The 72089-nt window shown below is 39.8% G+C and overlaps 2 protein-coding genes and 3 non-coding genes across 5 annotated transcripts; 2 read left to right on the plus strand and 3 right to left on the minus strand.

Annotated features, from left to right (window-relative positions):
* Positions 1-4881: 4881 nt before the first annotated feature.
* On the minus strand, positions 4882-6386 carry LOC138878416 (uncharacterized). Its single transcript, XM_070158092.1, has 4 exons — positions 5920-6386; positions 5664-5850; positions 5286-5375; positions 4882-5214 (listed from the first exon to the last, which is right to left on the minus strand). Exons 1-4 carry the CDS (start codon positions 6384-6386, stop codon positions 4882-4884), a joined length of 1077 nt encoding a protein of 358 aa, XP_070014193.1.
* Positions 6387-19839: 13453 nt separating this feature from the next.
* On the plus strand, positions 19840-19912 carry TRNAA-UGC (transfer RNA alanine (anticodon UGC)). The gene has a single exon. It is a non-coding gene; the product is annotated as a tRNA-Ala (tRNA).
* Positions 19913-26561: 6649 nt separating this feature from the next.
* On the plus strand, positions 26562-26633 carry TRNAP-AGG (transfer RNA proline (anticodon AGG)). The gene has a single exon. It is a non-coding gene; the product is annotated as a tRNA-Pro (tRNA).
* A 6212-nt stretch (positions 26634-32845) lies between these two features.
* On the minus strand, positions 32846-32919 carry TRNAN-GUU (transfer RNA asparagine (anticodon GUU)). The gene has a single exon. It is a non-coding gene; the product is annotated as a tRNA-Asn (tRNA).
* A 512-nt stretch (positions 32920-33431) lies between these two features.
* Positions 33432-36014, minus strand: LOC104222396 (exocyst complex component EXO70E2-like). The gene has a single exon (XM_009773628.2). The coding sequence runs from the start codon at positions 35546-35548 to the stop codon at positions 33545-33547; it is 2004 nt and encodes a 667-aa protein (XP_009771930.1). The 5' UTR covers positions 35549-36014; the 3' UTR covers positions 33432-33544.
* Between the last annotated feature and the right edge of the window lie 36075 nt (positions 36015-72089).

Genomic DNA, 72089 nt, shown 5'->3' on the forward strand with positions numbered 1-72089 from the left:
TCAAATTGGAAAGATTTGACCAAATTTGACTTTTTAGAATTTGACTTCGGATTGGATATTTGATGGTTCCGTTAGCTCCGCTTGGTGATTTTGGAGTTAGGAGCGAGTCTGAAATGTGGTTTGGAGGTCCGGAGTAGATTTAGGCTTGAATTAGCGAAAGTTGGAAATTTGGCGATTTCGGTCGGTAGTGGAAAATTTGATATCGAGGTCGGAATGGAATTTAGGAAGCTGGAATAAATTCATGGTATCATATTTGACTTGTGTGCAAAATTTGGGGTCATTCGGGCATGATTTGATTGGTCTCGGCGTCCTTTGCGGAACTTGGAAGTTTATAAGTTCATAGGCTTGAAAGCCAAGGGTAATTTGGTATTTTGTTGTTGTTTTGAGCGATTCAAAGGTTATACTAAGTTTGAATAATGTTATGGGATATGTATGTATATTTGGTTGAGGTCCCAAGGGCCTCGGGTGAGTTTCGACTGGTTATCGGATCATTAGTTGGCTTTGGAAGTTGTCAGATCTCCTGTCTCTGGTGTAGGAAGTGAGGACCGCACAAAATTGGTGCGGACCGCGGAGATACTATGCGGCCACGGTGGATTTTATGCGGACCGTGGAAGGTATGGCTCAGGGTCCGCACACGCAGCAGAATTATGCGGACTGAGGTGAGGAGTGTGCGACCGCGATGGATTTATGCGGACCGCGCAGTGAAGGTTCAGAGAGCACTATATAAGCGAGGTTTAGGGTTTTATTTCACATCTTGGACTTTGGAAGCTCGGTTTGAGGCGATATTTTGGGAGTTTTCCAAGGAAATCATCTAGGTAAATAATTCTAACTCGGTTTTGGCTAATAATCATGAATATATCATTGAATTCGTCATTCGATTAGTGATTTGGGATGAAATTTGAAAAAATTGGTAGAGTTTCATAAAATGAACTTTTGGGATTTGGAAGCCGATTCGAAGTCGGATTTGAGTGAAACTAGTATAGTCAGTCTTATAATCAAATGGATTGTTGGATTTTGCGACCTTTGTCGGATTTCGAGACATGGGTCCGGGCCCAACTTTTGAGTTGACTTTTTGACTTTGACCTAAAGCTTAGCATTTTCTTATGGGATTGATGTCTTTAGCTCGTGTTGATTGTATCAAATTGTTTATGGCTAGATTCGAGGCTTTTGGAGGTCGGTTCGAGAGGCAAGGGCATCACGGAGTAGGATTTTTATCGGTTTGAGGTAAGTAACGATTGTAAATCTAGTTCTGAGGGTATGAAACACCGAATTTCGTCTCGTTTACTATTTTGAGGTGACGCACATGCTAGGTTATGAGAATATGGGCATGAACCACTAGGGATTGTGACTTGGTCTGTCCCGTAGCAACTATAAGTTACGTATTTGATTGAAACTATATGATACTTATGTGTTGTAGTTTCTATAAATTGGGTTGAATGTCATATTTGGGCCTTGTGCCATAACTGTTTGGACCCTTAGGGGCCTTTTTCTTATTATCCTCTCACTATTTTTGGTTGAAAATCTATACTCAATCATGTTATACTTATTGATTTCATAACTCAGTCTTTATTACTCTATTTTGATGCTTATAAAAATATTGTTTTGGGATGAGTATCCTATTTTTTTTACTGATAGCCTGAGTGGCTTGAGAGGTTTATGACTGAGTGAGGCCGAGGGCCTGATTTGTGAGGATATTTATGGGATCGGGCTGCACGCCGCAGCATGTTGTTACTGATTCATGATTGAGTAAGGCCGGGGGCCTGATTGATTTATGCCACGAGGTGGCTTGTTATAGCGCTTGGGCTGAAGGAACCCCTTCGGAGTATGCACACCCCTAGTGACTGCATGTACCCTGATTGTGAGTGATGTTTTGCCCCATGGGCTGTACATGAGTGATGGTGAGGTATGGTCGAGGGGCTGTATACGAGTGACTGTGAGGTTTTCCCGAGGGGCTGTATATGAGTGATGTTTTGCCCGAGGGGCTGTTTATGATTTCATCATTTTTTTACTCACTGTTGCAGTGAACCTCCATTTGAGAACTGTTGAAATATCTTCAAATGATTTCACTGGAGCTGAGCTTAAAAGAAATGATTTGATTCAAACTCTGCTTTTAAAAGCCTATTGTATTTTTACTGATATTTCATGACTTTATATGCTTTATTGCTCGTTAGTACTTCTCAGTCTTTATTTACTTTGGTTACTTACTGAGTTGGCATACTCACGTTACTCCCTGCACCTTGTGTGCAGATCCAGACGTGGTAGCAAGTGCTGATTGTTCAGTTGCACATCCATCGGAGTTAGCGAGGTAGCTGCCTGACGATCGCAGCCCTGCTTTCCTCCCTCTTTATTTTCCCTTAGTCGTATTCAGTTATTTCTAGACTGTTTTAGTCTTAGTATTTCGGACGGATTGTAATAGATGCTCATGACTTGTGATACCCCGATGTCGGGCTTTTCTTTCCACACTTTTGTTGTTCAGGTTTTCCTTTATGAAGTTTTATTATTAAATAGCTTGAATTTATCTTTGAAAAGAAATATCGTGTTGTTTTTGGTAAAGAGTCAGCTTGCCTAGTACCACGATAGGCGCCATCACGACATGGTAGTTTGGGTCGTGACATTATGTTTATGCCGCCCAATGCAACTTGTTATCATTTTCTTTCTTTTATTTCTTTTTGTTTAAGTGAGTTCCACAAATTTGCCCCTTAATTTTGATTTTTCTTCTTCATTCCAAGACTTGATCTCAATCTCTGAAAATCTTTAAGCTTGAGAAGCTTTGTGAAAATATTTGCAACTTGATCATGAGATTTCACAAATTTGAGCTCGACTTCCTTCTTGGCAATACATTCTCTGATGAAGTGATACCATGTGTCTATATGCTTGCTTCGATCACGATACACTGGATTCTTCACGAGTGTTTGTTTGGATTTATTGTCAACACAAATCTTTGTAGCATCAATTTGTGGCAAATTGAGCTCATTCAACAATCTTCTCAACAAATAGCATGACATGTACAGGATGTTGCTGCTATATATTCAGCTTCATAAGTCGAGAGAGTAACAATTGATTGTTTCTTTGAACCCCAAGAAATAACATAATCGCCCATGAAAAATACAAAACCGGTTGTACTTTTTCTATCATCAATATCTCCCCCATAATCACTATCATAAAATCTCACAAGGTTGAAATCACTAGAAGAAGAATAAAATAGCCCAAACTCAATCATACTTTTTAGGTAGCGAAGAATTCTTCTAGTGACCTTCAAGTGAGTGGAGGGAGGAGCTTCCATAAAGCGACTTACTACTCCAACTACAAAGAGTATATCTGGCATGGTACAAGTTAAGTACCTCAAACTTTCCACAAGACTTTTAAAAAAATGTGGGATTCACTTTTTCTCCTTCATCAAACTGGGACAATTTTGTCCCACTCTCCATCGGTGTGTCCACGGGGTTGCAATCGAGCATGTAGAACTTCTTCAATATCTCTTTTGTATAGCTTTCTTGAGAGATAAAAATTCCATCCTCCATCTGCTTTACTTCTAGGCCTAGGTAGTATGACATGAGCCCTACGTTTGTTATCTTGAACTCACGAGACATATCTTTCTTAAAAGCTTCAATCAAACTTGGGTTATTACCCGTGAAAATAAGATCATCAACATAAAGACAAACAAGCAAGATATCTCCATTAGTATGAACTTTAAGATAAAGAGCATATTCATGGAGACAACAAACAAACCTATTGTCTTGAAAATACTTATCGATGCAACTATTTCATGCTCGTGGGGCTTGCTTCAATCCATATAAAGATTTGTTCTACTTCAGCATTTTATCTTCATGGTTTTTGACTATGAAGCCCACTAGGTGTTAAACATAGACTTCTTATTCAAGATAGTCATTCAAAAAGGCGACCTTGACATTTACTTGATGTGTTTTCCACTTCATTTGCACCGGCAAAAAGATCAGCAAACAAACTATCTCCATGTGGGCAACAAGTGCATAGATTTCTTCATATTCAATGCCTTGCCTTTGATTTTAGCCTTTAGCCACGAGTCGTGCCTTGTCTATCTCCACATCTCCATCAACATTCTTCTTTGTCTTGTATACCCATTTCAATCCAATTGCTTGATGACCCTTGGGAAGAGTTGTTAACTCCCAAGTGTTGTTCATCTATATTGACTCGATCTCCTCCTCCATGGCTTATCTCCACCTTTTGTCTGTAATTTCATCAAGGTTCATTAGTTCCTTGTCAGCAAAAAGACGATATACAAAAATCAAAATTAGTAACTTCTTTGTGTCCTCATATATCTCTTGAATAATCCTTGTCCTTCGAGGGTGTTCATTTGAACTTTATTGAGAAGAGGGAGATGCAACAGTGGTTGGAGAAGGAGGCGAAGTTGTATCCTGTACAGGTTCCACTGTCTCTGGTTCTTCTTCATCATCAAAGTGTGGAAGAAAATCATATGAAGTTTCTTCCCGAGCTTCCCAGTTTCATGCCAATTCTTCATCAAATTCAACATCACGACTCACCACCACCTTGCCTCTACTTGGGTTGTATAGCTTATAGCCTTTTGAACTAGTATCATAGCCAACAAACACGTGCTTGACACTTTTGATCATCAAGCTTAGCTCTCCCTTGATGTGGCGCATGAGCATAGGCTATGCTCCCAAAGATTCTCAAGTGCTTGACACTAGGCTTTCTTCCACTCCATGCTTCTTGAGGGGTTTGATCTCCAACAATCCTTGTTGGAGACCTGTTGTTCAAATAAACTGCACAAGAAACAGCTTCGGCCCAAAATTCTTTGGGCATATTTTTAGCTTTCAACATACATCTAGCCATATTAAGAATCGTTCGATTCTTTCTCTATACAACTCCATTTTGTTGGGGTGACTAAGTTACCATTAGAGGGCGACAAATTCCATGAGACTGGCAGAAGTCATTAAATTCTATTGAGTTGAATTCCCCTCCTCTTTCAGACCTTAAAGCTTTTATTTCATAGCCACTTTCTTTTTCCACAAGTACTTTAAATTTTTTAAAAGCAGCATAAGCTTCAGATTTTTGGTTCAAGAAATAAACCCAAGTCTTTCTACTAAAGTCATCAATGAAAAGCAGAAAGTATTTACTTTTACCAAAGGAAGGTGGATTGATTGGTTCACACACATCAGTGTGAACAAGCTGAGCAGTTTGGTTGATATTGGAATGGCCTTTTTCGGAAAACTCCTCCTTGCACGTTTTCGAAGAAGACAAACTTCACACAATTGATTGGGATGGTTGATTGATGGTAGCCCATGCACCATGTTCTTTTCTCCCATTGATTTGAGCTCTTCAAAATTCAAGTTCCCAAATCGCATGTGCCAACACCATGATTCATCTTCCACATTAACCTTCAAACATTTTGCATCAATTGTTTTAAGATTCAGAGAAAATAATCTATTATTTGCCATATACACTTTAGCAATTAGAACTCCACTTAAATCTCTAAACAAAATATGCATATTTCTTATGTGGATGTCATATTCCTTTTCAAGAAGTTGGCCCAAACTCAAAATATTATGTTTTAATTTTGGTATATAATAAACACCTTGAATTAATTTGTGACTACCATCTTTACAGGAGATCAGAATCGTACATATCCCTTCGATTTGAATCTTTGAGGTATCTTCAAAGGATACATTATCTCTCAGCATTTTATTGATCTCCACAAATTTTTCTTTGCATCCATACATATGATTTCTTGCTCCATTGTCCAAATACCACAAGCTACAATCATCTTTGTCTTCTTCTTTGAGTGCCAACAACAATGTTGGCTCATTTTCTTCTTTCTTGTCGTCAACAAGGTTAGCTTTTTCTTCAATATCGCTACGACATTCCCAAGAGTAATGGCCAAATTTATAACAATTATGACAATCAATTTTTTATTTGTCATACATTTGTCCATTATTTTCTTGGTAGTAATCACATCCTCTTCTTTCTCTTTGTCCACGACCACGACCTCTGAATGTTTGATGGATATTAACTTCATTGTTGAAGTTGTTACCATTACTTCTTCCTCTTCCATTATTGTCACGGCCTCGTCCCCGTCCATTCCCTCGATAGATCTTTCCACCTCCATAATCCTTGAAGGATGCTTGAGTTGTAAGAAATTGCTCCAATGACTCTTCCTGTCTCATTTTGATTTTTTCTTCGTGGGCCTGTAAAGAACCCTCCAATTGATCCACCATCATAGAGTCTAAATATTTAAACTCCTCAATATCACACACCACAAAACCAAATAAAGTGCGAAGGATCTTTTCTACCACACAGACATCTTCTATGTACTTCTCGTATCTTCTTAATTGATTTACAACATCCTTCACTTTTGAACAATAATCCGAAATGCATTCGGATTCTTTCATTTTTAAACTTTAAAATCAGCCCTTAAAGTTTGAAGTTTTACTTTCATTACCTTGTCAACTCCTTGAAGAAAATTTTGTAAAATCTCACAATCTTCCTTTGAGGTGGTAGCATTTGCCACCTTCTCAAACATGACATCATCCAAACATTAGTGGATGAACGTGAGGGCTTGTTGATCCTTCTTCCTTATCTTTGCCAAGACATATTTTTCATTTTGAGCCAGAGCTTCCTCATTATCGGGTTCTACATACCCTCTATCTATGATTTTTCACACATCCTGGGAGCCAAGAATGACTTTAATATGTAGATACTATTTCTCATAATTATCTTTTGTGAGACGGGGGCACTAAAAACACATCGGACCATTATTCGTAGTCCAATAAGTTAAAAAATGAGCCGAACATGATCCGAGTCACACTCGAGCCCCCGAGATCCCATCCAAACATACCAACATATCCTAAATCATCATACGAACTTAGTCGAAGCCTCAAATCACATCAACCAACATCGAAAACACGAATCGCACCCCAATTCAAGCCTGATGAACTATTAAACTTCTAACTTCTAAAGCCAATGTCGAAACCCATAAAATCAACTTCGATTGGCCTTAAATTTTGAACACAAGTCATAAATGATACATCGGCCCTATTCCAAAGCACGAAACCAAAATTCGAGCCTAGTAACAACAAAGTCAACTCTCGATCAAACTTCTCAACTTTCCAAACATTCAACTTTCCAACCTTCATCAATTCAAGCCAAAACGACCTATGGACCTCCAAATCAAAATCCAGATATACTCCTAAGTCCAAAATAACCATACGAAGCTATCGAAACCATCAAAACTCAATTCCGGAGTCATTTACATATAAGTCAACATCCGGTCAACTCTTTCAACTTAGGCTTCCAACCTTGGGATTAAGTGTCCCAATTTATTCCGAAACATCGCCGAAACCAAACCAACCATTCCGGAAAGTCACATAACAACAAAAGAATATAGAAGCAATAAATAGGGGAACAGGGCTACTATACTTAAAACGACCGGCCAGGTCATTATATTCTCCCCCTCTTAAACAAAAGTTCAGCCTCAAACGAACCTAGAATCATACTTGGAATCTCAAATAGGTGTGGGTAGCTTCTCTGCATCTCCTGCTCGGTCTCCCAAGTAGCCTTCTTAACTAGCTGACCTCTCCACTATACTTTCACTGAAGTTATATTCTTTGACCTCAACTTTCGAACTTGTCTATCCAAAATGGCCACCGGCTCCACATCATAAGTCAAATCCCCATCTAAATGAACCCTGTTGCAGTCCAAAACATGAGATGGATCACCAAAATACTTTCGGAGCATGGAACATGAAATAGTAGGTGAACACTCGATAGACTAGGTGGCAATGCAAGCTTGTAAGCCACCTCTCCAATCCTCTCAAGCACCTCAAATGGGCCAATATACCGAGGGCTCAACTTGCACTTCTTCATGAACCTCATAACACCCTTCATGGGTGAAACTCTGAGCAATACCTTCTCTCCCACCATGTAGGCAACATCACGAACTTCCGATCGACGTTACTCTTTTGTCTAGACTATGTCGTGCGAATACGATCCTGAATCAACTTAACCTTTTCCAAAGCATCCTGAATCACATCAGTACCTAATAGCCTAGCCTCACCCGGCCCAAACAAACCAACCGAAGACCGACACCGCCTCCCATACAAGGCCTTATACGGAGCCATATGAATACTCGATAAGTAGTTGTTGTTGTACACAAACTCTACAAGCGGTAGAAACTGATCCCAAGAACCCCTAAAATCCATGACACAAATGAATAGCATATCCTCCAATATCTGAATGGTGCACTCAGATTGTCCGTCGGTCTGAGGGTGGAATGTTGTACTCAACTCAACCTATGTGCCTAAATCTCGCTGCACTGCTCTCCAAAACTATGATGTGAATTGTGTGCCCCAATCTGAAATAATGGATATCGGCACACCGTGAATGTAAGGCCCCAAAAAATCTCGCTAAGTAACTTAGGATTTCGTGGTGCCGCGTAGGCTAATTATAATATTTTATGTGGTATTAACATGGTGGGCATCCGTTGGATTTGGTAAATAAGTGTACAAGGCCTATGGTAAGTAATTTGGGGCCAAGGAAAGGCCTAAGCCTAAGTCAAATTGGAAAAGTTCATAATAGGCTATGATTCCAAGTGAGTTTGCACAAGTTCACACTTTGAACGAGCATATCTATATATATATATATATATATATATATATATATATATATATATATATATATATATATATGGTTTTATGTGATTAAAGACCTATCATATGAAAGGTCTTCGAGTCTAGTTTCCAACGCTTTAAACTGTTCGTCATTTGGATATTCCTACACAAAGGTATGATCAAATTACCAAAGGCTGGAAAATTGCGATACTCTGTCGAATCTGCGATCGCAAATATGTCGCATTTTTGACTCTGCGATCGCAGATTTATCGCAGATTGGGCCAGTGTTGCCCAGTTTTAGGCACCTATTTTGCAATGCATTTTGCGGCCCACATTCTTGTTTTGCGGTCCATTCTGTGATCGTAGACCCGATTTCGGAGGCTTATTTTTCCTATTTTTATAACCCAACCCCATTTTAATATATAGTCTTTGGGGCTTCATTTGGGGTCATTTTCTACTATTTTTAGAGAGAGCTGAGAGCATATAGAGAGATAAAGAGGGAGAAGGAGCCTAGCTTCATAATCACCCATCTCTTGCTCAAGTCTTCAAGAATCAAAGAACTCAATTACATGTTATTCATATAAGAGATTGAGATTGCTAGAATTTCCGGAACGTCGTAATAACTTAAGGAAAGCTTAAACAAGGTATGTATGGCTAAAACCCTGTATTTTAGGAATGGATCTCCATCGGTGTTTGTGTGAATACGGTAAGATTAAAGTTGAATTGTTGCATTGATTGTTGTTTCACATGAATTTGGGGTTGCGACCTTATAGGCGTGAAAGATGTGTCTCATTATGATCAATGTTCTATTCTTGATAACTTGAAAGGGTGCAAGGAATATGAATCACGATTGAAATGCTTAGACCTTAAATTGAGATTGAAGCTGCATATGTTGTGCCATCTATGTGAAGTCTCATCTATGTTTACAATTCTATTTGCTCTTGTGTGCACATATTATCCTAAATTACAAATCTAACATTGAAATTGGGAATGATGTGAGATATGGCCTAGTGCCAAATATATGACGTGATAGATGTGGCCCCAAGTGCCTATGAAATGATATATGTGAAACAAAGACTGAAATGAGATGATTGATGAAAAATGAAACTCCTTGGTAAGGAGGCCTAGCCGATCGGGCCGAGATCGGACACCATGCCGCACACATGGTGGTATTGTATTTGTGATTGAAGTATATGTCTCAAATGAGGCAACCTAGCTGATCGGGTCGAGATCGGACTCCGCTCTAGATAGCGATGGTATTGTGGACAATGATGAATAGTATGAAACGCCCCAAAACTAAAAGCTATGGGAAATAATGTGAAAAATTGTATGATTCTTTTATTTGATAATGTGGTGACCATTTAAAGTATTTGAGTTATACTTGTGATTCCTTTTATTTGATGATGTAGTGATTGTTTAAAGCTTTTGTTGAATCCTTATGATTTCCTTGTCCTTGTATGGTTATTCTTTCTAATGAGATGGTGTTTAGTTATACATACTAGTGCTATTCGATGGCACTAATGTCCCTCTTATCGGGGGCGCTACGTCTTTAAATGGATGTAGGTGTTTCTATAGCAGGCAGTGTTGGTCGCAGCTAGTGCCGCATCATCCTTTCAGCTGACTTGGTGAGCCCCACTTCATTTCCGGGTCATGTTTCATCTGTTTATCATTTACTTTGTATTTGAGGTATAGCCAGAGCCTTGTTACCGGTATTTTCATATTATTCGTCAATTGTATTTAGAGGCTCCGTAGACAGGTTGTGGGTAGTGTCGGGTATTGAAATTAAAATAGAAATATCAATGTTTTGGCAATGATGTATAAAACTTGTAATATCTTCAAAATTGTGAACGAAGTTTCTAATGGAAATGAAATGGAAATTGTTAATGACATGTTTATAGAATTTGATTAATGGTGTACATTTTCTTTTTATTCAAAGACGAATTTGGGTAGTATAAAACCTAACAGGCTTGCTCAGTCGAGTTTACTCGGTTGAGCGCCGGTCGCGCTCCTCGGGTTTTGGGGCGTGACCGTGAAGGCAAACAATCTCACAAATGTAGATCTCAGCCAACCGCTATGAAGAATATGTAGTCCCAACTGGAATGAAATATGCGAACTTAGTCAACCGGTCCACATCACCCAAATAACATCAAATTTCTTCAAAGTCCGTGGGAGCCTAACTACGAAGTCCATGATGATACGCTTCCATTTTCACTCAAGAATCTCAAGCCTCTGAAGCAAACCGCCCGGTCTCTGATGCTTGTACTTCACCTGCTGATAGTTCAAGCACTAAGCTACAAACTCCACTATATCTTTCTTCATTATCCACCACCAATAGTGATGCCTCAAGTCCTAATACATCTTTGCAGCACACAGATGAATGGAATACCGCAAACTGTGGGCCTCCTCAAGAATCAACTCACGTAACTCATCCACATCGGGCACACAAATTTGACCATGCATATGTAATACCCCATCATATCCAATAGAAACCTCCTTGGCATCACCGTGCTAAACCGTGTCCTTAAGGACAAGCAAATGGAGGTCGTCATACTGACGCTCTCTGAAGCGATCATATAAGGAAGATCGAGAAACCATATAAGCTAGAACCCTGGGCTCTGAAACATCTAACCTCACGAACTGATTGACCAAGGCTTGAACATCTGATGCAAGTGGTCTCTTACCAACATGAATATATGCAAGGCTACCCATGCTCACTACCTTTTTACTCAAGGCATCGGCCTCTACATTGGCCTTCCTGAGATGATACAAGATGGTAATATCATAGTCTTTTAATAGTTCCAACCATCTACGTTGTCTCAAATTTAGATCCATTTGCTTGAACAAGTGCTGTAGATTCTAATGATCTGTAAATGCCTTATAAGACATGCCATGGAGATAATGCCTCCAAATTTTCAATGCATGGACTATGGATGCCAACTCTAAATCATGAACAATGTAGTTATTCTCATGAGGCTTCAACTGGTGTGAAGCATAAGCAATCACTCTACCCCCTACATCAAGACATACCCAATACCAATCCGAGAAGCATCACAATACACTGTATATGAGCCCGACGCTAAAGGCAAAACTAGAACCGGAGCTATAGTCAAGGCAGTCTTGTGCTTTTGAAAGCTCTTCTCACACTCATCAGACCACCTAAATGGGGCATCCTTCTGGGTGAACCTAGTTAAAAGTGTTACAATGGATGAGAAACCCTACACAAAGCGGTGATAATATTCGGCCATGCCATGAAAACTCTGAATCTTAGTAGCTGAAGACGGTCTGGGACAACTATGAACCACATCAATCTTCTTCGGATCCACCTTGATCCCCTCGATGAATACCACGTGCCCCAAGAACGCCACTGAACTGAGCCAAAACTCACACTTGGAGAACTTAGCATAAAGTTTCTCCTCCCTCAATGTCTGTAGTACAATCCTCAGATGTTGTGCATGCTCCTCTTGACTACGTGTCTTCACAAGATATCATCAATAAATACTATGGCTGGAACAATGTTCATCAGATGCATGAAATCTGTTGGGGAATTGGTCAGCATGAAAGACATCACAAGGAACTCGTACTGACCATAGCGGGTCCTGAATCGTCTTCAAAATATCAGAGTTCCGAATCTTCAACTAGTGATACCCAGACCTCAAGTCAATCTTAGACAACACTCTAGTTCCCTGAAGCTGGTCAAATAAGTCATCAATGCACGACAAAGGATACTTGTTCTTAATTGTAACTTTGTTTAACTGCCTATAGTCAATGCACATCCGCATAGTACCATCCTTCTTCTTCACAAACATAACCGGTGCACCTAGTGCGACACATTAGGCTTAATGAACCCCTTATCAAGAAGATCATAAAATTGCTCTTTCAATTCCTTCAACCGTGCTGGTGCCATGCGATACGGAGGAATAGAAATGGGCTTAGTGACAGACACTAAGTCAATACCAAAATCAATGTCTCTGTCGGGTGGCATGCCAAGCAGGTCTACAGGAAACACATTCAGAAAGTCTCACACTATCGAAACAGAAGCAATGGTAGGATTATCAACACCAACATCCCTCACAAAAGCCAAATATGACAAATACCCCTTCCCAACCATTTAGATATGAAATCACTTTACTGGGAACATAGTCCAAAGAACCTCTCCACTCGATCCTAGGTAATCCCCGTATTGCCAACGTCATGGTCTTAGTGTGTCAATCCAGAATAGCATGACATAGGGACAACCAAGCCATGCCTAAAATCACATCAAAATTAACCATACTAAGCAATAAGAGATCAACTCTCATCTCCAATTACCCAATGTTCATCACACACCGATACACACGATCCATAATAATAAAATCACTCACCGGCGTAGATACATGAACATGCGTAACTAAGGACTCACGGGGCATATCCAATATCGAGCAAAATACGATGATACATATGAATAAGTGGAACCATGATTAAATAATATGGAAGCATCCTTGTGGCACACTGGAACAATACCTGTGATCACTGCATCTGAAGCAATGACCTCTAGCCTGGCAGGGAAAGCATAACATCGAGCCTGACCACTACTTGATCGACCTCCCCCTTTAGGGAGACCTCTAGTTGCCTAAGCCCCACCCTAAACTGGCTGAGCGGGTGGTGAAGTAACTAGTGCGGAAGTCATAGCATAAACCATTTGCTGAATTGGACCTCCCAAAAGATGGGGACAATGCCTTTTTATATGACCAAAAGTCTCCACACTCAAAGCAACATGGATCCAACAATGGCAGCTGGTACTGAATCGGACCCTGAGAACAAGAATAACTACTAGAAGGACCTGATATAGATGAAATCTAAACTGATGGAGCACAAGATGAACCCTGAACTAGGAGGGCACTGAGAGATAACTGACCCAAACGAGCACTATATGAACCATGGCTAGCTGATGCACTATGACGAACTGGACGAGCTATCTGAGCGGGCCTATAAGGGTGACTCCCACTGTGGTGGGACAGTCCTCCAAAAGAAACACCGCTGAAACCACCCGAACCACAAGGCTTCTTGGACTCCCTTTCCTCATGCTCCTGACTACGAACCTGCTTTAGCTGCCTAGCAATATCAACCACCTCATCAAACCTAGCACCTAATGCAATCTCCCAAGTCATGACGAAGTGTAGTCCATAGTTGAGGCCATCAATGAACCTCCTAATACCCTACTCTCTCTCCCCGTGGGAACCAACCAGATCGAGTGGCGAGTCAACTCTGAAGTAACAGAACTAGCCTTGAACTGAAAGCAGTGACGAGCTCAGAAAGGTATAGTCTAAATCCAAATAATAACAATACAGAGATAACAAAAAAATGATAGTAATAACTCAATGAAATCTCATAATAAATTTGTACACAGTACAAAAGCGTACAATGCTTTCAAGTTAATAGTTTAAGCTCAGCAATGTTAAAATATGCCAAGTATAACTGATATGCGGAATGTTACATCTCTATGTCTACATGTCAAATGTGCATGTCACATGTAATGCATCACAGTGATAAACGCTTGTACTCACACTCCCAAAGTACTCAATTTCATTGTCTCACACTCCTCACTCATCACTCTCAGTTACTTAGCACACTCAATCACTCAACATTGTACGGTACCTCCGCCCACTGCTAGTATGTCAGACTCCGAAGGGGCGGATCCTGCCCAAGCGCTAATATAATCCAACATGGCATGTTGCGTCGCGCAGCCCGATCCTATAATGAATCAATAAAACCTGTTGTGGCGTGTAGCCCGATCCCATAATGAATCAATAAAACTTGTTGCGACGTGCAACCTGATCCCATAATGAATCAATAAAACTTGTTGCAACAGGCAGCCTGATCCCATAAATATCACTTACAATCCGGCCCTCCGGCCCCAACTCAGTCATCAATCTCTCCAGTCTCTCGGGCTCACAAATCTCATGCCAATTAGCCCAAACAATGATAACATAATGTAACAATAAATGACAACAGAGACTGAGATATGATATGAAAATGATGACTGTGACTAAGTATATAATTGCAGTTTAAACAAATAATTTAATAGTAGAAATGACCTCAGTGGGTTCCAACAGAATAAGTATATAGCTTAAATATGATTTTTAATATAGATCATAGCTCAATTACTATAACACATAGGGATTACATGAATAAAAATAAGGTTCGATAACTACACGGTACCACGGAGTCAACCGAGTCACAATTACCACAGTTCACGCCCACACACCCATCACCTAGCATGTGCGTCACCTCAACACCAAGCACATAATACGTATTTCAGGGAGTCATACCCCTCAGTACCAAGCTTAGAAGTGTTACTTACCTCAAACCACGCAAATTACAATTCCAACAAGCCCTTACCTTGCGAATCGACCTCTGAATAACTCGAATCTAGCCACAAACAACTTAGTGTAATTAATACAAGCTACAAGAATCGATTCCATACAATAAAGCTAAGTTCTTTAACCAAAGTCAAAAAGTCAACCCCGAGCCCACATTTCGAACCCAACAAAATTTATAAAATTCGAGTACCCATTCAATAACAAGTCCAACCATACCAAAATCATCAAATTCCGACCTCAAATCACCTTTCAAATCCTCAAGCTTATGATGTTTCCTTTTTCCTAATTTTTTCAACCCAAAATACTGATTAAATGGTAAAAACAATGATGGATTCATGTCTATTAATTAAATCTGAGTTAGAATCACTTACCCAAATCAACTCCTTGAAAATCTCTCCAAATATTACCTCAATCCGAGCTCCCAGAGTTCAAATGTGAAATAATACTCTAACCCTCGTTTTTAAAATTAAATAGTCTACCTAGTTGTTCCTATTCGCGATCGCGAAGAATAAAAAAATGCTGCCCTAAAATTTACTCTTCTCGAACGAAAAAATTCCATCATGAACGCGGTGACTAATTCCCCAAAAGGTACGCGATCGCGGACATACATGTGCGACCGCGTAGAACAATGCATCTGACATCCCATTCTCTTTTTCCCTCTTTGTGAACACGACACCTCTCACGCGTTCGCGTAGCACTAACTCCCCAAGGTTTGCGATCGCTGACCAATTCTCACGAATGAATAGAACAATTTCACCGATCACCCAAACAACCCTTTGCGATCACGAACCTTCACTCGCGATCACATATAAGGAAACCAACAACAGATATAACAGCAGTCCAACAAGTCTAAAAATGAGCCGAACATGATCTAAATCACACCTGAGGCCCTCCAGGACCACCCCATCCAAACATACCAACATATCCTAAAACATCATACAAACTTATTTGAAGTCTCAAATCACATCAAACAACATCGAAAACACGAATCGTACCCCTATTCAAGTCTAATGAAATATTAAACTTCTAACTTCTAAAACCAATGCCAAAACCCATCAAATCAACTCCGATTGATCTTAAATTTTGCACACAAGTCATAAATAATACAACAGACCTATTTCAACTCCTGAAACAAAAATCTAAGCCTGGTAACAACAAAGTAAACTCTCGGTCAAACTTATCAACTTTTCAAACCTTCAACTTTTCAACTTTCGCCAATTCAAGTCAAAATGATACGGACCTCCAAATCAAAATTCAGACATACTCCTAACTCCAAAATCACCATACGAAGCTATCAGAACCATCAAGACTCCATTTCGGAGTCATTTACATATAAGTCAATATCCGGTTAACTCTTTTAACTTTGGCTTCCAACCTTGGTACTAAGTGTCCCAATTCATTCTGAAACATCCTTGGAACCAACCAACCACCCCAGAAATTCACACAACAACAAACAAACATAGAATAAGCAATAAATGGAGTAACGAGGCTACAATACTCAAAATAACTGGTCGGGTCGTTACAATTAAAGAGATGTTTCTCTATGATCATATGCTTAAGTCACATTTGTTCTTTATTTATAAAGGCTTCTTTATAACAATGATCTTTTATGTTTTGTAGTCTAAGTATTAATGAATACTTTCTTTCCGTTATTTTTTATTTGGTTGACATATGTTCAAGGAAGAAACTACAATTTTTGTTACTCATCTTCTGAATGGGTGCATGATATTCATATTTAATATGTCAACAATATGTACTGCTTGTGCCTTAAAGTAATGGAATTAAGCCGAGTTATAGTCAATCTCTACTGATATAAAAGTGATCACATATTTTTGTTATATGCTTAGACCGAGTATCTAAATATTAAGAATACTAGTCTTAGTTACATATATCCCTATTCTTCTACAAGTTAATTATAACATATATTGTCACATTAAATGGATGTAGCCATTCTAAGTGTTTCCTTGTTCCTATTTCAGACATGGGTAGACGAGGACAAGCTCGAAGTACCCCAAGTAGGAATTATCAAATTCGAGCAAGGGGACAACATAGAAGGATGCGTCGTCGCATGACTTATTTCTGTATTGATTCAGACTAGGAGTCTGAAGTCATCAGGAATGTCCGAAAAATGAAGCAAAGTAATTTAATGGATCGAAGCGCCGAACGAGGGGAAGGAGAAAAGAAATTTAGGGAGTTTAAAAAATTTAAAATGGGCCCTGATGATTCTATTCCTGAACATGTACACTTATTTTTTAGTTTTAAAATGGCCGAATTTTCTAATTACATAGAGATTACTGATTGGGAAGCTTTAGCTATTTTAGCAGACTCTCTTCGAGAGCCTTGGGGTAAAATTTTAACTGACGTTTATCATGGTATCTGGCCTAATGAACCTTTTAGCATATATGCGCAAGAGTCAATATATAATTGGTATATGTATGTCCTAGAAAATATGTATTATTTTAATGAAATTTAAATTATGTTGCTTGTCTCACTAGTTACATATATTATTTGTTATTTTATTTTGTAATGGATTGAGACTTGAAATGAAATATACACTAAGAAGGTATTTTAATATTAATTAAAATATTTAGATATAGATGATGAATGAAAACGTAGTGACCTTTCGATTCTATACTAAATGTAGAATTAATATTATAATTAATTTGTTTGAGTATGCACATGCATAAATCGAGTGAAATATATATAAATTATTTAAACTTGTAATATTGTCTCTAATAACAGATATGGCATTGAAAAATATCATTGCTGACTTGAACAAATGTGACAAACGAAATGGTGAAAATTATGACATATGGAGTCGTAAGATGCGGTATGTACTCGAAGAGAAGATGCTCTTGAAAGTATTAACTATGTTATGAGTCACTCATAGGAGGGTAACACTGCCCAACACATGAGGGATCTAAAAATTCATAATATTGGAAAAAGAAAGATTCCACTGCACATGAAATTATTGTAAATTCAGTTGTTAATGATTTCATCCACGAATGTGAGCAATATCCTATTGCTCAAGTCATAAGGGCACATTTAAGAGAGACATATGGTGGTGCAAACATGTCGCCTTAGATAGCTCACAATCAAGTTTGACAAGTACAAAAATTGTCATGATTAATGGTGGAAAAATGGTTAAAAAAATACTTATCCACCCATATCATCCATTAAAAATGGGTTGGAAAATGAAAATTTTAAAAATGGGTCAAATATAGATAAGAATCATATTATCCACTTAAAAAAAGAATAACCAATGGATAATTAATGAGTTTAACTTTTACATTTGTAAAGCCTCAAATTGGGGGTTCCTCAAGTTTGGAAGACTAAGAATTTTCCCAAAAGTGATCATATTCAAGAAACCATGGATAATATGAATATCCATATTATTCGTTGATTAACCCATTTTCTATATTAAATATGAATCATATCAGATAATTTATTCATTTTTTGCATTACCCATTTTTTACTCGTCCATATCTAACCCGACCTGCCCGTTCACCACCCCTAGTAATGATCATAGTGTCAAGCAACATCTAAGGGTGATGTCAAATATGATTGCTAAACTCTAAAGTGCTAGTCATGTTCTCTCTGATGAGCAGCAGGTTCAGGCAGTATATCGGTCTATTCCCATTAATTGGGAACATCTAAAGGTTAACTTGACCCACAATGATAGCATCAAAACGTTTGCTGATGTTGTCACTCATGTGGAACTTGAAGACGAGCGGTTTTGTGCTGCTAAAGCTGTAAATCTCTTCATGTCCTTATTCGTAATTTGATACTTAAAACCGCTTCTTGAAAAACTTGGTCAAACGCAAATTTTTGGTAAAAAGTGCTTTCCAGATTGATAGCCAAATACATACTGTTTTTCTTCAAAAGTACTTTTTCGAAAAACACTTTTAGAAAAAATATTTTTCCAAATAAATTAATTATTCTAGCTTGGCCAAACAGACTATTAATCTCCTCTATGTTTTTGGTTTTTGCAAATGATTTCGTGTACATATTTAACCAGATGTCCACATCCTGTTTGCTTTACAGTTCTCAAAATACAAAATGTCATTTTCTTCTTCTATTTTTGGTACATGCAATTATTCCTGCCAATGTAGAATCCTTTAGCCAGCGTCGCTGGCCATCAATAAAATTATAGGATAATTGCACTTTTGATATATTAGCCATTCTTTATTCTCATTTTGATCCTTTTGATATTTGATTGAGTATATTTAATTTCCAATTAATAAAAATGTGTATTTTTAGTCTCTTTGTTTAGAATTTGTGCGTTATTATAATTAATTATAGAGGTATATCGTCCTGAAATATGAAGTAAAAATATGAATATAGCATAACACATGAGTAAATAGATGGTTTAATAATTGACAATTCGCTAAACTTGTGAAGATTTACAGTAGGTAGATTACACAATATAGATTTCAATTAATTGAAGTTTATGTATGCTTAATCATAATATTATGAGGAGCGAAATTAGAATTTGTCAATGTTTCAGCGATTAAAAGCACAAATAAATTATTCTTGGCTCGATTTTCATTAGACCTATTTCGGATGTAACAAATCACGCAAAATAACTATACTTCACCCGGTAGCAGGATCAAATAGGTTATTGTTTGGCATTTATACAACGGTTAAGTCCATCTTTAAATTTTATGCGTTTGGAGCAAAAATAAGGAGAAAAGTTTTCCCGCCAAAATTTATTTTTCTAAGTTATGTTGTGTTTGGTTGATAGTTTTTAAAATAAAAAAAAAATTTCTTTTTTCGAAATTTGAACTTGTGTTTATTTGATAGTTTTTTTCAAAAAATAAATTTTGTCGAATATGTGAATTATATTTTATATGAATTGTGTCAATTTTTGTATAACCTGGGGATGTAGCTCAAATGGTAGAGCGCTCGCTTTGCATGCGAGAGGTACAGGGTTCGATCCCCTGCATCTCCATTTTAATTTGGAACTGTTTTCTTATATTCTCAATATTTCTTGATGAAAGTCCACTGTACTCTTTTAGTTTTCCTTCACAAAAATTCAATATATTATTTGATATGAATTGTTCCAGAATAACTTGCTTGTTCTTCGAGCCCTCCCAAACCCTTCACTAAAAGCTAACTAATATTTTTGTCCCAAAATGTGGTTTTGAGTATCCCAAAATATTTTTTGTAGTGTCAACTGTCAATATATAGTACGTGATGATGCATTCACTATGTTCAACTTGGTTATATACATACAGAAACAACTACTGTTGTTGGAAATCACCTGAAAGAAAAGAGTTTCAAGAACATTTTTTCAAATTTTGATTACTAGTATATTTTAATCTCAAACTACTATACTTGAATCTCAAAATAGTTAAAATCTGCAGTGTGATCTCAATATCTATTCTATTTCACTCTTCTCATTCTAACTCACATGTGTGAACAATTTCGTTCCAACTCTAGATAAAGAAATAAAGTTACTGATAAATTGACAATTAATATCATTGGGGAGGGTGAGCAGGCGGGATATGGCACACCTTGAACTAACTGAGGACATGACCCTGGATAGGAGGGGGTGGAAGTTGAGAATTAGGGTAGAAGGTCAGTAGGTAGCCGTGTGTTTCTCTTTGTCTTCATTAGTTCGATAATAGTAGTATTAGTATGATACCCTTTTTATCCTTAGTTTAATATTATCGTATATTTTGTTCTGTTATTACTTGCCATCAGCACTCCCTTAGTTTGCTATCAGCACTTCTTTCATATTCTCTATTGCTATCTTGGATTTAGTTTTCTAAATATATTGTTTTGCTATTGGTATTTTTTTCATATTCTCTATTGCTATCCTCGATTTAGTTTTCTAAATATATTGTCTTGTTACCACTTGCTATCAATGCTTCTTCCATCTTCTCTAGCCAAAGGTCTATCGAAAACAGTCTCTCTGCCGTTCCATGGTAGGGGTAAGGCTGCGTACATCCAACGCTCCCTAGACTCCACTTGTGAAATTACACTAGGCTGTTGTTATTGTAGTAATAAACGCTGACCACGTAATATCCCATATATTGTAGTTTCTCTTTATTTTTATGTTGGTTTATCATGATCATAATATGTATTTTTTTCTTCCTTTTTTTGGGTAAAAATACGAAATTTTCATTCATTAGATATGTCATGGGCTGCTTTCCAGACATGCCCCATGACCCCTTGGCCGCGCCCCATGGCGGCCTAGCAAGCCTCACAATGCCTAGCGCCATGGTCGGCCCCGTGGTCTTGGCTGCGCCAAGTGACAAGCGCGCATGTGCCTCTGTCGCCCCACCGATGCCTCTCGCCAGCGCCCAAGGGCTGGTCATTGACAACAGCGCCGCGCGCCCTGACAATGCCGCGCGCGCAGATCCTGATGCCTCGCCAGCGCCCAGCTGCAGGCCCATTCCAACAGCGCCTCGCGCACAGACCCTGATGCCAAGCACCAGTGCCCAGCCTCAGGCCAGCACATCAAGTGTCGCGCGCGCCCACAGCAACGCGCGCGCAGACCCTGACCCGCAAGACAAGGATGCTGCCATCGGACTTAGTTTTTCCTTGTAATAATCTAAGTCCTTTTCATTGTAATCATAGACTAGTTTTCATCATTTTCATTTCAGTGTGCTTCTACAGCTTTATTAGGACTAGTCTTGTAATGTTGGTTTATTTTTTTTAAGCATTATTAAGGGGGACCAAACAATCAAACATTTTCAAGCAAGCATTTTCTGGTGTCTCTCCCCCTCGACACCGCATCATTGTAATCAGCATTTTCATTCATCAATAAAATCATCATCATCATTCAAAACCCAATTCTCTCTCAAGCTTCCGCAATTGCCCACGACATTGGTTTTCCCGCACGGCACTGACAATCTAGTCTAGCGTGCGGCGAGGACCTCATTGGCGGACAGCAACCGCACTGACATCGGTTGCTTAGCCTTACGTTGCCCTTCCAAAGATCATCAGGAAGGCGTTGCGTAACAGTTGGTATCAGAGCCTAGGCTCGACATCGGACGAGGGAACATTTGCCATCATCACCATTTCTGACCATGGTGAATCATGGGGAGCGTCTAGCATCCCTAGAAGAGACGGTTGACCGATTACGACCCATCGTAGAAACGGTGCCTGATCAAAGCAACAACCTAGTGCAAAGGTTGGACGACCTGGACCGCCGAATGCGGCAGGCCGAAAATGACATTGCAAACATCAGTCGTGACTCCGACGAGGACCGACAAACGGCAGCCATTGAAACTGCCAACATCCATGGCAAATTTGAGGACCTCCAACAGGAGCGTGCCGACGATTTAGCCCATCAGCAACATGAGGCAGACAGACTAACTGCCATGCAGCAAACCATAAACGACTTGACAGACAAGCTCAACGTTGTCAATGCTGCCTTACAGAGCCTACTTCGAGAAGGCAACCATCACATCAGGGGTGCAGCAGACCTCACCCCCATTCCACAAAAGCTTAAGATACCGGAGCCAAAGCCATACGACGGATCCCGGGATGCTAAAGAAGTGGAAAACTTCATCTTCGACATCGAACAATACTTCGATGCCGTGGGCCATTTGGAGGAATCCAAAAAGGTAGCGACTGCTGCCATGTATCTTCAGGGCGATGCCAAACTTTGGTGGCGGGTCAAACACGAAGCCATCAAGGCCGGTGAAGATACTCTTCAGACATGGGACGAATTGAAGGTAGCCATACGCCTGCAGTTCTTTCCCGAAAATGTGGAATACAATGCAAGGAGAAAGCTACGGGACCTCCGCCACACCAGATCAGTGAGGGAGTACGTGCGCGAATTCTCCGCACTCATGCTAAACATACGCGACATGGGGGACAAAGACAAACTCTTCGCATTCATAGAAGGTTTGAAACCTCATGCCCGTATGGAACTACAGCGACAACGGGTAGACACCCTGCCCAAGGCCATTCAAGCTGCAGAATGCCTTGGCGACTATCATTTGGGAACTCAGAACGACAGGCCCCAGCCGTCTGTCCGAGGGGGATTCAACGGGCACCATCCCAGCAATGGTGGCCCAAGCAAAAGTGGGGGAGATCGGAGTGCATCCAAAACTAAGACTCCTCCCTCCAACAGCAACAGTGCTGCATCCATCAACAACAATCAGGGGAGAAAGCCTCCTTCAGAATGCCGTCATTGCGGCGGGGCACATTGGAACAATGAATGCCCAAACATCAAGGTCAATGCTCATCAGACGGTCGAGGGTGAGCTAGACACATCAGACTCATCAGACGACGACCAGGTAGGCGCCTTCAATGCAATTGTTGGCTCTATCCCTCATGCCTTAGCGGGGACCAGTGCATCTCCTCCTAAGAAAACATCAGTCCCGATCACCAGGAAAGGGAAAGAAAAGATGGACGAAGGACCTCCTAAACAAGCGAGGACCCTAATGTTCGTCGAATTGAAAGTGAACGGCAAGCCCCTTCACGCCTTGATAGACACGGGTGCCACCCACAACTACTTGTCATCAACACAAGTAGAGCGCCTAGGTCTTGTTGTACAAAAGAGCAAAGGCCGCGTCAAGGCTATCAACTCACCACCTCAGACATTGGGTGGAACAGCTACAAATGTCCCAGTGAAACTTGGCCCATACAAAGGAAGCATCGACCTGCGCATCGCAATCATAGATGACTTCGACATCATAGTGGGTTTGGATTTCATGAGGCAAACCAACACCATACCAGTACCATATGCCAACATGCTCCTGATGATGGGAGAAAAAGGGGCCAAGCCCTGCACCATACCATGCTTTCCCATAAAGATGGCCGCTGAAAACATCTCGGCCATGCAGTTGGAGAAGGTAGTCAACAGACATGAACCTCAGGTTCAGGCTACCCTTCGCAGCAACAATCAGCCATCATGTCATCGGCCTCAAAAGACTGGTGACGCTCATCATCGTGTGAAGACTTGTCAGCCATGCCACAAGGACAAGTCGGATCACTCATCACAGCCGGGACCCTCGCAGCCATTACATGTCCCTCAGAGACCATGGGAAAGTGTTTCCCTCAGATTCATCACGGGATTGCCCCAAGTCGGCAATCTTGCATCCATCATGGTTGTCATAGATCAGTTCTCAGACTATGCAACTTTCATAGCAGCCCCGCAAAACATCTCAGCAGAAGATACAGCTCGACTCTTCTTCTCGCACATTGTCAAACATTGGGGCCTGCCCAAAAACATTGTTAGTAGGCGCGACTCACGCTTCACTAGCAACTTTTGGACCCATCTCTTCAGGTGCTTTGGGTCAACATTGAGTCACAACACAGACATCCATCCACCATCGGATGGCCAGACAGACCGGTTCGATGACATGCTGGAGGAATATCTCCGCAACTTCGCAACCGGATCACAGAAGCATTGGGTGAAGCTCCTGGATGCTGCTCAACTGTGTTTCAATTCTCAAAAGAGCCATCATACAAACAAGAGCCCTTTTGAAATTGTTACCGGACAGCAACCGCTTCTCCCGCAAACGGTGAATGCATCAACCATGCCGAAATCTCCTCGAGCTGCCAACTTCTCGAGCGAATGGGAGCGCAACATGGAGATAGTGCGGAGCTATCTCACCAGGGCCCAAGAGCGGGCAAAAAGGTTCACCGAACAAAAGCGTTGCTTTTCCCAACATCAACCAGGGGACAAAGTAATGTTACGCATCCCAAAGCAATACTTGTTTGCAGAAAGGACCCATGACCCTCGGCTGCAACAAAAATACATCGGGCCCCTGCCCATTGAAAAACGCATTGGGAAGTCCACATACCAGGTCAAAACTCCATCCTGGTGGAAGATCCATCCAGTCTTCCATGTCAGCCGCATGCAATCATTGCTTCGCTACAACAGCAAGCTCAAACAACAGAGGGGCGCAGACCTCCCATCCAACAACCATCAGAATCATCATCATCATCATCATCATCATCATAAGGCTCCGAGGACGGCGCCAACTCAGGTGGGGGAGAATGTCATGGGCTGCTTTCCAGACATGCCCCATGACCCCTTGGCCGCGCCCCATGGCGGCCTAGCAAGCCTCACAATGCCTAGCGCCATGGTCGGCCCCGTGGTCTTGGCTGCGCCAAGTGACAAGCGCGCATGTGCCTCTGTCGCCCCACCGATGCCTCTCGCCAGCGCCCAAGGGCTGGTCATTGACAACAGCGCCGCGCGCCCTGACAATGCCGCGCGCGCAGATCCTGATGCCTCGCCAGCGCCCAGCTGCAGGCCCATTCCAACAGCGCCTCGCGCACAGACCCTGATGCCAAGCACCAGTGCCCAGCCTCAGGCCAGCACATCAAGTGTCGCGCGCGCCCACAGCAACGCGCGCGCAGACCCTGACCCGCAAGACAAGGATGCTGCCATCGGACTTAGTTTTTCCTTGTAATAATCTAAGTCCTTTTCATTGTAATCATAGACTAGTTTTCATCATTTTCATTTCAGTGTGCTTCTACAGCTTTATTAGGACTAGTCTTGTAATGTTGGTTTATTTTTTTTAAGCATTATTAAGGGGGACCAAACAATCAAACATTTTCAAGCAAGCATTTTCTGGTGTCTCTCCCCCTCGACACCGCATCATTGTAATCAGCATTTTCATTCATCAATAAAATCATCATCATCATTCAAAACCCAATTCTCTCTCAAGCTTCCGCAATTGCCCACGACATTGGTTTTCCCGCACGGCACTGACAATCTAGTCTAGCGTGCGGCGAGGACCTCATTGGCGGACAGCAACCGCACTGACATCGGTTGCTTAGCCTTACGTTGCCCTTCCAAAGATCATCAGGAAGGCGTTGCGTAACAGATAGTACGATTACATAAAGCTAAAGTCCCATTGGGATCACTAGCAGTTACAATCATAGGGCTGTTGATACTAGAATTGCAATTAGCAAAAGGATTTTCAAGTTCGGTCAAGCTATTAAGAACATTTGTAGATACAATCCTAGAACTAGTTGAGCCGATTTTGTCTTCATAGAGAAGCTTCAAAAAGGTAGCAGGAGGGTACGTCCAAACTGTCAGTGGGCTATTGCTTGCCTGCTTGGATCCTTTAGTAGCCAAAAAGTGAGCAACCTCGTTTCCTTCCCTAAAGTTATGCCGGATTGGCGGATTCCTCAGTTTCTTCAGTAGTGACCTGCACTCAGTAATCCCCAGTTTCCTTCTTGGTTATTCAGGGACTTTAAATTATCTGTCCGAAAACTACATTGGTGGTTTGAGAACATCTCATGGGAAATTTGCTTTCTTTTATATCTTTCCTCTGAGTTATTTTCGATATTCCACCTTCATTTTAAAACGTAACCTCACAATCTAGTTAGAGGTGGAGCTAATATTTTACCTTTATGAGTTTTGGATCTTAAAACGACGATATCAAATGCTTTCAAATTTTGTTATATATACATATTTAATAAAAATACACTATTTAAACAAATGCTATTGGGTTCAACCAAATCTTTATTTGTCTTCTAGCTTCTCCCCTGAATCTAGTGATTGATAAATAATAACATGATAAATGGTGTAGTAGTTTTTCTCTAGAAAATCTATCCACCTAAATTCTAGTGCTTTCTCGTATTTGCCTTCATATTAAGATTATCGAACTCTAACAGCCAGAAAAGGGCATTTGGTCTAGTGGTATGATTCTCGCTTAGGGTGCGAGAGGTCCCGAGTTCAATTCTCGGAATGCCCCCTCAAATTTTGTATTTTTTGCCATTCCCCTACATTTTTCCAGTATGTTAAATTGGAAAAAGGAAAAGATGAATGCTTCTGGAGTTAGCATGTTTAAGTGTTTTAGAGTTCATTATGATGCATATTTTGTTGAGGATTTTAAAATGGAAAAGTCTTAAAAAGAGGGTGAATGGAAAATGAAATTTTTGAGTAAAATTTTAAGTTTCCCTCTCTTGAAACATTGTCTCATATTGGAAGAAGAAAAGGATTTTGGTGGGTATATATACAATTGCTCTTCTTGTAGCTCTTAAAGAGTTAAGAAGAAGGCAAGCCTCGCGTCGTCGTCGTCGTCGCTCGCTCGGCTTTGGCTACGGCTTCGGTCAAGTGATCGATTGATTGATTAATTTTTTGGACCAAATTTATTTGTTAATAGTAAATATTAACGTAATATTATCCGTGTTTGTAACAGATATGTTCCAATCCGTGGATTTGTTCCAGCACGCTAATGCGTCTCCCCCAATTGCCAAATGCTTGCTCCATAATAGCAAGTGATTGCTCCATTAGTTAGCAGCCTGGTGCTCCGTCCACCATGGCCAAGTGCTCCACTAAATGAGTGGCAGCGGGTCTGTGTTTAGCAGCTAACTGCACTATAAATAGATGGAGCAAGCAACTTGTTAAAGACACACAGAAAGAAATCGTTCCTCTTCAGTTTACACAACTACTGATATCCTCTTCAGTAAGAACTCAACATCGACTATAAATTGCATTCCTTCCTCTCAGAATTTCCATTCGACTTCTGAGTTCTCCTCCTTTGTTGTGCATTGTTTAAAACTACAAACAAAACAACCGTAAGTGTGATTTGCTACCGAACTTTGTGTTCATTGAAATACTGGAGTTTGAAGTACCGCTACACTAGTGTGTAATTCGTTCTATCCTGGAGGAAATAATCCATAACCTTGGGTACTAGGAGAAGGAGATTAAATTCCTTAAGGAAATACTGTGAATTCAGTGGGCTCGAATTAATTACTGTTTTGTTTATATTTACGTTTATACGCTAACTTTCTTTTCTCCAGAATTATAATTTACAAATACAGCAAGTAAGAAGATACCAAAAACCAACAAGCTTCAGGAATTTAATTTATTTCTGTATTTGTGTTATACTTACTGCTCTGGAGACTAAAAACTTTGCGGTTTTGTCTACTCCCGTGTTGGAGATTAAAGCCTTCGTGGCGGTTTGTTGGAGATTAAAATCTACGTGATTTTTTCTCTCCAAATTTAAATGTTTATTAAACGTTTGTTTGTGTCATTCTTTTAGAGATCATGTTCCCGAAATTAGGAAGAACTTAGTCTCTACTGGACTTCTTGTAAAGCACGGTTTCAAGTGTATTTTTGTATCTGACAAGGTGGTTATAAGTAAGAATGAAATGTTTGTAGGAAAAGGTTACCTTACTGAGGGCCTTTGCAAGTTGAATGTAATAGTTGTCGAAACTAATAATAAAACTTCAGTTTCTTTTTACTTACTTGAGTCAAATAATTTATGGCATGTACGTTTAGGTCATGTCAATTATAAAACCTTATGGAAAATGATTAACTTGGAAGTATTGCCTAAGTTTGAATGCGGAAAATCAAAATGTCAAATATGTGTGGAATCTAAGTATGTTAAACATCCTTATAGGTCGGTTAAAACGAATTCAAATCCTTTAGATTTAATTCACACAGATATTTGCGACATGAAGTCAATACTATCTCGCGGTGAAAAGAAGTATTTCATAACTTTATTGACGACATTACTCGATATTGCCATGTTTACTTACTTAATAGTAAAGATAAAGCAATAGATGCATTCGGGCAATATAAATATGAAGTTGAAACACAACTTAACAAGAAAGTCAAAATGATAAGAAGTGATAGGGGTGGTGAATATGAATCTCTTTTTGAAGAAATATGTCTAGAATATGAAATTATTCATCAAACAACAACCCCTTACACGCCCCAATCCAATATGATTGCGGAAAGAAAGAATCGTTCATTAAAGGAGATGATGAACGTATTGTCGATAAGTTCTGGTTTGCCACCGAACTTGTGGGGGGAAGCCGTTCTTACGGCTAACCGGATACTAAATCGAGTACGCCATAACAAAACACAATCCATTCCATATGAAAAATGAAAAGGAAGAAAGCCCAACTTGAATTATTTGAAAGTGTGAGGGTATTTGGCAAAAGTGCAAGTTCCTAAACCCAAAAGGGTAAAAATAGGACCGAAAACAGTTGATTGTGTTTTCATAGGATATGCGACCAATAGTAAAGCATATCGATTTCTGGTTCATAAATCAGAAAATCCTGACATTCATAATAATACGGTTATAAAATCAGATAATGCTGAGTTCTTTGAAAATATATATCCATATAAAAAGGAATGCGAGTCGATTGGTAAAGGATCTAAATGACCTCGGGAAGAAACAAAAGAAAGTACATTTAATCGGGAGGATCCAAGACGTAGTAAACGTCAAAGAACGTCTACTTCGTTTGGACCAGATTTTGTGACTTTCTTATTGGAAAATGAGCCTCAAACATTTAAAGAAGCTATGTCTTCTTCGGAATCATTGTTCTGGAAAGAGGCAGTCAATAGTGAAATAGAATCCATATTGAACAACCATACATGGGAATTGGTTGATCTTCCTCCTGGAAATAAACCTTTGGGTTCTAAATGGATTTTTAAGAGAAAAATGAAAGATGATGGCACTATTGATAAATTTAAGGCAAGACTTGTTGTCAAAGGGTATAGACAACGAGAAGGTCTTGACTACTTTGATACATACTCCCCAGTTACAAGGATTACGTCCATACGGATGTTAGTAGCATTAGCTGCAGTGTATGGTCTTGAAATTCATCAAATGGATGTTAAAACGGCCTTCTTAAATGGAGAGTTGGAGGAAGAAATTTACATGGAACAACCTGAAGGGTTTGTGGTTCCAGGTAAAGAAAATAAGGTATGTAGACTTGTTAAGTCCCTTTACGGACTAAAACAAGCACCCAAACAATGACATGCGAAATTTGACCAAACAATGTTGTCAAATGGTTTTAAGATGAATGAATGTGGTAAATGTGTGTATATTAAAAATGTTCCAAATCACATAGTCATTGTTTGCCTATATGTGGATGATATGCTGATAATGAGTAATGACATTGCCAACATAAATGTGACTAAGCGTATGCTAACTAGCAAGTTTGATATGAAGGACTTGGGAGTTGCGGATTTAATTCTGGCGATTAAGATCCAAAAGAATCCTCAAGGCCGGACATTGTCACAATCTCATTATATTAAGACAGTACTTGAAAAATTCAAGCACTTAGGCTATAAAGTTGCAAAGACTCCAATTGACGTGAATCTTGCATTAGCAAAGAACAAAGGCCAAAGCATATCACAATTGGATTATGCTCGTATGTTGGGATGCTTAATGTACATCATGAATTGTACACAACCAGATATAGCTTGTGCTATAAGTAAACTGAGTCGATACACAAGCAATCCAGGTCAATCTCATTGGATGGCAATAAAACGAGTTTTGGGATATTTAGGACAGACCCAAAACGTTGATTTGCACTACAGTAAATATCCTGCAGTGATTGAAGGATATTGTAATGCAAATTGGATCATCGGTTCAACTGATTCGAAGTCCACAAGTGGATAAGTATTCACTATTGGTGGATGAGCGGTATCTTGGAAGTCGTCCAAACAAACTTGTATTGCTCGCTCTACAATGGAGGCTGAGTTCATAGCCTTAGATAAAGCCGGTGAAGAAGCTGAATGACTTCGGAATTTCTTGGAAGACATTCCATTTTGGCCCAAACCGTTGGCACTAATATGCATACATTGTGATAGCCAAGCAACAATTGGAAGGGCTGGGAGCGTTATGTATAACGGTAAATCTCGTCATATACGACGAAGACATAAAACCGTTAGGCAACTACTCTTTAGAGGAATTATCACAATTGACTATGTAAGGTCAAGTGATAATGTGTCGGATCCACTTACAAAAGCCCTAACTAGAGAGGTAGTTGAGAAATCATCGAGGGGAATGAGACTACGGCCGAGAACAAGTCATTGTGGCGGTAACTCTACCTAGAAGACTAGAGATCCCAAGATCTAGGTTCAAGGAGATCAAACAAAGTCATTAATGACGGTTCAACATTGTCAACAAAAATTTTGGTCCATTCTCGTGATGAGACAATGTTCAGTACCAAGGATAAAACATTAAGGCTTTTTAATGATTTCTAAATTTGATACGGAGTATATCAAATAGTGTATCTACGGGATGACACGATTAGAAATCACCTATGTAAGTGTGAAGTGTTAGCTGCTTCAAGGAGAATTTTGCAAGGCCAATTCTCTACGCACTTATGAAACCATGCGGTGTTCATGGCTGAAACGAACACAACAATGAGAACCAAAGATGGTTAAGGGCTGATTGTGTAACTTATGGTTGTCTAGGTATATACTAAAGTTCGACGGTTCAAAGATATCAAATCTACCGATTGACCGAGTATATCCGACATAAGTTCACTACGGAAAGATCAAAGGGAAACCTACTTATCCAGATGTAATTAATCCTTGTTGCAAATCACACAAGTTTTTCATGCATACTTCCGTGATATAGCCATTCCCATGTGGGGGATTGTTGAGGATTTTAAGATTGAAAAGTCTTAAAAAGAGGGTGAATGGAAAATTGAGGAAAAATGAAATTTTTGAGTAAAATTTTAAGTTTCTCTCTCTTGAAACATTGTACCATATTGGAAGAAGAAAAGTATTTTGGTGGGTATATATACAATTGCTCTTCTTGTAGCTCTTAAAGAGTTAAGAAGAAGGCAAGCCTCGCGTCGTCGTCGTCGCTCGCTCGCTTGGCTCGGCTTCGGCTACGACTTCAACTTCGGATTCAGATTTGGATTTGGTCAAATGATCGATTGATTGATTAATTTTTTGGACCAAATTTATTTGTTAATAGTAAATATTAACGTAATATTATCCGTGTTTGTAACAGATATGTTCCAATCCGTGGATTTGTTCCAGCAGGCTAATGCGTCTCCCACCATTGCCAAATGCTTGCTCCATAATATCAAGTGATTGCTCCATTAGTTAGCAGCCTGGTGCTCCGTCCACCATGGCCAAGTGCTCCACTAAATGAGTGGCAGCGGGTCCGTGTTTAGCAGCTAACTGCACTATAAATAGATGGAGCAAGCAACTTGTTGAAGACACACATAAAAAAATCGTTCCTCTTCAGTTTACACAACTACTGATATCCTCTTCAGTAAGAACTCAACATCGGCTATAAATTGCATTCCTTCATCTCAGAATTTCCATTCGACTTCTGAGTTCTCCTCCTTTGTTGTGCATTGTTTTAAAACTACAAACAAAGCAACCGTAAGTGTGATTTGCTACCGAACTTTGTGTTCGCTGAAATACTGGAGTTTGAAGTACCGTTACACTAGTGTGTAATTCGTTCTATCCTGGAAGAAATAATCCATAACCTTGGGTACTAGGAGGGGATTAAATTCCTTAAGGAAACACTGTGAATTCAGTGGGCTCGAATTAATTACTGTTTTGTTTGTATTTACGTTTATACGCTAACTTTCTTTTCTCCAGAAATATAATTTACAAATACAACAAGTAAGAAGATACCTGAAACCAACATATTTGTCACATTTTCAAAACTTTAGCAATCATATTCATGTTTTTTTGTTTCTCGCTAGTTGCTTACAACATTGGAATAGAGTCAAATCTAATATCGTTGCACTTATAAGTTTTTGTCTTTTCAAGTATATTTAAGTTCAAGAACCAAGGGGAGCAGTTTCCAATCTTGCTCTCCTTTTTGCATCAAATAATTACTAATTTGCTTTATATGTGATTGCATGGAAAAATAAAAACTCAAGTAAAAGAGTCACAAGTCTCTCTTTTCAGGAGCATGTTTTGGTTCATTTGGAAATTAGTAGGCTTGATATGAAACTTATGTTTGTCTTATGTTTAAATTCATAGAAGAGTTGGGAGAGTGATAGGAGAGCCAAAATTAATATAAAGATGGGTAGATTTTATTGTAGAGAAATTTATTTGAGAAATATAATCCCTTTCAAAGATTTTATAATCAAAATACTCTAAATTTTAGGCAAAAGTTACTGAGTTCACGTAAACCCATAGGATAAATATTAGTATAGTAATAAACTGAAAAAATAAAAAGTTAATCGCTAGAAGAAGGGTTTGAACCTCCGACCTTGTGGTTAACAGCCACACGCTCTAACCAACTGAGCTATTCCACCTTGCTTGTCTAGGTGAAATAATTTAATTTACTTATCCAGAAAGGTCGCTTTCACCAATAAGAATAAAGAAAGAAAAGAAAGGAACTCATCCTTTGATATGAGAGCTGATTGCGGACGATGACTTGGTGAAAGAAATTTATGAAAAAAGATTATCAAACCAAGTTACGATCGAATTAGGCTAAGGCAGAACCGACTCCCCCTGAACCATCCCCAAAGGAGTAAGAAAGAAGAAGGAAACGGGAGTTTCTCACCCCATAGAGTATGAAGAAGCATAAAAAGGATACTGAGGTCTGGGCAAAGATACATAGTCCAAATACTAATATTGATATTAACAATTACCCAATAATTCAATAATACAACACACTATTTGCATTCTAAAAGTAATGATTTGATCCCAGTTGTAGATAAGTTGAGATAATTTACATGTCATTCAATCTGAAAAACCAAATTTTGATGTCAAAAAAGTTAATAAATACAATAGGGAAATAACTCGTTCACTTTGGGAAAATACAAAAGTGAAACAATCAACCTATTATAAAATGGACATCATTTACAATCTAAATAACAAATTGAGAATGAAAAAATCTTGATCTCATTTTGACAGAAATCCCTTGATACATTAAGCTCACTTCCTGTGAGAACCATGTAATGATCTTGGAGATCCCTCAAAGAGATCCAACAAGAAATTCTCCAAGTCATCGGCACTGTACTTAATGTATTTGTCACTAATATGGTTAGTGTGCCTTCCGATAAATGTTCTGTATGCTTGAATAACTTTGAGAGATATTGAGATTCGAAGATCTTCACGAAGTTGGCAATCAGGTATTGACCAACCTGTTTGGCTCTTGTAAGCTTCATCAAATGCAAGATAAAAGCTGTGCAGTCTCTCTTTGAGTAGAGTTTTAGAGATAGAATTTGAGCCTGGATTCTGAAGCCCCTCGTCCCTAAGTAACGAAAGGATGGAGCTCCAAGTAGCCCTCTCGTAGTTCATTGCATGTTGTTGGAATCTCCAATTGTGTTTGCGAATCCAATCATCGCCTAGTATTGTTCTTAGATCATGAGAATTCTTCACCTTTTCAGCCATGTAATGAATATTATTCATCAAGAAAAGGTGGCCTAATGATTCATCCTTGTACAACTTGGACTTATCGTCTAGGTTGCATTCCAACATTGAAGTGAAGGTTCGAAAATGTTGAGCCAGTGGAGAAATGTAGCAACTTGTGTTACTGTTGTCCTCTTCCCTATCCGGTGTCATTTCTGGTGAAATCGCCACCAAATCTTCTTGCTCGTTGTCCTTCAGAAGCTCGTTAAGGATCTTGCTATAATCTGTAAGAGTTTTCATGTAGTTCATAACGTATCTTGTGAGAGGATGTATTCCACCACCAGGAAAAGGATTCGTCGATATGCTGGATGCAACAGCATTCTCAAATTCAAGAAATGTTGTTCTTGCACAATCGGCCAAGCTTTCGAGGATGTCTTGGCACTTGGTTCTAACACATAATCCAGCATCATCAGAGTACATAGCATCAATATCTGGGATAAGATCTGAAAGCACCTCATACATGTCAAGAATCCGAATCAACTTCTCCGGTTGATGAGATCCAATAGCCACTGCTTCAGCAAATTTCAGTAGATGCAGTATTGAAGCTTTTGAAGATTCAGCAAAGCAAACCGAACTAACTGAATCAAGATCACCAAAAATCTGATCACTTAACCATTTTTCACTCGCTAGATAAACGCAAACAAAGATCTTCATACACCGTATCCACCTCCTGATTTTGGAGTTCAATGAGTTCCATTCCATCTTCATCACATTCTCAATACTCAACTTCTTAACTTCAAGAATGAATAAAAAATCATCCAATGCATCTTTTCTAACACTGATAAATGTTTGAGAACATTCTCTACCATAATTTGAATTGAACATCAAATTGGCAATGCACCTTAGGTCAGGAATCACATCCGGATGCACAAGTTCAACTACGTATTCCTCTGAGCGCCTACTCATGCTATCTCTTTGAACCACATCCTCTACTGAGTCATCTCCAAATGAAACAATAGAACCCTCATCATCTTCGCTTGAACGAAAAGACAAGTGCTCAGGCTCAAAAGGCTGCTTGTTATGAACAAGCAAATGCCTAAACTCCTCCTCAAGCCGATTCATCGCTATTTGCATAACCTCATGAGCCCTGCACAAAAGCTCATCCTCTTTACTATCTTTATCCACATTCAAACTCTCTAACCGTTCAATCAGTTTTCGAGCTTCATCCACAGACCTCAAATAATCATCTGCATATTCAGGACCACAATCCCATATAACAGATTGATCCACTTCCCAGCTCATCACCTTATTCTGCACAATGTTAAGCTGCTCCTCAAGTTCACTGAACTTCTCTACAGTGTCTTCAGTTTCACCAAATAATTTTTCATGTTTGTTTTCACTCAATTTGGTTATGGAAGACAACTGAGAGCCTAAATCAGCCAGAATTTTTCTTGCATCATGTGTTAAATTCTGTTTCTTTTCCAATGCTTTCACAATCTGCTGTGCAGCTGCAATCAGCTTTTCCTCATCCTCCATTACAGGAAGAGTAGCTTCACAGTCTCCCATATAGTTAAACCCACACAACATCTAAAGAATCAATTTTTTCTTTAACTCCAACCCCACTTTTTAGGGTGAATTGGATAGACAAACAAAAGGGCTCAAGCTAGAAATTTAAAAGGAAATTAAAGGACAATCAAAGATAGGATAAATGGGAATCAGAAGAAAGCTGAAATCTTGATACAGAAAGTAAGATATCCCAAAAACCCAAAGTTGTTAGCTAATTAAGGATTTCCTAAAAAGGTACAAAAATAGAAATATCTCCCAAGAAATATAAAGAATCAAACTTGTCTCAAGAATCAGAAGAAAGCTGAAATCTTGATGCAAAAATCAAGATATCACTATATGAGTGAATAAGATCTATATATGCTGATAAGAAACTGACCCTTCTAGAGATATATTATCAGATTATAAGACTGGAATATAATATTTCCATGAAATAGAGTAAAACAAATGATGCTTCCTAAATATATGTGAAGGTTGTAGCAGCTTTCTGATGACTTTCTCTGAATTGGCATTGGTTTTGACAAGTGCGGCTTTGACCATTAGTCTTGTTGAAACTTTTGAGACAAACAGTCTCTTAACTTACCTGAAATAGTCTTTGCGGGTAAAACCGTTATTACTACAGGCAATATCTGTTTTTACTTTTTAGTAGGAGACAAAAAGAATCTATTTTTACTTTTTAGGACAAAAACTTAGGGGTCGTTTGGTTAGTAATCCGGTATAAAATTTGGGATTGCATCAGTATTAGCTATTACTAGTATAACTTTATACTAAAAACTTGGTATTCCCTCCGGTTCACAACAAGTGACCACTTTCCTTTCAACACGCTCATTAAGAAAATGCTAAATCATATACAAATATATCTAGTATGACTAAATTACCCTTATTAAATATTGGTCACATAGTTATAGTGAGGAGTGAGAAAACTTTTTAAGGATATGCACATAAGGGTAAAAGAGTAAAAACAAATTGAATTTTTTCTTAATTACCTAACTGGACACTTATTTTGAACCAAAATGAAAAAGTAAACTGATCACTTATTGTAAACCGGAGGGAGTATTATTTATCCATATAGGAGGTAAGATTATAATCCTTGGAATAACCCTGTTTTGAACTAAACGATCCCTTTACGGGGTCATGTGTGTTTTACGGACAAAATTATGGTGGAATTATAATGCATAAAGTTGTAATACGGAGATTGATAATTCCTGGATTATTTAGCACTAGTGATTTGTTTAATTTAAACTACATAAATTGGGATAAATTCTTGTTTTCAATTTTAACTTTGACCTTCTAAAAAGAGCTTTGCAGAAATACAAAATTATATTGGTATTACTTATACGGAAAACAAAAATGCAACCAAGTGAATTAGAAAATAAGACAGAACTTTACTTTTTGAGTAATCTGATTTAAATTCTTTCATTTTCTGTTTTTTTTTTGTTTTGTTAGTGAGGTAAGGAGATCCCATATGACATAACCATAAAAAAAAAAGGTAAGGGGATTATTCCCTTCTTTTGAAATAAATATTCATTTTATAACAAATTTCGTTATAATATATTGGTGGCGTACGTTCTTTGTAATGAATCATGTAGGTCACTAAGAAATAAACAATATTTGGGTTCTTAAAACTTTGACTATTCTTTCTTTTCCGAACAGAGAAATAGTCATTCCAAATGATTAACAATTATTCAACAACTAGGAGGTTATGGTCTATTCTGTCTATTGTTGGATTCATATTGATACAAACGGCTTAAAAGATTGGATGAAAAAAAGCCGAAAAAGTCAGAAAAGACCAAAATTATGAATATGATTGTTGACACACATACAAAATATGAAGAAAGGTCTATAGGTTTGTAAAATAGTGAGTAGTAACAGTCAACTCATTCATCCCCTTCCTTCCTTACCTTTGTTATTTGTTATCAAAATGTAAAAAAAAAAAAATGAATATATGAAGTGTAGACTATTTTGTGTTTTATTTGAACTTTTTTTTCCAAAATAAATGTACAGAAGAGATATATTGGAACTGTAATCCCTAACCACAGATTTCTAGCTTTGTAAATGAAATTTTTTTCATTTAGAGGAGTTTACTTCCGATCCATTAATAAATAATATTCTGTGCAAATACTGATAAGTTGGGCCAATACATAAACTTTGAATACTTGATGGTTATACCGAAAATAATTGTGAAACTGATAGATTTGTGTTTGTTATTAGTCAATATATAGTTTGTCGTCTAATTCATTAATATTCAAAAGCAATTTAAACAAAGAAAAATGGGGTCGAAGAAGAACGTGACGAGCTACAAGTTGCAAGTTGCAACGATGAATAATCAACCTGAGGCAAAATAATACAACATTTAATGATGGTGGTTGGATGGATAAGATCTATCCCCTCTTAATTAAAAGTTTTGAATTTGAGCTATAAAAAAGAAAAAAATTATAGTAGGAAGCACTTTTCTATTCAATAGATCTTACACGGCAAGAATTTAGATTAATTGGAGCTTTAATACGAATACTGAACATCGAGTGAGAAGTTAAAAAAAGACAATAAGGTATAAATTAAAACTGACTTGTACATGTTGGTGCATGGGGGGATGTTTCTAGCTTCCACTTGCCTCCAGTTCTTTAATCTTGACCCCTTTTACATTAATCTTCTTGGGGTTGTTTATTTATTGCTTGGACAGCTTCTAGTCACGGGAATATAAAACATATTTATATTAGAAAGGGAAGACAGCCTGGGAAAGATGGAGCAACTTTCTGTTTAGGATTTAGTTTTTTTTGTATAATGACAGGGTAAAAAATTTAACATTATCATTGCAATTTCATTTATTATAACAAAAATATTAATTTATTTTTTTTGGTTATCATATCAAATTTACTACTGCTAATTATTATAGATTTTTACCTGATGATGCAAAAAAATTATACATTATCAGTGTACAAATTTAAACTAATTTATTCATGTCCTATGCCGTCAGACATGTGTCTCTGTGTGTATTCTGTTGGGTGGGAATGGGTTGTGTGTGTGGTGGTGGTGGGGGTAGATAAAGAAACGTGCTCCGGGAAAGAAAAGAAAAAGAACAAAGAAAAAGGAATGTCTTTGTTTTCATTATCTTTTATGTTTTATCCATTTATCCTCGTGATTTTTGAAGTCAACGATTTTTTCTTTTACTATTACTTTCATTGTTATCGATATACTACGCCATGCATAATATCATCAAAAATCAATAGAAAAAATATACAATTATTTAGTCTTGATAATAGATGTGAAAAGAATATTTAAATATTTGTAATCCGTGGAAGTAAACAACCATAATGGAATATGTGTCTTTTGATAGAGTTGAAAATACAATATCTTCGTTAATTCATTTAAAACTCCAAATAATTCAAATTTAGGGTGTCTATGGGGAAAACGTCTTCTATAATAAAATAATTTTTAGTATTTGATTGTTTGAATTACTGGAATGTTTTTCGAGAAAAATATTTTTCATCAAATAAGAAACGAAAACAATTTAATTCTTGCTCATATCATTTGCTTCAACGAACAAGCAGTATTCTTTTTCGTCGAACAAGGAGCATTATTGTTTATCTTTCAATCAATTAATTGACTGAATACTACATCATAGTCCTAAATTAATTGGGTCTATGAATCATATGCATTCATTCAACTTTATTTAGATCATTTAGTTTCACCATCAAGAGGTATGGTGGGATGAATATGATTCTTTCATTCTTAACAGTAACAGGAATTCACAGGCTTCGAGCTTATAAATAAAGAAATTCCTAGTAGTGAACACTTTCTCCTTTAATAGATGTCATGCGACATGAATCTAAACTAATCAGATTAGTGAATATTCAAGAAGAAAAAAAGCTGTGGAAAATTGTTTTTCTATTTTCTGTGTAGATAACTTTGTACAGTGGTCTCTATATATACACTGTCAATGTGTAGCTTACTAGTAAAGATAAATACAAAGAGTTATATTTACAGGTAATCACACTATTCTAAACTTCTTATAGAGGAGGGACTTTGGCTTTATCTTTGACCGTAGATCTGGGGCATTGAATGCACGCCATGTGTCCATTTGATGAGACCAAGATTGTAACATTGTGGTCGTCTCTTTCAGACATAACCCAAATACACTCAATAGAATCTAGGTCTCTTCTCCTCCATCATCTTCCTTATTTGTTGTAGTATCAGTGAAAAGATTATTTCCAGCAACAATACCGAATACCTAATGATAAAAAAGAAAAAAGATTATTCAATATTCAAACTAATTAACATTGATCGACAACTTTAGACGGTGGTCCACCTCGTATATGCCATGTACTTTTGTACCAATCAAATACCGAAAAATATTTAAAAGAAATGATTTCTCAAAATAAACGTTACATACCAAATAGGATTTTGAAAATAAATAGATTCTGAACGATAACCACAATATGCTTGGTCTCTCTCGTTCCCGTTACTGAATTCTGCTTTTGTTGGTATATGTCTCTATCTTTTGCAAAAGAAGCTCCCTAAGTCTCAGTCTCTGGCCAATGAGATGCTCACGTTACCATCAATCCATATCCATTTAATTTGTTACTCCATCATTATCATAAACAAATTGGTAACTCCTTCGAATCTAAATATTAGTCGTCTTAACAAATTTAAATTCTTTTGAAATATTTAATATTTTGAAAAAAAGATATATATTGAATTGTTTCGTCAGTCGGATAAAAATACTTTTTCTTTGCCTGTCTCTCATTTGACCTTTGCCTTTTTTCAGTGGCCAAACTGAAGCGTTTTATGGTTCTTCAATTTTTAATTCACCCTTATTGGTCTGATAAGTGGCGTGATATGAATTAAGACATTTAAGAGAGTCAGAAAAGGTAATTTTGACAAATAATTTTATGATTAATTAAAGCTATGAAAATATTTACTGAAGAAGTATACATAAAGACTCAAAAGACATAAATGGATGATTGTACAAACACTGTTTAGTATCAAGTGGACAATAAATAGTGTTGGACCACTCAATTAGTTGCAGCTTAGACTTTAACTCACCAATTGGAGCAGAATGAACTTAATACACAAAATATGTACCTAGACTTGATAAAAAATTTCAAAGTTCAAAATTGGTGGTGAAATTTAATAAATTAATGTTGTGCTTTTCTTAAACTTTAAACACCCCACGACTTCAGATTTCAGATACTTCAAGTTCCTCGTCAAAAAGGTGAAGCAAAAACAAATTCATCTACATTAATTCATGCACCCTTAGACTTTTTGGTCCTCTGAATATTTCACACTCGAGCATTTGAACTTTGAATTTGACAAGTGAATTGTGCACTAATAATGCTTTTTGTGATTTCCCACTCAGCATTATTCGATGTTGGCTGAATACATACAGAGACACTTAAAGTTGACACGATCTTTCATTTAGACACCTGAACTTAAGAGAGTTCCTATTGAGCACGTACGTTACATGAACTTTGTTCCAATTAAACACTTCTTGCTGAATTGGCACGTAAAGTGAGTTTCACCCAATATGGGCGCGTGAAAAGCCCAAAAAACAGATTTTTTTTATTTCCTTCTTCTTCTTTATGTCCTCCACCATTGCCTCCTCCACTTTCCGTCATCTTCTCCGACTCATTTTCCTCTTATTCTTTCGAATCCCATACCAGATTAAAATTCAGCCGAAAATGAAAAGGTGAGTATTTTTGATTGGAAGAAAACGAAAAGGATAAAGTGAAGAAGAAGAAGCCTAACCCTGCCGCCAGAACTGAAATGAAGAAGTAGAAGCAGAGAACTGAGACTAAAATGAAGAAGAAGAAGCAGCAGCAGCAAAAGAAGAAGCAGAGATGGGTCGCTGGGTTGGAGACCCATTGATTAAACCCTAAACACCATTAATGGGGTCTTTAAAAAGCTTGAAGGTTTAAAATGGGTTACTTGATTTGATGAAAGTTTGGGAAATTAATATTGGGGTTGTCTTCGGGTCGTCATGGGGAATCTTTAGTTGAAGTTATAACAAATTTGGAGGAGTTTCTCTTAAAAATTTGGATTAAAATCGTGCTTGGAACAAGAACACACATGAAAAAAGTGAAGAACACCAAGACCACTAATTTCCAGAACACCAATTCTCAATTTTTTTAAATGTTCTCTTTCTTGGTTGGGTGTAAATTAAGCTTTTCTTTTCTTTTTTAGAATGTTATTTTTATTTTGTTTATTAAATAGATTTAACATAGTTTTTTCTTTTTTTTTTTTACTCAAAATAATATATGTCATTTTTTATTCGTCATTCGCCACGTCATCAGCGAGTGCATTGCACAAACTTTGTAAGTTTGGCTGATTGTCAAATAAGTGCTCAATTGGAATAAGTTTCGGGTAGTAAAAGTGCTCAATAGGAACTCTCTTAAGTTCAGGTGTCTAAATGAAAGATCGTGCCAACTTTAAGTGTCTCCGTATGTATTCAACCTTCGATGTTTGTTTTGGGATCCTGATAAATTCGAATTCCTGTGATGACCCAAAAAGTCATCACTTATTTTAGAAATGAATTCTGTGTTCCGAGTCCTTAAAAACCTCTTTCAGCATCACATCGATTTGCCGTGCGTAGTCCGGGCGCGTAACCGGAAAGCCATTATGTGAAAATCTAAGGAAAATGATGAATTTTGACTCTAAAATGAATTTAAGTTGACTTCGGTAACATTTTTGGTAAACGGACCCGGACTCGTAATTTGATAGTCCCGAAGGGTCCGTAGGAAAATATTGGACTTGGGCGTATGCCCGGAATCGAATTCCGAGGTCCCAAGCCCGAGAAATAAATTTTTAAAGAAAATTATTTTCTGAAATATTTTTGAGTTTTTGGAAATGAAATGTGTTTAAAATTTGATGGTATCAGGACCGTATTTTAGTTCCGGAGCCCAGTATAGGTCTTATATGTGATTTAAGATGAGTTTGTGAAATTTGGTAAGAAACGAACTTAAAACGACGTGAATCGGACCGTATTTGAGAAAATTAATTTTTTTGGAAGTTCTTAGGTGATTTCATGAATTTGATGCTAAATTCATGGTTGTTGATGTTATTTTGGTGATTTGATCACACGAGTAAGTCCGTAGGGTGTTTTTGAGGTAGTGTACATGTTTGATTTGGAGCCCCGAGGGCTCGGGTGAGTTTCGGATAGGCGTCGGAGTGTTTTTGGACTTAGAAATCTGGTATTTCTGCTGTTGCTGGTGTCTGAGTTTTTAACTCTATGCAATCGCGTGGTAACCCTCGCGAACGCGATGCACAAATGGGAAGGGGGAAGGTTTGCACTATGCGATCGCATAGAACCAGGTGTGAATGCGGAGCCTTAGGAGTTCAATCTACGCGAACGCACCCGGGCTGACGCAAACACATAGAATAGGAGATAGGTCGGGGGCTGGGTAGTTTTAACCCTATGCGAACGCGACCCCTAGTTCGCGAACACGTAGGTCAGGAGAGTCAAACCTATGCGATCACATAGGCTTGTTCGCGATCGCATAACATCTTTTTGCCTAGTCATTTAAACAGTAACAGAACACATTCGAGATTAAACCCAAAATTCATAACTTCTTCTTCCAAACTCCAAATTGGGCGATTTTTGAAAGAGAACTTCACCACAAATTCATAGGTATGTAATCTTAGACTCATTTTCTTCAATTTTCATTAACACCCATTTGATTTCTAGGCCTAAATCATGTTCTTAAGGGTAGAAAATTAGGGATTTGGGTAGAGTTAGGGCTTTTTGTATAATTGGGATTTAGACATCGTTTTAGGGTCGGATTTTGGACCTAATTACATATTCGGGCTCGTGGCTGAATGGGTGATCGGGTTTTGGTTCGAACCTTGTGTTTTGACCATGCGGGCCCGGGTCGATTTTTGACTTTTTGGGAAGAATGATAGGAAATCTATAATTAAGCATTGAAATTGGATTGTTTAGCGTTTATTGATGTTATTAAGTCGATTATGTCTAGATACAATTGATTTGGAGCCAAATTCAAGAGGAAAAGCGGTATTTGAGGCTTGAGTTGGCGGTGGAAGTTCGAGGTAAGTGTTTGGTCTAACCTTAGCTTGAGGGATTATGAGTTGTGTCTTATTTGCTACGTGTTAACTGTGGAGTACGATGTATAGGCATAGTGACGAGTATCTATACGTCGGCTTCAAGCATGCCCGTTATTCTTGTATTGTAATTGTCATGACTCCGTTGTGGTTTATTATGCTTTATATGAGGATTATCATTATTGTTCCCTTGCCGGAATGTTATTATCATTATTGTTCCCTTGCCAGGATGTTACTGTCATATTATTATTCCCTTGCCGGGATGTTTGTTTTGATATTATTTTTCCCTAGCGGGGATGTTGCTATAATATTATTGTTCCCTTGCCGGGATTCTTTTATGATTGGTGTTGATAAATGAAATGGGAGCGGGTTGCACACCTGTAACGGTAATATATGAAATGGGAGCGGGTTGCACGCCTGCAATGGTAGTATATGAAATGGGAGCGGGTTGCACGCCTACAACGATAATATGTGAAATGGGAGCGGATAGCACGCCTGCAACGGTAATATATGAAAATAGAGCGGGTTGCACGCCTGCAATAGTATCATATGAAATGGGATCGGGTTGCATGTCTGCAACGGTATTACATGTGTATCTGTTCTTCTTATTTCCTTATCTTTGCTGGTACTTGATTTATGACATTCCTTATATTTCTCTACTGTTGTATTGTTGTTATCTGTTACTCCACGCAGCATGTTTCCCACGCCCAACTTTAGTTGTAATTATCTGTTTCTATTTCCAACACATGGGGTCGCTTGTGCTGATACTACACTCTGCACTGTGTGTAGATACTAATACCAAAGCATTTGGACCGTAGTGAGGGTGCTGTCTTCAGCCCACACATGCGACCCAAGGTAGTTCTGCAGACGTTCGCAGGCCTTGGCGTCTCCTCCTATATTTTCTCTTATGTTTTTACTTATTCAGAGACAGACTTATGTATTTCATTCAGACTTTGTTTGTAGTGTTCTTAGACAGTCTGTGACTTGTGATACCAAATTCTGGGTAGTCTTGTACTTCAGATTATGTAGTAGTGTTTGGTTGGAATATTAAGTTTCGGCTTCCGCATTTTCGATTGTTTAATCTTATTCTGTTGTTTAACCACTTAGTATTTTACATTGTTTAATATGTTTAAATAAAAAGGGAGATAAATTTGCAATATTCGGCTTGCCTAGCTTCCACGAGTAGGCGACATCACGACTCTCGAGGGCGAAAAATTTGGGTCGTGACAAGTCACCCAGAGGCTACAGATTTAGGAAAAAAAACTTCACATTTATTCCTTCCTATCGTGCGGTTTGGTTTCTCAATGCTAATTGAATTTCTACTCTGTTCTTTCGTAGATAGCGAGAACACACGCTTTCTCATCCACTGACCAGCAGCTTAAGCCCCCAGCAACAACTCCTACGAGGGGCAGAGCTCAGCCCAAAGTAGCAGCACTAGCGGCAGAGCCTCAGGGTGATTTTGATGGCGAGGTTCCGGCCCAGACAGTTCCGATGGGCCTAGCTCAGGTCCTAGAGTGGTTTATTACTACCCCAGTACTCTAGGATGCTCTGGTCTGTCTAGTGGGCCTTATGGAGAGTGTCACCCGGGCAGACTTGCTTCCTGTAGCACTAGCCGTCTCTCAGGCTGGAAGAGGAGCCCAGTCTCCTGCTACTCGAACTTCGGAGCAGATGAATCCCCAGTTTCAAACTCTAGTAGCTCAGCCAGTTGGAGCAGTTCAGCCGGGTGTGGTAGCTCATACCAGTGATGGAGCAGCTATGTCTGACAACGCTTTATGGAGATTGGACAGGTTCGCCAAGCTCTTCACTACTACTTTCAGCAGTGCATCTTCTGAGGATCCCCAGGATTATCTAGACAGCTGTCACGAGGTTCTCAAGAACATGGGGATAGTGAAGACCAATCGGGTTGACTTTTCTACTTTTCGCTTGTCTGGATTCACCAAGATTTGGTGGAGAGATTATTGTTTGGCTAGGTCAGCTGGATCATTAGCTTTGACTTGGGAGTAGTTTACTCAGCTATTTCTGGAGAAGTTTCTCCCCATTACTCAGAGAGAGGCCTATCAGGGCAGTTTGAGCGTCTCCAACAAGGTTCTATGACTGTTACTTAGTATGAGACTAGATTCATCGACTTGACATGTCATGCTCTTATCATACTTTCCACCGAGAGAGAGAGGGTGATGAGGTTCTTTGAAGGACTCATTCAGCCGATTCGACTTTAGATGGCTAGGGAGTCAGGGAGTGAGATTCTTTTCAGGAGGCGGCCAATGTGGCCAGGAGAGTGGAGATGGTTCTATCGTAGAGAGGTGGTCCGGGGTTTGACAAGATGCCTCGTCATTCAGGAAGATTTAGTGGCGCCTCATCTAGAGGCAGGGATTCGTATGGTAGAGGCCATCCTCCTAGGCCTTTTCAATCAGCACTTCAGGTTTCTTACGGTGCTTTAGGTGGCCATGGTTCTCATATGCAGTATTCTGATCAGCAGTCCTACAGTGCACCACCAGCTCCTATCAATGCACCACCGCTTTAGAGTTTTTAGGGTCATCATCCCCAACAGCCAAGGGTTTGTTTTACATGTGGCGACACGAGGCACATTGCTAGATATCGCCCTCGAGCATCGAGCAATTCTCAGCAGCAGGGTTCCCGTGCTATAATTCAGGCACCAGGTGTTCCACCGCCCACTCCGCCAGCTAGGGGTGGGGGTAGAGGTGCTAGAGGTGGAGGTCAGGCAGCTAGAGGTGGAGGCCAGCCAACAACAGGCTATTCTAGAGATGTAATTCATGGTGGTGGGGCCCAACCCCAATTTTATGCTCTTCCAGCCAGGCCTAAGGCTGAGGCTTCTGATGCAGTTATCACATGTACTGTTCTGGTTTGTAGTAGAGATCCTTCAGTCCTATTTGATCCAGGGTCTACATACTCCTATGTGTCATCTTATTTTGCACTGTATCTGGTCATGCCTAGTGATTCCTTGAGTGCCCCTATATATGTGTCTACACCGGTGGGTGATTCTATTGTGGTAGATCGAGTCCATTATTCTTGTATAGTTATGATTGGGGGTCTTAAGACTCGTGTAGATTTGTTACTTCTGGACATGGTTGATTTTGATGTCATATTGGGGATGGACTGGTTATCACCTTACCATGCTATCTTGGACTGTCATGCAAAGACTGTAACCTTAGCCTTGCCGGGTTTACCTCATTTAGAGTAGAGAGGGACTCCTTGTCATTCTATCCGTAGTGTTATCTCTTATGTGAAGGCTCGACGTATGGTCGAGAAGGGGTGTTTGGCTTATTTGGCATATATTCGTGATTCTAGTGCCGAGGTTCCTTCTATTGATTCTGTGCCTATTGTTCGTGAGTTACCTGAGGTATTTCCTTCAGACCTGGGTATGCCACCCGACAGGGATATTAACTTCTGCATTGGTTTGGCTCCGGGCACTCAACCCATTTCTATCCCGCCGTATCGTATGGCCCCGCCTGAGTTGAAAGAGTTGAAGGAGCAGTTGCAAGACTTGTTTGAAAATGGTTTCACTAGACCTAGTGTTTCACCTTGGGGTGCGCCGGTGTTGTTTGTTAAGAAGAAGGATGGATCGATGAGAATGTGTATTGATTACCAGCAGTTGAACAAGGTTACAATCAAGATTAAGTATCCATTGCCGAGGATTGATGATTTGTTTGATCAGCTTCAGGGTGCCAAGGTATTTTCGAAGATTGACTTGAGATCTGGCTACCATCAGTTGAGGATTAGGGCATCCGATGTCCCTAAGACAGCTTTCCGCACTCGGTACGGGCATTATAAGTTCTTGGTGATGTCATTCGGGTTGACAAATGCCCCAAAAACTTTTATGGATTTGATGAATCGAGTGTTTAAGCCTTACTTGGATTCGTTCGTGATAGTCTTCATTGATGATATTTTGATCTATTCTCGCAGCCGGGAGGAGCACGAGCAGCATCTTAGAGTGGTTCTTCAGACTTTGAGGGGTAGTCAATTGTATGCCAAGTTTTCGAAGTGTGAGTTCTGGTTGAGTTCAGTTGCATTTCTGGGTCATGTGGTATCAGTGGAGGGTATTCAGGTTGATCCGAAGAAGATTGAGGCAGTTAAGAACTGGCCTAGACCAGTATCAGCTATAATGATCCGGAGTTTCTTGGGATTGGCAGGCTATTATCGTTGGTTTGTGGAGGGGTTTTCACCTATTGCAGCCCTGATGACCAGGTTGACCCAGAAGAGTGCCCAGCTCAGATGGTTATACGAGTGTGAGGCGAGCTTTCAGAAGCTCAAGACAGCTTTGACTACGACACTGGTGTTGGTTTTGCCCACAGGTTCAGGGCCTTATACAGGTTATTGTGATGCATTTCGTATTGGACTTGGTGCGGTGTTGATTCAGGATAGCAAGGTCATTGCCTATGCTTCGCGATGGTTGAAGATTCATGAGAAGAACTATCCGGTTCATGATTTGGATTTGGCAGTCATTGTTCACGCGTTGAAGATTTGGAGGCATTATTTGTATGCGTGACATGTGAGGTGTTCACGGATCACAAGAGTCTGCAGTACTTGTTCAAGCAGAAGGAGCTAAATTTGAGGTAGAGAAGGTGGTTGGAGCTGTTGAAAGACTACGATATCACCATCTTATATCATCCGGGAAAGGCCAATGTGGTGGCTGATGCTTTGAGTAGGAAGTCATCCAGTATGGTAGTCTTGCTTATATTCCGGTCGGTGAGAGACCGCTTGCTTTGGATGTTTAGGCTTTGGCCAATCAGTTCGTGAAGTTGGATGTTTCTTAGCCTAGCCATGTATTAGCTTGCACCATCGCTCGTTCTTCATTATTGGAACATATCCGAGATCGATAGTATGATGATCCCCATTTATGTGTCCTTAGAGACACGGTGCAGCACGGAGGTGCCAAGCATGTTACCTTAGGAGATGATGGAGTTCTAAGATTGCAGGGTTGAGTTTGTGTGCCTAATATGGATGGACTCAGAGAGTTGATTTAGAGAAGACCAATAGTTCCCGATACTCTATTCATCCGGGCGCCGCTAATATGTACCAGGATTTGCGGCAACATTATTGGTGGCGGAGAATGAAGAAGGACATTGTTGCTCATGTGGCTCGGTGTTTTAACTATCAGCAGGTTAAGTACGAGCATCAGAGGCCCGGTGGTTTATTCCAGAAGATTGAGATTCCTGAGTGGAAGTGGGAGCGTATCACTATGGACTTCGTTGTTGGACTCCCACAGACTCAGAGGAAGTTCGATGTAGTATGGGTTATTATTGATAGGCTAACCAAGTCAGCACATTTCATCCCTGTGGTAGTCTCATATTCTTCTGAGAGGTTAGTTGAGATCTATATCCGAGAGATTGCCTTCCTGCATGGTTTGCCTGTGTCTATCATTTCGGATCGAGGTACGCACTTTACCTCACATTTCTGGAGAGCATTTCAGCGAGAGTTTGGCACACGGGTTGAGTTGAGCACAACGTTTCACCCTCAGACGGATGGGCAATCCGAGCGGACTATTCAGATTTTGGAGTATATGCTCCGAGCTTGTGTCATTGACTTTGGAGGTTCGTGAGATCAGTTTTTGCCTTTAGTAGAGTTTGCCTACAACAACAGCTACCAGTCGAGTATCTAGATGGCTCCTTATGAGGCTTTGTATGGTAGGCAGTGTCGGTCGCTGATTGGATGGTTCAAGCCGGGGGAGGCTCGGTTGTTGGGTACGGATCTGGTTTAGGATACCTTGGACAAGGTCAGGATTATTCAGGATAGGCTTCGTACAACTTAAAAGAGTTATGCCGATCGCAAGGTTCATGATTTGGCTTTCATGGTCGGTGAGCGAGTATTGCTTCGAGTGTCGCCTATGAAGGGCGTGATGAGATTTGGGAAAAAGGGCAAGCTTAGACCTAGGTTCATTGGCCCATTTGAGATTCTTGATCGAGTGGGAGATGTGACTTATAGACTTACGTTGCTGCCAAGCTTATCAGCTGTGCATCCAGTGTTTCATGTGTCCATGCTTCAGAAGTATCACGGCGATCCATCCCACGTGTTAGATTTCAGCACTGTCCAGTTGGACAAGGACTTGTCCTATGAGGAGGAGCCCATAGCTATTCTAGACCGGCAGGTTCGTCAGTTGAGATCAAAGAGTTTCCCTTCTGTTCGTGTTCAGTGGAGAGGTCAGCCTGCTGAGGCATCGACATGGGAGTCCGAGTCAGATATGCGAAGCCGTTATCCCCATCTTTTTCCCGACTCAGGTACTTCCTTCTTATGTCCGTTCGAGAACGAACAGTTGTTTTAGAGGTAGAGAATGTGATGACCCAAAATGTCATCACTTATTTTAGAAATGATTTCTGCATTTCGAGGCCTTAAAAACCTCTTTTAGCATCACCTCGATTTGTGTGCACAGTTCGAGCGCGTAGCCGGAAAGCCATTATGTGAAAATCTGTGGAAAATGATGAATTTTGACTCTAAAATGAATTTAAGTTGACTTTGATAAACATTTTGGGTAAACGAACCCAAAACCGGACCCAGAACCATGATTTGACGGTCTCGGAGGATCCGTAGGAAAATATGGGACTTGGGCATATGCCCGGAATCGAATTCCGAGGTCCTAAGCCCGAGAAATGAATTTTTAAAGAAAATTATTTTCTGAAATATTTATGAGTTTTTGGAAATGAAATGTGTTTAAAATTTGATGGTATCAGGCCCATATTTTGGTTCCGGAGCCCGGTACAGCTCTTATATATGATTTAAGATGAGTCTGTGAAATTTGGTAAGAAATGGACTTAAAACAACGTGAATCGGACTGTATTTGAAAAAATTGGAAAATTTTGAAGTTCTTAGGTGATTTCATGATTTTGATGCTAAATTCATGGTTGTTGATGTTATTTTGGCGATTTGATCGTACGAGTAAGTCCGTAAGGTGTTTTTGAGGTAGTGTACATGTTTGGTTTGGAGCCCCGAGGGCTCGGGTGAGTTTCAAATAGGCGTCAGAGTGTTTTTGGACTTAGAAATCAGGTATTTCTGCTGTTGCTGGTGTCTGAGTTTTTAACTCTATGCGATCGCGTGGTAACCCTCGCGAACGCAATGCACAAATGAGAAGGGGGCAGGTTTGCACTATGCGATCTCATAGAACCAGGTGCGAACGCGGAGCCTTAGGAGTTCACTCTACGCGAACGCACCCGGGATGACGCGAACGCATAGAATAGGATATAGGTGGGGGCCTAGGTAGTTTTAACCCTATGCGAATACGACCCCTAGCACGCGAACGCGTACGTCAGGAGAGTCAAACCTATGCGATCACATAGGCTTGTTCGCGATCGCATAGCATCTTTTTGCCTAATCATTTTAACAGTAACAGAACACATTCGAGATTAAACCGAAAATTCATAACTTCTTCTTCCAAATTCCAAATTGGGCGATTTTTGAAAGAGAACTTCACCACAAATTCATAGGTATGTAATCTTAGACTCATTTTCTTCAATTTCCATTAACACCCATTAGATTTCTAGGCCTAAATCATGTTCTTAAGGGTAGAAAATTAGGGATTTGGGTAGAGTTAGGGCTTTTTGTATAATTTAGATTTAGACCTTGTTTTGGGATCATATTTTGGAACTAATTACATATTCGGGCTCGTGGGTAAATGGGTGATCGGGTTTTGGTCCGAACCTCGTGTTTTGACCATGCGAGTCCGGGGTCGATTTTTGACTTTTTGGGAAGAATGATAGGAAATCTATAATTAAGCATTGGAATTGGATTGTTTAGCGTTTATTGATGGTATTAAGTCGATTATGTCTAGATACAATTGATTTGGAGCCAAATTCAAGAGGAAAAGCGGTGTTTGAGGCTTGAGTTGGCCGTGGAAGTTCGAGGTAAGTGTTTGGTCTAATCTTAGCTTGAAGGATTAGGAGTCGTGTCTTATTTGCTACGTGTTAACTGTGGAGTAAGATGTATAGGCATGGTGACGAGTATCTATACGTCGGTGTCAAGCATGCCCGTGAGTCTTGTATTATAATTATTATGACTCCGCTGTGGTTTATTATGCTTCAGATGCGGATTATCATTATTGTTCCTTTGCCGGGATGTTATAATCATTATTGTTCCCTTGCCGGGATGTTATTATCATTATTGTTCCCTTGCCGGGATGTTATTGTCATATTATTGTTTCCTTGCCAAGATGTTGCTGTAATATTATTGTTCCCTTGCCGGGATTCTTTTATGATTGGTGTTGATAAATGAAATGGGAGCGGGTTGCATGCCTGTAATGGTAATATATGAAATGGGAGTGGGTTGCATACCTGCAACGGTAATATATGAAATAGGAGCAGGTTGCACGCTTGCAACGGTAATATATGAAATGGAAGCGGGTTGCACACCTGCAACTATAATATGTGAAATGTGAGCGAGTTGCACGCCTGCAACAGTATCATATGAAATGGGATCGGGTTGCACGCCTGCAGCGGTATTACATGTGTAGCTTTTCTTCTTATTTCCTTATCTTTACTGGTACTTGATTTGTTGCATTCTTTATGTTTCTCTACTGTTGTATTGTTGTTATGCGTTACTCCCCATAGCATGTTTCCCCCGCCCAACTTTAGTTGTAATTATCTGTTTCTATTTCCGTTGTATATGATTTAACTGCACAAGTTTATTTGGTATTCTGTTCCTAGCCTCGTCACTACTTCGCCGAGGTTAGGCTAGGCACTTACCAGTACATGGGGTCGGTTGTGCTGATACTACACTCTGCACTGTGTGTAGATACTGATACCGGAGCGTTTGGACCGCAGTGAGGGTGCTGGCTTCAGTCCACACAGGCGACCCGAGGTAGTCCTGCAGAAGTCCGCGGGCCTTGGCGTCTCTTCCTATATTTTCTCTTATGTTTTTACTTATTCAGAGACAAACTTATGTATTTCATTCAGACTTTGTTTGTAGTGTTCTTAGACAGTCCGTGACTTGTGACACCAAATTCTGGGTAGTCTTGTACTTTAGATTATGTAGTAGTGTTTGGTTGGAATATTAAGTTTCGGCTTCTGCATTTTTGATTGTTTAATCTTATTCCGTTGTTTAACCACTTAGTATTTTACATTGTTTAATATGTTTAAATAAAAAGGGAGATAAATTTGCAATATTCGGCTTGCCTAGCTTCCACGAGTAGGCGGCATCACGACTCCCGAGGGAGGAAAATCCGGATCGTGACAAACTCGTTTTCTATTAGAATTTTTTTAGATATTTGCATAGAAATATAGCACACTACATTACATTGCACTACAGAGCCATATTTTCCAGTTTAGAGCCGCATAACCAATTTGTCTTTTACAACAGTGTGTCACTGTAATGACCCAATCGATCATTTTGAGCTCTAGCACACCGTTCAGTAGTTTGAGGCTATGAGCAGCTTTACTTCAGGTATTATGACTTATACACGTGGTCGGAATTTAATTTTGGGAAGTTCAGAGTTGAATTGGAAAGAGAATTCTCATTTCGGAAGCTTTAAGTTGAAAGAATTGATTAAGATTGGATTTTGGAGTAAATGACGTCAGAATCGGGATTCGAAGGTTCCAGCAGGTTCATATGATGATTTCGGACTTGGGCGTACACCCGGATCGGATTTTGGAAGAACTGGGAACGTTTCGCCACCTATTGTGGAAGTTAGCATTTTTGGAGGAATCTCATAAGTTTGGGTTGAAGTGCATTTCAGTGTTATCGATGTCCATTTGGGATTCCAAGTCTGGGAATAGCTCCGTATTGTGATTCTGGTGTTGGGAGCGCGATCGAAAGTGAATTAGGAGGTCCGTGGGTCATTTTGGAGTCAGTTGGCTATACATAGAAATTTGAAGGTTTTGAGAAGTTTGACCAGAAGTGGACTTTTTGATATCGGGATCAGATTTTGATTCTGGAAGTTGGAGTAGGTTCATTATGTCAAATATGACTTGTATGCAAAAATTGTGGTCAATTGGACAAGATTTGATAGGTTTCGGCATCGAATGTAGAAGTTTGAAATTCTAAAGTTTATTAAGCTTGGATTAGAGGTCGATTCAAGATTTTAGCGTTGTTTGATATGATTTGAGGCCTCGAGCAAGTCCGCAATGTGTTTTGGGACCGGTTAGTGTGATTGGACGGGGTCCCGGGGTCCTCGGGTGGATTCCGAATGGTCAACTGATCGAAAATGAAATTGGAGGAAGGGCTGAAGCAGCTGGGCTTCTGGTGTAACCACACATGCGTGAGGAGCACCGCAGGAGTGGGGGCCGACCCGCAGATGCGGCTGGAAGTGGCAGGATCGGAGACCGCAGGTGCGAAGGAATTCCCGCACCTGCGAGATCGCAGATGCGATCTGGGCAACGCAGAAGCGGTTTGGTGTATCTTGAGGAGGATTGCAAAAGCGGTCAAGTGACCGCAGGTGCGAAAGCAGGCTGGGCAGTGTATTTGTTTAAAGGCTGGGTCTCAGCCATTTTCACTTCATTTTCCTCCATGAAAGCCGATCTTGGGGCGATTTTGGAGCTCCATCTTTGTCATCCATGTCAAGGTAAGTTGTTTCTACTAGTTTTGAGTTAAATACTTGGATTATATACGGATTTGAGCATGAAAATTGGTAGAAACTTGGGGTTTGAGGGAAAACCTAGAAAGTTGGTATTCTTGGATTTTGACCATGATTTTGGGCATGAAATTAAGGGTAAATTACATATTTGAGTTCGTGAGGTTATGCGTAAACTTTATCTTCAAATAAATTTTAGAATTCAGGCACGTGGGCCCGAGGGTGATTTTGTCAACTTCTCGAGTGGTGTTGGGATTTTATATAAATTGAATTGTTATGAATATTAGGGGTGTATTTTCATTGGTTTGCTCGTTATTTAGCTAGTTTTGGAACGTCGGGTCATCGATTTGAGTTGTTGGAAGGGCTTGGAAGCCGATCATTGGACTTCGGAGCGAGGTGAGTCTCTTTCTAACCTTGTACGAGGGAATTGTCCCCATAGGTGAATTAATTGGATTTGTGCTCCTATTTGTGGGGGTTATGTACGCACGAGTTGACGAGAGTCTGTGCGTAGCTACTATTATGTTTAAGTCCGGGTAGTCTAGAGCCCAAAAGCATGCTATACTTGGAATATTTGTAATTTTATTGACATTTCGAATTTCTTAAATCACATCGAATTGGTAAATGAATTTCTAAAAAGATCAAACTTCGTTTTCTTAAATTGTTAAAAGGGAATTGGCTTTTCTTTGGATAACCGTTCCCTGATGAATTATTGATTGACTAATTATTGTGTTTATTTTTATTTGACCGCGTCGCATATATGATTCGCGAGCGGGGTAATAGATGCATCTATGGTTCGCACCATTCGACCCTCTGGCAGTGCACAGTTTAAATATTGTTGGATAAGGCCATACGTCCTCGGCATGATTTGCCCATGCTTGTATTGCTTGCCTTGAGTTCTATAGATGTTGATGTTTGCTCTCCCTGACTTGAGATAAACTTATAAATGATGAAAAATGAATTTGAAAATCTCCTATTAATGAAAGAATTGTTTACTTGCTTCATGCTATTGAGTTACAACCATCTTTATGAAAATCCACGATTTATATATTATTGGTATATTATTATTGGACCACTAGTAAGTGTTGAAGTCGACCTCTCGTCTCTACTTCTTCGAGATTAGACGGGATACTTACTGGGTACACGTTATTTTCGTACTCATACTACACTTGCTGTGCATTTTTGTTACACAGGTTCATGTGTGGCTAGTGGCTTAGTGGCATAGCGGCATGGTTGATACGAAGACTTAGGTGAGTTGCATTTATCAAGACGACCCGCATCCAGCAGAGTCTCCTTCAGAGTATTGTACTGTATTTTCATTTCTGTCCACTTTGTATTCCGCACAGTTACTATATTTTATTTTATCCCCTAGTAAATGCTCATGCGCTTGTGACACCGGGTTTCTAGGATGATTATGGGGTATCTTGTATTAACTTCTTAGCATTTATATTAAATTTGAAATGATTACCTTTTACTAGTAAAATTGAAGGAAAATCATAGTTTTCAAAATTATTAAAACAAGAATTTAATTAAGTATTTTGGTTGGCTTGCCTGACAGCGGTGTTCGGTGCCATCACGACCCTTAGTGGAATTTGGGTCATGACAACATGGTATCAGAGCACTAGGTTCCCTTAGGTCTCAGGAGTCATGAGCGAGTCTAGTAGAGTCTTGCGGATCGGTACGGAGACGTCTGTACTTATCTTTGAGAGGCTACATGACTGTTAAGAGTACTTCCCTTCTTGATTACTTATTGTGCGGTTTGATTCCTTTGAGGCTTATGCCCTTGTTTCTTTCCTATTCAGTCTAATGTGACGCGAAACGCTTACCATAAATCGAGAATTGAGGAATTGTAATGGTACTACAAATATGGTGTGGGATGTTTCTCCCAGCATTGTTGGTCGGGCTATTATTGTCTCCTTGCAGAAGGATATCCTATCATTTCAGCTTTATAGTTGTACTTTGGAGAGCTTTGAGGCTATGCCCAGGTTACAATGATGCTCATGAATGATTATCGCACGATATTGATGTGATGGTGGGATGATTGTCCATTCGGGGAAGCAGTGTATGACTTGGAAAGGAGTTCTCTCAGTGCATGATTCAGAGATTCATTTTCAGCGGAGGAAAAGCAATTGGCCTAGGAATGTCCAGATTTGGAGTGATGGAGTAATAAGACTTTGTTAGTTTATATGAGTCCACCAAACTATAGAGTACCTGGTCTTATATGAGATGATGCTTAGAATGCTATAAAGACTGAAAGTAAAGAAGACAAGGGATTTTTTACGTGGAAAAATCCCACACAAGGGTATCAAAAAATCACGACCGACTCTTGTAGGCTTTTAACTTCACTAACTTGCAATCTACCTATTACAAGCCACTTTGCAATAACCCTATTGCAAAGACTTCAACTAACTTGTGATGCACCCACCACAAGTCACTTTATAACTATTCTAGTTACAAAGGCTTTAAAATTATGACTATTCCTAGTCACAACATAAACTCGAAAGAGCAAATAACAAGATTACAACTCAACTACGGATGTACATAAACTCATTAAGAAACTGATCCTTAGTGGAGTTGTCTTCTTGTTCTTGACACACCTATGACTTTAATGCCAGATGAATACTGTTATTGCTTGAGAGAATATTACTGAATGCACAAAGAATGGTGTATCTTGCACCAGGTTGTTTTATCACAAAAGATATCACAATAGATAGTGATGTCTATTCTTGGAGCACGCTTCTTCCCAATGAGAAGTGACTGCTGTACTATCTGCACAACCACTTCTGTGCAGTTGCATTCCAGCTGGATAGTCGACTTGTACTTCTGTTAGAACACATCAACTGACCAGGTCCTAGTTGTGTTCCTCTTCTGTAACAGTTGCGAGATTGTCACTTTCTGCTACTACGTTCCAGTTGTACATTTGAGTTGTACTTCTGTCAGAGAACCCTAAGAGAGTAGGTACCTATTATACTTCTCTTTATAACGATTGCGTACAGTCACTGACTTGTGTCGGAGAACCCTAAGGGACCAGGTCACCACGTCCCTGTTGTGTTCCTCCCTGTGGTCGTTCATTCATTTGCTGATTTTCAGTCTTCGACCAGGTCACATGAAATGTATACCCTGTGGGCCAGGTTCTATCTGGTTCTTCACAACAAGTTTGTTAGATTGATAATAGGCTATATAGACGATATTTACACTCTAAATGTACCATGCTTTATTGTTGTTTTAAAGGCTAAATGATAACAAAATACTCTAATTGGTGTTGTTTTGCTACGCAGGGACTAATCCAAGTTAGGAAGAGACTATGAAGTGTTTTGGAGTCAATAATGTGGATAAAAGGCCAATCAAGAAGCACCCGAGCGAAAATAAGCAAGGAAGAGGCAAAAGGAGGACTAGGCTGGATGCCACTGTGACCGCGGTCGACCGCGACTGGACTGCGGTAGGCCAAGAAAGCAAGGCAGAATAGTTGTGTTTCACCGCGGTCGCACCGTGTTCTGCCGCGGCCGCGGTCGACTGTGTAACTGCCCAGAAATTTTGGGACTAAAGTGTAAATCGGGGGAAACTTATCCCAACCCTTTATAAACTCAACAAACTCGCCCAAGCAAAGGTTAAGCTTGTTTTTAGACTGATTTGGAGGCAAGAACAAGTGTGAGAAGATCAATCAACCATTAGAGTTTTTCAATCTTCTCTTTGTTATTTCAATTGAACATTATGAATTCTTTTGTAGTTTTATCTTGCTTTGCTATGAGTAGCAAAATATTTAGTCTATGGTTTTGATGGAACCTATTGAAGGATGAACTTCATGTTATGTAAATATAGTTTGCCCGGTTTAATCTCTATTTGTTCAACTACGTTTTTATTGTAGTTAATTGATAAAATCCTCAATTAGCTGTGCCTATTTAGTATGTATTACTCGGGAGAGAGTGCATATTTAGGTAATTATTGAACATCACCACTCCCAAAGTATATGAGGGATCAATAACCAAGGGTTTAAAAGCGGGATTAGGGATAACGAAGCCTTGAGTGTGATCTAAAGTGAGATGAAATCAAGGACATCTAGCGTAACTCGGGAGAGTGCGTTTAGTAAATTATCATAATTACTCGGGAGAGATTTACGGTAATAAAAGTGCTCATGATTGATAGAGATGATTAGGCAAATCTGTATGAAACATAACAGGAAGGGATTCCATCAATAGGGGAAATCACAACCTTAGATCCTTCTCTTAATTGTTTACAACTTAATCATAGTTAGTCTTTAGTTACTTAATTGCAGTCAATTATAGTTAGTAAAATTATCCTCAACTGTCATTCAAAATGTTTGGGAAGTTGATTCCGTAGAATTTAGTGAGCCCAACAAGAGTAATTGATAGGTTAATTCCTTATGAGTTCGATTCTGGGCTAAATACCCAGATTATATTTGCAACGTCCGTTTAGTCCTTTTATAAGGCATAGTTGGGCGTGATCAAATTTTGGCGCCGTTGATGGGGAATTAACAGTGTTATCAATTACAATTGAAAGAAGTACAAAAATTCTTAGTGTAGTCCGTTTTCTCTATATCCAATCTATACATTGAAATTTTAACGTTTGTTGACTTGGTTGTACAGGTGCATGCCTAGAAAGTCATCGAGAACTGGTGAAGTATTGGAAGCATTATTAGATCCTGAGAAAGTTTTCAAGGCTTTGAATCGGGCCAACCGAAAAAACAAACAACAACAAACAACTGAACAATTCGAACCAGACATGGGGGATCACGTAGTAGACCCAGCTACGCCATTAGCTCCAGTGGCACCTCTTGTGCCAAAGGCTGCTCTATATGACTGGGCACAACCCCAAGAGAACTTGGCCACAACTATTTTAGTCTCGCAGACACATGCTGAATCATTTCAAATCACGAACAACATGTTGCACTTGTTGCAAAACAAGGGACTATTTTTGGGGTCACAAATCGAAGATCCTCAATAGCACTTGAAGAATTTCCTGTCAATCTGCAAAACTCAAAGGCAGACCAACGTAACTCAGGAAGCAATCAAGCTATTGTTATTTCCATTCTCAGTGACAGTAGCTGCCCTGACTTGGCTAAACTCACTCCCCATTAATTCCAAAACGACTTGGGAGGAGTTAATCAAGCAATTTGTGAACCAGTTTCAACCACCCAACAAGACTGCTCAACAAATTGATGAAATTTTGAGTTTCAAACAGAGACCAATGGAGACACTGCAAGAAACATGGGAAGGATTCAAAGGGATGTTGGTTATATGTCCGTACCACGGTATTCTAGATTAGATATTGGGGCAGTGGTTTTACATGGGTTTGGTAGATGACATGAAGGGTAATGTTGATGCTTCAGTTGGTGGAGCATTTTTGAGCAAAACATAGAGAGAAAACTAGAGTCTGCTTGACAAGATGGCACAGAATTCGGGGTGGACAACCAAGAATGCACCGATCACTCTAGTGGTTCACTCAGTGCCCTTAGATCCATCTAACACTCTTGTTGAAAACATGTCCATATTAATGACACAGATGAGTATACTCACCAAAAGGGTGGAAGAGTCAGGGCAGAAGTAGCAAGTACACATTGTAGATACCACCATTGGGGGCTTATGCACATATTGCATTAGTCAGCCAATTGGTAACCAGTGGAATACAGAAAGTGATCATCATCACTACCCTGAGGACATAAATTATGTGTCTAATTATGGAGGTCAGAGACAGGGTGGTCAAAATTGGGGCCAATAAAATCAACCATACATGCCAGTCCAGCCACAGCTCAACAATGGAAACATGGGAGGTATGAGACCTCACAATAATATGACGCCTTACCAAAGGCCACAAGGATATTATAATCAAAATCAGTAGCAGGGTTATCATCCTCCTTAGTAGTAGCATGGTGGAAGACAGGAATATGGGTTTACTAGACTCGAGGCAATGATGCAACATGTTATTGGGTCAAATGAAAAAATGAGTGAAATGGTGGATGCACATGAGTCAACTATTAAGAATATTGAAGTGCAGATGGGCCAGATTTCGATGTCTTTGAATAATCGTCCTCTTGGGACATTGCCTGCAGACATGCAGGTAAATCCAAAAGATTAAGGCCCGAAGTAGCTGATGGCAGTGAGTCTACGTAATGACAAAGACTTAGACTTAGAGCTAGACAGGGCTCGAGAAAGCAAACAAGCTGAGACACTTTTACCAATGCCGATTGAGCTAGATGAGTCAACGAAATTGACAGAGGTGACAGTACAACCTACCCATGAAGAACATAACACACAGATTGAGGTTGAGAAAGAAGCTGAGACAACCCAGGAACCGGTAGTTGAGGTGGTAGCTGACAAAGAAAATACTCAAATCATTAGGAAGAAGATACCTCCCGCACCATTCCCACAGAGGCTGGCCAAGTACCAAAAATAGGAACAATACAAGAAATTCTTGGAGATGCTGAAACAAATCCAGGTAAATATTCCCTTGATTGATGCTTTGAAGGAGATTCCTGGTTATGCAAAAATGATGAAGGACTTGATGTCGCAAAAATTTGATTTCCAAGACTTGGCCACAGTGACTCTTACTCAGACCTGCAGTGCGGTGGTGACTAGACCAATTGTTGAGAAGCTGTCTGACCCAATGAGTTTCATAATTTCCTGCACCATTGGTAACTTTGCTTTTGCCAAAGCACTTTGTGATTTGGGGGCTAGCATAAATCTTATGCCCCTAACGATCTATAAGAGGTTGGGGATTGGAAGAGCTCGACCCACTTCTATGTTGTTGCAGCTGGCCGACAGGACCGTGAAAAGACCCTATGGTATCTTGGATGATGTGTTGATTCAGGTAGGAAAATTTGTGTTCCCTGCAGATTTTGTAATTCTAGATTCCAAGGTGGATGAAGAAATTCCCATAATTTTGGGAAGGTCGTTCTTGGCCATTGGGAGAGCTCTCATTGATTGTGAGACTGGGGAGCTCAAGATGAGGTTGAACGATGAGGAGATAATATTCAATGTGCAGAAATCTATGAGGCGACCAAGTGAATTCGCCAATTGTTCTCTTATTGATGCTGTGGATGTAATCGTAGAAGCTGATGATGAGACGCTAACTATTGTGTACCCTCTTGCTGCATGTCTGATAAATTTAGATGAGGTGAATGGGGAACAACTAGCAGAATGGGTGTTGGCTTTAGAGTGCAGAGGGTTTTGGGATAGAACTCTTGAATTCGAGCCGCTGTACTTAGAAAACAGAGAAACCCCTCCAGCCAAGCCATCTATAGAAGAACCACCAAAGATGGAACTGAAACCTTTGCCCGCCCATCTCAGCTATGAGTTCCTACGACCTAACTCCACATTATCTATTATTATCTCATCTAGTTTGTTAGATGTGCAGGCACAACAACTTTTGCAGGTACTGAAGGAGTGCAAAACTGCCATTGGGTGGACCATGGCAGACATTAAGGGGATCATCCCAGCATATTGTATACATAACATTCTGCTGGAAGAGGGACACAAACCTTCCAGGGAGAACCAAAGAAGGCTGAACCACAACATGAAGGAAATGGTGAAGAAAGAAGTGATAAAGTGGTTGGATGCGGGAATCATTTTCCCAATATCTGATAGCAACTGGGTTAGCCCGGTACAATGTGTTCCTAAGAAAGGTGGCATGACAGTAGTAAAAAATGATAACAATGAGCCGATCTCTACAAGAACTGGTCACAGGCTAGAAAATTTGCATGGACTACAGAAAATTAAATCTAGCCACCCGGAAAGACCACTTCCCACTTCCCTTCATTGATCAGATGCTAGACAGATTGGTAAGGAGGTCTCACTTCTGTTTTCTGGATGGGTACTCAAGGTACAATCAAATCTCCATTGCACCAGAGGACAAAGAAAAGACCTCCTTCACTTGCCCATATGACATTTATGCTTTTCGGAGGATGCCCTTTGGCTTATGCAATGCACCCGCCACATTTCAAAGGTGCATGATGGCCATATTCACTGACATGGTCGAAGATATAATGGAGGTGTTCATGGATGACTTCTCAGTGATGGGTAACTCATTCGATGAGTGCCTTATAAATCTGACTCGTGTGCTGAAAAGATGTATTGAGACTAACCTGGTACTTAATTGGGAGAAGTGCCATTTCATGGTACAAGAGGGCATAGTCTTGGGACACCGGGTATCAAGAAAGGTAATCGAGGTGGACCATGCTAAAGTTGATGTGATAGCAAAGCTGCGACCTCCCACTTTAGTCAAGGCAATCAGGAGCTTCCTCGGGCATGCCGGTTTCTATCGGAGATTCATAAGAGACTTCTCAAAAATTACCAACCCTCTATGTAAGTTGTTAAAAAAAGATCACACCTTCTTGTTTTCTGATGATTGCAGGGTAGCATTCGAGGAGTTGAAGAAGAGGCTAGTCACAGCACCCATCATTGTCGCCCCGACTGGGAGAAACCATTCGAACTCATGTGTGACGCCAATGACTATGCAGTGGGGCAGTACTGGGACAACGGAAAGACAAGCTAATGCACCCAATCTACTATGCTAGTAGAACACTGAGTGGAGCCTAGCTGAACTACACTGTGACTGAAAAGGAGATGCTAGCTATGGTGTTTGCATTCGACAAGTTCAGATCATACCTGATTGGCTCTAAGGTAATTGTATACACTGATCATGCATCTCTCAGGTACTTTATTGAGAAGAAGGAGTCTAAACCGCGCCTGATTCGTTGGGTGCTATTACTACAAGAGTTCGACCTCAAAATTCATGACCGTAATGGCACAGAAAACCAAGTCGTTGGTCATCTATCACGACTTGAGGGAGTTGAAAACTCAGTTGAGGTTGAGGATATTCTGAAAACCTTTCTAGAAGAGCAGCTGCTTGCTACAAGCCTTAAGTAAGTGCCATGGTATGCAGACTTTGGAAATTACCTAGCAAGTGGTATAATTCCATATAACCTTTACTCTGTACAAAAGAAAAAGTTTTACCGTGACTGCTGCATGTATTCTTGGGATAAACCTTATCTATTTCGAATATGTGTTGACAATATGATCCGGAGGTGTGTCCTCGAGATAGATCAATCTTCTGTTTTGTAGGCATGTCACGCATCGGCATATGGAGGGCATTTTGGAGGAGTCACGACGGTTGCGAAAATGTTAGAGGCCAGGTTCTTCTGGCCAATAGTGTTTAAGGATGCTCATCAATGGGTGAAGGGTTTTAATGAATGTCAACAAATCAGGAACATTTCCCATCGCCATGAGATGCCCATGAACCCAATTCAAGAGGTTGAAGTGTTCGATGTCTGGGGGATTGATTTCATGGCCCCTTCGTCAGCTCCTTTGGCAATAAGCACATACTTGTTGCTGTAGATTACGTGTCCAAATGGGTAGAAGCGGCAACATTTCTCACCAATGATGCAAGAGTGGTGGTGGGATTTTTGAAGAAGAATATATTCACCCATTTTGGGACTCCGAGAGCCATTATCAGTGACGGAGGCACTCACTTCTACAATCGAGCCTTTGAGAAGTTGCTAGCGAAGTATGATATGCGCCACAAGGTGGCAACCCCATATCATCCTCAGACCAATGGACAGGTTGAAGTGTCAAACAGAGAGATAAAGAGTGTGCTAACCATGACTATGAATTCCACAAGAACTGATTGGGCGAGAAAGCTAGATGATGCACTCTAGGCCTACATAACTGCTTTTAAAACACCAATTGGTATGTCACCATATAAGTTAGTGTTTGGGAAGGCCTGCCACTTGCCAATGGAACTTGAATATAGAGCTTGGTGGGCACTGAAACAGCTGAATCTCGACATTGAAGCTGCGGGCACAACGAGAATCCAGAATTGCATGAGCTCGACGAGTTCCGATATCTTGCTTTCAAGAGCACGAGGCTGTATAAGGAGAGAATGAAGAGGTTGCATGACAAAAACATTGTTAAGAGAAATTTCAAGCTTGAAGACATGGTATTGCTCTATAACTCAAGATTAAGACTATTTCCGGGTAAGCTCAAGTCACGATGGTCTGGACCATTTCGAATGGTCGAAGTATTCCTTTCAGGGGCTGTAGACATTGCCATAGAGAAAGAATCTCATACATTTAGAGTCAATGGGAAGAGATTGAAACTATATGCGGGCATGAATGAACCAAAAGAAGTGACAGAGATCCACCTGACTGAACCTCAGAGGTCGAGCGAACCTTAAATGCGCTTATCTGCATTGTACCGTGACGTTAAACCAGGCGATGCATGGGAGGCAACCATGAATGTTGTTATTTTTGTTTTCTTTTGTAACCTCCTTATGAAAAAAAATCATCGTGACCGCGATCGTGGTAAAGGAGGATTATTCTGCCTCAGGCTTGCGTAATCCACCACGACTGTGATGGGACCACAACACGACCGCAGTAAATCGCAAACATTCTATCTCTCATTCTTTCATTCACCACGGCCGCGGTAGGACCGTGGTAATTCACGATTTCGGGCGCCCAGATAAGTTCGATAATTTTTTTTATTTCTTTTCTTTTCTCTTCTAATCCCCTCTTAATAAAATTAAATAACCCCCTCCTACTTTCACCCATCTACTCTTTCTCTCTACAACCCTAACGCTCTTTTTCCTTCTTCTTCTTCTTCTTCTTTATCATCTCTCTTACTCTTCCATCCATCTCCCACTCTCTCTATCCCAACCTTCATTCCTCTCACCATCTACTTGAATCAGGTATGTAAAGCTTCTCTATCTCTTCTCTTGTATTTTTGTTTTAGTTTTATGTTAGTTCAATGTTTTAATTGTGTAGTATTTCTAGTAGTTTTTTTTCTTTTGATTTTCTTTCCTTCTTTTAATGGGTTATGTGCACAATGTTGTAGAGAAGTGTGTGCATAATGTTGTAGAGAAATGTGTGATTGTGTGTGTAAAACTAAGTGTGGTGGGGTGGAATGGTGAAGTACGAATTGTTGATTTGGGGGAAGAATTGATGTCTTTATGGGGCTAGGTGTGCTAGGATAGAGCCTTGCTCACAAGGTGTTTGTGAAATTGCCCCAATGAAGTTCTAATGGCTAATGTGACCATGGTAGTGGTGAAGTATGAGTAACCACCCAGGGTTCACACAACTTAAACCCTCACTAATAGGAGACTCTATTTTTGGCAGGTACAATGCATCAATCTAAGAAAAGATGTACCACAGGGTCCTACGCTAGTGGACCAGGAAGTTCTTCTAGAGCTCTGGGTCAAGCTAGTGCGGAACAGTTTGACCGTGCTAGGTTTGTCTCCAAACCAGCTGAGGACAGGTATAATACCAAGGCGTCCAAGAAATTGTTACTTGAAATGCATATTGACCGGCAAGCCTTGCAAGTGGAATGCCCAAATATCTTTGCTGAGTTGAGGAGGTGTCAGCTAGACATCTTCTTTGATGAACCGGAGGAGGCGAATGTACAGATGGTTAGGGAGTTCTATGCTAACTGCCTGGAGCATGAAAATGGGGTGGTCACAGTTCGAAATATCCGGGTAAATGCGTCCCTTGAGGCTATCCGCCGAGTGTACCGACTGCCAGTATTCTCTGGGGATAGAGATACTTACATTGCTTATTATCGCCCAACTATTTGGTGGGCACCGATTCTTGAAGCAATATGTGTGCCTAACAGGGAGCATATATGGATAAAGCACCAGATCACATTGAACTCACAGTCTCTCAATTGGGAGGCTAAGTGTTGGCTCACAATTATCAACAGCCGTTTGCTACCCTCCAGCAAAATGACCGATGATAGTGGGCCACAAACTGCAACTATCTACTATTTTATGACCCACTAGGATTTTGATATCGCCAAGCTCTTCCATGATGAGATGTTCATTCTCTCTCCAGAGGTACTCAAAGTATTTTACTTCCCCTCTCTGGTTGCCAAGCTGTGCCGTGCTGCACGAGTTCCTGAAAATCCCAGAGTTGATGGAAATTGCCATTGAAAGCCCCGTTCCGGGCTAACAAAATCACAGTTAGGAGAGAGCCGGTAGTGATGGTTGAGGATGATGATGAGGCTGATGAGGATGCTAAGGATGCTGCTGCCCCACCACAACCAAGAGATGATGAGGCGGGCCCATCACAGGCCCGTTGAAGTACCTACATGACAACTATAGAGCAAGAAATGGCTGGTTTCCGCACTTCGGTCACTGACCTAGGCACTAGAGTTGACAATTTGACTACTCAACATGCTAAGTCGGAGAAAAAGATCATGGGCTGGCTCCGACACTAGGACGAGCGTGTCACCTCGATCATGGCACCGTATCTGATCAGGATTGAGCATCAGGGAAGTCCCCTTACCTTACTATGCTTTATATTTGTTGACATGGGGACATGCCAAAGTTTTAAGTGTGGGGTAGGGGATGGTTGTTGTTGTGTTGTTGTAAAAAATTGTATATTTGTTTTTTTTTGTGTTTGTTTGGTATTGTTTATTTATGTTAGTTAACTTCGACGTGGCCGAAGACGACACCTCTCGACAGGTCTCTTGAGGGATATAAGTTGAACAGAAAAAAACAGGAATATGGGGACTCTTCCTGATGACAGATCTTTTAGACAGTTTCTTGAGGGAAGTAAGTCTAAAGAAAATACCAAAAAGATTTTTTTTAGGTAGTGTAGTAACTGTCCCTTGGTTTTTATTTGGGCCACGGTTCTTTTCTAAGGGTTTAGGTTGAACCGGGTGTAGTTAGTTTTTGTTTATTTTGTTTTTAATTTTTAGTTAGTATTGATGGGTTACGAGCTGAAATAGAAAGAGAAACCCTTGGCGTTAATACACCTGAACACAGTAGACACTAGAGTGTAACACTTAGTCTCAGTGGTTGATTCTTGCTAAAGTGTCTTAAATTGTATGTTTGTAACTGACTTGAACACTCAAACGAGAGTGTCTTGATAAGCCAATCTGGAGTGAGTCATGTGCCATGTGTGTGAGAGTTGTACTATATTCTATGCTCTACATTTGATGCCTAGAACTTGCCCCGTGTGTTTGCAAAGCGAAATAGTAGCGTTATTCAGTCTTAGAAGTGATATAGGCATTTCTTGTTTAAGCCAGATATATAAAGTAGACCCACCTAAATGTATTACATCGTAGTCAACCCCGTTGAGCCTATAAGCCTGTTTCTTTGGCAACCACATTGCAAACCTTACCCAATTATTTGAATGGCCCATCTGTTTGAACCCCTTTACCTCCCATGAGCACTTGAATGGTATTGAAATATGCAAAAGTTAAAGTGTGGGGTGGTGGTTTGGCTTTTGAGTGGAACCGATGAAATAGAGGAAAGATGCAGTTTTTGGAAAAGTAAAAGAATAAGCACTACTGAAAGAAAACAAAAGTAAAAAAAATGAGTAAATGTAGTAGTTGATAATTGGTTACTTGATACAATTGCACCTAATGGAGTTGGATGTTATAAATAAAAATGCGGTGGAAGGTCTGGTTGACATAAGTATGGTTTTGAAGGTTAATGTGATTGCATTAAAAGTGCTTAGGGAGGTTAGTCACTATATCCAAATATATCCTACCCGTCCCTTAGCCTATATTACAACCAAGTGAAGTCCTAATTGATCTTAGATTGAATAGGCTCGATTAGTAGAGTAGTACACTATGGGCAAGCCTATGGTGCATATTTGTGACATGTGAATGTTCTTTTTGAGAGTGAGCGAATTTTGTCTATCTGAGTTCCTAATTGTTCTTAATATTATTATTATTTGTGGAACTACTCTCTTGTGTGATGTGAGGGCATGTGATTCACGAAGGAAAGGTAAGTCTTGACTTTTGTATAGAGTAGTTTAAGTAAGTACGAATATTGCACGACACGTGAGAGTCGACTTTTGAGGTAATGATTGTTCACTACTAGGTGTAACTTTGGTGAGTTGTTATTGGTGTGATACGTTAGGGGAAAAGCATAGGGAAGAAACCTTTATAGAGTGTGGTAGATTGCTCGAGGACTAGCAATGATTTAAGTGTGTGGTATTGATAATAGGCTATATAGACGATATTTACACTCTAAATGTACCATGCTTTATTGTTGTTTTAAAGGCTAAATGATAACAAAATACTCTAATTAGTGTTCTTTTGCTTTGCAGGGACTAATCCAAGTTAGGAAGAGACTATGGAGTGTTTTGGAGTTAATAATATGGATAAAAGGCCAATCAAGAAGCACCCGAGCGAAAATAAGCATGGAAGAGGCAAAAGGAGGACTGGGCTAGATGCCACCGCGACCACGGCTGGACCGCGGTACTCCAAGAAAGCGAGGCAGAATAGTTGTGTTTCACCGTGGTCGCACCGCATTCTGCCGCAGCCGCGGTCGACTGTGTAACTGCCCAAAATTTTTGGGACTAAAGTGTAAATCGGGGGAAACTTATCCTGACCCTTTATAAACTCAACAAACTCGCCCAAGCAAAGGTTAAGCTTGTTTTTAGACTGATTTGGAGGCAAGAACAAGTGTGAGAAGAGCAATCAACCATTAGAGTTTTTCAATCTTCTCTTTGTTATTTCAATTTCACATTATGAATACTTTTGTAGTTTTATCTTGCTTTTCTATGAGTAGCTAAATATTTAGTCTAGGGTTTTGATGGAACCTATTGAAGGATGAACTTTATGTTATGTTACTATAGTTTGCCCGGTTTAATCTCTATTTGTACAACTACATTTTTGTTGTAGTTAATTGATAGGATCCTCAATTAACTGTGCCTATTTAGTATGTATTACTCGGAAGAGAGTGCATATTTAGGTAATTGTTGAACATCACCACTCTCAAAGTATATGAGATATCAATAACCGAGGGTTTAAAGGCATGAATAGGGATAACGAAGCCTTGGGTGTGATCTAAAGTGAGCTGAAATCAAGGCCAGCTAGCGTAACTCGGGAGAGTGCGTTTAGTAAATTGTCATAATTACTCGGGAGAGATTTACGGTAATAAGAGTGCTCATGATCGATAGAGATGACTAGGCAAATCTGCATGAAACATAATAGGAAGGGATTTCATCAATAGGGGAAATCACAACCTTAGATCCTTCGCTTAATTGTTTACAACTTAATCATAGTTAGTCTTTAGTTACTTAATTGCAGTCAATTATAGTTAGTAAAATTATCCTCAACTGTCATTCAAAATGTTTGGGAAGTTGATTCCGTAGAATTTAGTGAGCCCAACAAGAGTAATTGATAGGTTAATTCCTTATGGGTTCGACTCTGGGTTAAATACTCAGATTATATTTGCAACGTCCATTTAGTCCTTTTTATAAGGCATAGTTGGGCGTGATCATAGGTCATCAAAACATAAGAAGAATAAGGCCAAGACATTTAAAACCCATCAATTTCCCCCTTTTTGATGATGACAAACTTAGGCATGAATAATATTTGTTCAGAGAAGAAATAACTAGATAAGATACCAGAACTACACAAAGTTCCCCCTTAACCCTTAATCTCAGATATTCCAGGAACTAGTTCGCCCTTAATCTCAGAGCACCTAACAATTCTTCCCCCTTTTGGCATCATTAAAACGAGCACACGTAGGTAATTGGCATAAAAGAAGTCTAACACAACTAGCTCATGCCACATATGTGCACACAAACATGACAGAAAATAGAAGCCATAGGAACACAACATTGTACACGCAAAAAGGGGACCTGTTTTATTAATGTTTACACTGGACTGAGCAAGTCAGGAGCAGTAATGGATAATTTCAACATGCCATCACACAAAAAGCAAACAAAAATAAAATAGCAGCCACAAGAGTTTGGAGCTAAAGTAGTTGGACACGAAGAGGATCCTAGGGGACACTAGAAGAAGTAGGCTTGGAGGAAGAGACAACAACGGTTTTGAGAACTAGGTCCAGTCAAGCATTTGCAGACAATTGTTCTTCAAGTGATTGTGCCCGAAGTTTATCATTTTCTTTTGTCAGTCGTGCAATGTTTTCATTGATAGAATCAGGTCCTTTAGCAGCTTGACTGAGCTGAGTTTCCAGTATGGCATTTCGAACCCTCAACCTTCTAGTCTCTTCAGAAGCTACATTTTGAGCATTGATCAGCTGAGAAATGGTCGAGATGCTTTCACCAACTCTTCTACACATTCACATTCTTCTAAAGTGGCCTTAGAGAATGTCTGCTTGCATGTGCCTACTCTGGGATTCCCCAAAGGGACTTTGTAGAATCTGAACACTTGAGTGAGGAGAAAGCCATATGGTAGCCCATGATTCCCACCTTTAAAGTTTGCCACCTTTTACATATGATCTATCATGATTGTTGGCAAATTGATTGGGACAAACTCATCAAGCGCTTCCATTAAGACCATATCCAATTTTGTAGAAATAGATCGCCTCTCAGAAAGAGGTAAGAGCACCTTATTGACCAATTCAAAGAGAAGCTGATACTCAGAAAGCAATACCTTTTTATGCACCTGTTCCCCCTGCTGAATTGCTTGCTCCTTCATGTTGTCTCTCTTGAAGTTTACACCACAGACACCCTTGACTGAGGACATCCCTTCACATGGAATTTTGAGAACCTTTCCCAATGTTGGAGCGTCAAGTACAATGTCTACTCCATTTACTAGCGCACAAATGTGATCCCCCTCAACAGTGAAGAGTGGTGAGTAAAACGTTTGTACCACATCTTCGTACACAAAAGGCGTGCTACCTTCAAATAAGTGTTCCCATTGTTGAAATTCCACAATCTCTAGAATTTGTCTCATACCTGCCATCTCCGAAATTGCTGGGTCAAATGTACGACCCCACAAGACTTTCTGAGTTCTTAATCTCTGCTGCCAAAGACTATTATCGCAGGACATGGTCCTCAGTGCACCAAGTTCTTTAACAATTTCCCGTTTTTGTTTGCTAGACCCTTTACCAGGCTTTCCTTTCTAGCTTACTATCCCTACAGTATCATCTTCAGACTTGGCTTGCTCAGTTTGACTCCTTTTAGACTTGCTACTGCCCTTTACTGATGACCCCTTTTGCTGCTCAGTAGTTTTATCGAAAGCTTTATCCATAGACTTTTGAGTTTTCATGGATTGTTGCACTAAGGAACCAAGTTCTCTTGGAGCATTTTTGTCAATCCCACTTACTGGAGCACTCTTGTTAGTGACAAATTCCCTTTGATTCATTATCCTCTTTTTCCTTGTCTTGACACTCCTTTTATTTTTCTGCAATGTGGACTCAAAACTCTCTTGCTGCTGTGGCCTGATAGAGGGTGATTTGGAGGAAGACTCTATGATCTTGGAGTGATCAAGAGGTGCAGGAGTGGGTTTGTATGGAAGAGAATCAGGTTCTTCAGAAAGGTTTTCTAAGAATATCTCATGAGCCAAGGACTCGAGGAGTGCTGTGGTTCTTACATCTCCTAAAAATGGAGTTTCTTCCACCTGGTACTCAGATGAGAGATATGCTCCTTCATTCATCAGACTCTCGGCAGCTATAGCCATGATGTTATGCGCTGCTTTTTTTTCTGGTGACTCTTTGAGAGTCACTAAGTCCAAAATAGAGGAGTTCAGATACTGATCAGGATGATCCTCAAGGGCTTCTGACACTTAAGAGGTAAAACCTCCTGAGTGTTCTTTGATGAGATCATAGGAGTGACTAGACATAGGGTTTTCAAAATGATGGAAAACATGGTTTATCAGAAAAAGAAAAGCTGTAGGAGCAGAGGAGGAGCCATGAGTGGGTAAAGTAGTAGAAGGAGTGAAATAGTAACGCTCTGGATATGATTTCAAGGATAATAAGGAAGTGGGAGCAGTGTTAATGGTGGGAGAAGGAGACAATTGTTCGGTTGCCATTAGAGGAGTACTTGGTAAACGTGTAGAGTGAAAAAGAGAGATGAAGAGAAGATCCCAACTATACAAAGGAGATGAAGGTTCATGACTTGCCGTGAGAGAAAAAGAAAGTTTATTGGAAGAAGGGCTAATGATGAGATGAGAGAGAAACATGTTCTAAATAGTTCTGGAAATGGTGGTAGGTTTGTGGGAAAGCGTTACCGTGTAGAGGGGATAAAGGGATTTGGAAGACAAGACATGACATGCAGACTTTGAAAAGTCGGAT

The sequence above is a fragment of the Nicotiana sylvestris genome, chromosome 9 (assembly GCF_000393655.2).
Source record: "Nicotiana sylvestris chromosome 9, ASM39365v2, whole genome shotgun sequence".
NCBI classification, from domain to species: Eukaryota; Viridiplantae; Streptophyta; class Magnoliopsida; order Solanales; family Solanaceae; genus Nicotiana; species Nicotiana sylvestris.

Bases quoted from the DNA above. Each gene is read 5' to 3' on its own strand.
- LOC138878416 (XM_070158092.1), bottom strand. From the start codon at position 6,386: ATGAAAGAATCCGAATGCATTTCGGATTATTGTTCAAAAGTGAAGGAT. The intron at 5,376-5,663 runs GTATCCTTTGAA...AAATGTTTGAAG, and splicing joins ATAAAATGCTGAGAGATAAT to GTTAATGTGGAAGATGAATC. The intron at 5,215-5,285 runs GTGCATGGGCTA...AAAACGTGCAAG, and splicing joins CAATGGGAGAAAAGAACATG to GAGGAGTTTTCCGAAAAAGG.
- LOC104222396 (XM_009773628.2), bottom strand. From the start codon at position 35,548: ATGTTGTGTGGGTTTAACTATATGGGAGACTGTGAAGCTACTCTTCCT.